Genomic DNA, 72,089 nt, shown 5'->3' with positions numbered 1-72,089 from the left:
TATATATATATATATATATATATATATATATGAAGGTAAAAAAACAGCACAAAGCTGTTTTTGTTTTTATTGGGACAGCAATGTTAATATCAGTCTAATTTTGCTCCTGGATGCTCCTCACTTGAAGGTCATACTTCATCATTCGTATTAATCAATATAGCAAGTGACATAACGTTATTGTCATTTAGCAGACACTCTTATCCAGAGCAAGTTACAGATTTTACAATTTTTACATGCTGTCCATTTACACAGCTGGATAATTACTGAGGCAATTGTGTGGGAAATACCTTGCCTAAGGGCACAATAGCAGTGCCCCAGCAGGGACTCAAACCAGCAACCTTTTGGCTTCAAGCCCTGCTTCTTACCGCTGTGTTACAAGTAATACCCAAACATTGCTTCAACAAAGTTTACAAGAGTCCTTTGAAAGAAAGCCCTTTTGTCAGTGAAGGTTTGAGAATACAAAGTTTGAAAAGAAATCCTGAACTTCATGACAAAATGTAATGTCAAAGCATCCTCTAGCAAAATAAGATAAAAATGAATAAAAATGCGTTGATGCATCTCCTACACCGCTAATGCCTTAATGCTGATGTAAGTTTGACAGTATTTTCAGAAGTGAAACTACATGGTGTTCTATTTTTAATAATGACATAGTAGTGTATGTGTCATGGTCCCTCCTAAGTCTTATTGTGTAACTGGTAGTGTCACAGGGTGTTTGTAATCCTTGTCCCTGTTTCCAGAGGCTGAAACTGTGCTGACATTTTAAAACAGAACCACATCTAAATATGACTATGCATTGGCAGTAATTGCAGGAGCAAATAGCAATTGGCAGCAAAAAAGCCCCCATGGAAATTCAAGCATTTTATTTCCCACTTGGTATCTAATCACATCTAATGCCCTGTTAATGCATTACTGGGTTTTTTGGTTTGTTTTGTGTAGCAGTGGATTGCTGTTAAACCAGGGTTATGTCTTAATTTATTTGGCCCAATGGAAAATCACATGTAAATACTGACTGCTGCTGATGTACAGAGGATGTTTCTCAAAAGTAAAATTAAGTCAATTTTTACCTGGCCTCCTTCTCTGGGTCTTAGTCATGTGTGATTTCAATTAATAATTACATAATTTAAAACACTGGGCCTGGGGTGTGTTGAGCTTGTATATGGAAGAATTAAAAAAAAAATTGTTTAGGCTGACGTGTGTACTAACCAAGAACAGCATAAAGGATTGATGTAGTGTAGTTTATGATACCTGAATATCAAGTCTGGATACTTATATTTCTGCCATTAACATCTGAATTATAAATCATGTTCTACCTTGAAGAAGTTGTGGCACTTTTTCATAACTAGTTCAAGTTTTATCCAGATTTTAAGTACCCATGGTTCCAGGTGCAGGAGAAAGTGTCAGGATCACATCAGCGTTTGCAGGATTAAAAGTCATTCTAAAATGTATGGTTTGCTAGAGTGAAATGTGCAAATGAGTGAGCTGGAATTTTCCAGTATGGGTATTTGGTTTTCAGAAAATGAAGTGAATATAATTGGTTGGATTGATTTTATAAAAATATGTCTTTATAAAAATTTTGCCAGCTTTGGGGGGGGGGACTGTCAAATTAAGTCCCATCTTACAAGTGTAAATAGAGGGTTTGGTCATGGTGAAAGGATGGCTCGGATGGATGCAAAACCATTAATGTCACACATTTTCCATTTCACATTGAATGAACATGATTTTTACATTTATATTATATTCTAAGTCCGCTATACCTCACAAAGGACAAAATGCATGTGTGAAGGAATGAAATAACTGCAAACTACGTGGAAACCAAAAAATCCCATCAATAGTGAATGGAGGTGGCCTCTGTGTTAGTTCATTCTGCTGTCAATAGGGGGCAGTGATCTGCAGGAAATCTAGTTGATAGCAGGAATGATAGGATGAATCAGACAAAAGGTATAAAAGATATTACTTCATTCATTCCTTTGGAGAAGGCAGTGTCCAACACGCGGATCCATTTAGTCTCACAATGCTGAAACTTGTTTCTATTTCCACCTCTTGAGTTTGGAGTCACTGCATCTATACCCAATAATCTAAGTGTGGATACATTGTGATTAAAAGCATCAAAATTTCTGGGCACTGAGGACTTGGGGTCCTTATTACAGATAGCACTCTTGTGTTTAGAAATACATGTTTTCAAGTGACAAAAGGTTTTTCCAACATCCAATAAACTGCATCGGATGTCGGATTGAATGACAGGTAATGCAACCACATCCTTTTATGTTTTCATTGTCATTCCATTACACTTGAAGCAATGATAACACTGGTTGGGATTTGAGACAAGAAATGGGTAAGTTAAGATACTGTAGGGGACGTATGGACCAGATTATCACTTAAATGTTTGCACTGTTTGTATGCAAATATACTGTAGGTGGACCTTTGAATGCATGTGTTACTTCTTTGGTCAGAAGTCAAAATACGTGTTTTTTGATGATGGTCAAAATCTTTTTTTTTAAACAGGGGAACAGGTAGACACACAAATGCTATAGTCATTTTGTTTTTTTTGTCTGAAATGTTTTCAGTCCAATTCACTTTGTAACCCCTGTCTAGATACTGTATTTTAATTACAGTTGCTTGAGCCCAGAATTCTTTGATGGTGTCGTACATGCCCCAGCTGGTGTGTAAAAAGTGGCTGTAAGGTAAGTTTTTAATTTTTCCAGATGGTGACTTATGGGCAAAGGCTATTGTTTTTGTCTGTTGTATTCTTGCATTACGTAGCACTAAATTTATCATTATCACTAATATCTCAAAAAAGTCTATACTTGTGTCATGCCATGAATTTGATAGTGGGATGTCAGGTATTCCAAAACTCAACAATGCTATTCAGTGCGGTCCTCTCAACTCTGCATATGAGGAAAACATAATCCATACACCGGTTAGCCAGGTCCATACACAGGTTTTGTAGAAATCCCTACTGAATGGATTTATGTTTGGAGAAAGCCAAAGGCAACCTTATCTGTTCCCAACTGTAAAACATGGTGATGGTGTCACGGGGGTGAATGGGACATAAACACGGACCATGAGATTTTCAGGTTCCAGGCATTTATTGTAATCGGCAGGCAGTTCATAAGACCAGAGACAGGCAGGGTTCGAAAAACAGAAAAACAGTCCGGGGGCGAATCCAAGGTCGGGAATTGGAGCAGACAGTATCAGGAACCAGGCTGGCGAGTAATCAGGTGATTGAGTCCAGGCGGCAGGCAGAATCAGCGAAACAGCAATCAACAGGACAAGCTACGGCAGGGACAAACCAGGTAGAAACACTGAAACAAACTTGCAGCAAGACAGAGACACGCAGGGAAGATATAGGGCTGGGGTGACGAGGAGATGGGATGCAGGTGGGCAGGCAGGCAGGTGAAGGTGACGAGGCAATCAGGTGGGCAGAGACTAGGCAGGGAGCGGGGCGGGGCTGGAACACAAGGAAAACAAAAAGCACATGGACAGGGAAAAACAAAACACCACAGCTAAGGGGGCGGAGCCCTGACAGATGGATGCTCTGGGCAGCCATCTCATGAAGCTTTTGTGTCCAACTATTACTTTACAGAGTAGAATACAAAGCCATTTTAGCCAAACATTGTCTCTTCAAGATGAAAATGCCCACATACACAAGCCATGAACAGATTCAGGAGTGACTCATGAACAGCAGGATGAAATCAAACACCCTCCATGGCCTCCCTAATCACCAGGTCCTAAATATCACTGAAACATTATGAGAAGTTTTGGAACATACAGTATGGAGTAGATTTCCACGTCCCTCATCTCTCACGGAACTGGAAGCGGGCCTTAAGAATACTGACCCAACATCCCACTGGAAACATTTTAAAGCGTATATAACAGCCTGCCAAGAAGGAGTGCAGTTGTTTTGAACACAGAAAGTGGTCCAACTCTTTATTAGTTAAAAAAAAGTATATATTTTTTGGTGTTTATAATATTTTTCTACCCATTGTAATGCAACAAAACTGCCCTGTGGAGCTGAATTTGATGTTAGTCTCTACACATTAGAAAACAGCTGTTTCGCTCTCACTTGAAATGTGAATTTCAAACGTAAGGAACGTCTGTATACACGGTACACCTATACATCTATGGGTTTAACCGTTTCAGAAAAATAAAAAGCACAGATTAACCCCTAATTGCAATCGAACTTTTATTGACTTTAAGCAAGGCGCCAGACTAATGGCCAGTTATGATTCCCGCCCTCAAAAAACCTCGCTTCCCACTCAAGTGCATGCAGCGAGGTGTGACTGAGATCTTAATTCTTCAGGCAGCAGTGCTGCCAATGTAGATTCCTTTGCATTTTGCGAAGAGTACATATAACAAAAACAAAAATAATGTATGTGTTTGATGACACAGCTACACACACATCAGGACTAACTTCAATACAGCATTGCATTCAGTGTACCCTGAAAATCAGCATTTTGCATTTCTTAGGTTTTACAAAGAGCAGCTGGATAAATAATTCACAGAGTGTGAAATAAAAATTGCTATTTTTAAATTGTGGAATCAGTTATAATGACAAAAACTGTGGTTATACAATATCGTAAGTACATACGTACATTAAAGAATAGGATCCGACTTTCCACAATATATGGGAGCAGGGGTTTCTCCTCCTTGATAAAAGTTGACATCCGTGCGGACTGACAAGGAGCCAGTTAACTTTCGCTGGTCATTTTTCCCGTTAGCTTGGACCCCCCCTCCGTAAAGCAGCTGCGTTGCTGCTTCCGCTCTGGAAATCTGGGTGGGTTGTTACAGGGCAGTGTCCGAAGAGACTTCTGCCGTAAGATCCTGCACTTTATCTTTAGAAGCCCCGGAAAATTCAGCGTCGAGGCACGCTATTTAAGCGATCCTTTCCCCTCCAAGGATAAACAAGCAGAGCCGTTAGAAAAATGTCGTCAAATTCAAACCTAACCAACATGCGTCGGCTTGTGGAGCAGCTGAAACTGGAGGCCAGTGTGGAGCGGATTAAGGTATGAACCTGCCGGAGTAGCGGTGCGCACGTACGTTTAAAGTTCGCTGAAGAAAAGTATTGGCCGTTCATGTTCATCAAAAATTTAAGTGAATATTTAACTTAAAAGTAAGGAAATAGATCCAAGAACTCTAGTTTCGTGTCTGTGTTTTTATTTTTTGTGTGCCTATTTGTATTTATGCTTAGCTGTTCGTTGCCACCTGGTACCAGCTGATGTGCTTGCAACAGCGCTAATGTTAACTTTTGTCTGTCTAAGTTGCCCGTGTAAACTTTAATTCCAAGCAACAGTAGCCTGCAGTTCATACAGGGTGTCAAAATTGGCAGCCATAAACCATATAGAGGTAGCATCAGACGAGCTGGAAAAATGAATATGAACAAGCGCTAGTTTAATTGTTTGTAATAGTTGGGTACCTATATCATACAGATCACAATGAAACGAACTATTATACCTCCAAGTTTAAACACGTAGGAATAGCACTACTATTTTTTCCGCAACATATCGACTCAGGTTGTGTAGTCGTGGCCATTCACTGGTCAATCCACACTTGAATGTTGCGCAATGTTGTCACATACTGTCGCAATGACAGTCGATTTAGACGTGGATGTTAAAAATCGGTCGTTGGGATTTGTCTCACAGGAAGGTGGACAGATATAAGAAACGCGTGAAAGTTTTCACTGATAACTGACACAGTCGCTTCCCTACCAGATTGGTCAGATTTTGACTTCCATGTAAATTTGACCAATAGGGTGTCAAACCTTGTTAAGGGTTGTACTTACAAACATGTATTTGGGAGCAGTCTGTGTGCAAGGTTATAAACTGTAGTCTTTGCCGTTCAATATTAAAATTTGTGAAACTAAAAAAGTGTGAATTCATAACGGAGGGTATTAGGCAAAGCATACTTATCTGCACAAATTTGTCATCTCTGGTGGAAGTCTGTCCTTATTTTATTTTCACGATAAAATAGCAGTGGGTGGGGTTTGATTACGAGGGGCTGTGTTGCTTTCATCTAACTCAAATGAAAATAAAATCCCTTTGAAGAATGGAAAAAAGTGCCACTAGCTGCTCAAAGCTGTTGTTTTTAGGGGCACCTGCCTGCTTTTTGCAGAGCATGCCCACTGTTTGCTCGGGTGTTTTCTGAAAACCTGTTGACTTTCAGTGAGGGAATCTTCCTTGAAATTAAGACACTTTTCAAGAATGAAACTGTATAATGGTTAAGTTTCATAGTAGGCTGTTGAAATCTATCAGTGGACTACCACTGCCTAAAAGTCAGGAATGTTTTTTTTTTTTTTTTTTTTAAATCTGAACCTTGTAATTCAGTCAGCCAATTTCAGAGTGCCTGTGAGAAGTAAGTTTTAGCAGTGGAAAACGCAACCTCTTCAGTCCCGTTAAAAACGGTCTCAGGAAACATGATCTTGGGACCGTGCATTAGACAGCAGTGGCTACTGCGATCCACACCCAAATCTCTGCCAGAACCCAGCTGTATGTGGATGCAAAAGTGGCACGCCCTGTTACAGGCCAGCAGAAATACATCAGATTAATAAAACAAATCTTTCAAAGTGGCTGCAAGCATTCCATGTAGCCCCCAAATAAATGATGGTTTAGCTCAAAAGTCTGAATGATGATGTCACAAGCAGGTTGCTTGTAGTTTACCTTTAGAGAATTCAGTGGCTGGTTTCACCTCTCTCCTTTGGTATCTGATAGTGCATTCTGATTAGCAGTGATAGCCTGGTCTTAGTGTTTTCTGACTCTGAAGAATAACAGTTCCGCTGATAATTGTACACTGATATCTCGGTTGACAGCTTGATGGTCAATATTAAACAGTGGAGCTAATGTGGGCCTTTATCTTTATTACTGCAGAAACCACTGATAGTGCTGATGGGAATAAGCCAACATAAAACGGAAATTACATTTGTTCCATCTGACATGATGTACTGTAGAAATGAGAGACCTGCAGAATGTTTCATATGAGACTAGAGCAAATGGCCTACTATTATTAGAAGAGCGTTTGTGGTTGTTGTATTGCAGAGAGCAAACCAAAGTAAATGGGAAGGAGCACTTTGCCCGAGATGTAGCATGGATATGTGGATCCATTTCCGCGGCTGAGTTTAGGTTGCAGTTAATCTTGGAGTGAGTACTGACACTGGGCTGGTGCTCTGGTCAATCTCAACAACCCGGACCCATTCTCTCTGGAGTTAATAAAAGCAGAGTGTTCTGCAGCTGTGCATCAGCTGTGTATCCGGACCTCTCCCTGCTCTCACTGCGTCTCTCTTTCCTCAGGTGTCCCAGGCTGCTGCGGAGCTCCAGCAGTACTGCATCCAGAACGCCTGTAAGGACGCCCTGTTGGTCGGGGTCCCCACAGGGAGCAACCCCTTCAGAGAGCCACGCTCTTGCTCCCTTCTCTAGCCTGCAGGTACTGGACCCCTTATCCCCTCTGCAGTAGTGTCCTTTTGGGATATGAGTGGCCATATGTCAAAACTCACCTAAAATGCAAATTCTTGGGCCTCTTAAACAGGTCTGTAGTTTGCCAAACAATTGAACTGAAATTACATTACATTATTGGGATTTAGCAGATGCTCTTATCCAGAGTGGCTTACATAGGTTACAGTTTTTTACAATGTTATCCATTTATACAGGTGGATATTTACTGAGGAAATCCCCAAGGGTACAGCAGCAGTGCCCTAGCAGGGAATCAAACCAGCAACCTCTTAGTTGCATGTTCTGCTCCTTAACCTCTATGCTACTCTGCTGATTAAATTAAGCTTTGCAGAAAAGCAACCCCAGGGGCAATGCTTTGCTGGATGCACCATACACTCATCAGTAGCCCTCAAATTATAAGGCTGATATATAAATGTTAAGTCATATCAAATACGTTTTTAATGGTTAGTGTTTCTGAACATTTTTGTGCTCTATTAATCAGTGATGCAGCTGTGCTAATACAGTATGGTAAAGTATGTGGCTTCCACATATGCAGTGTTAGGGACTCTCCTTAATGTTGTCAGGCCCATTGCTTATCTCTGGGAATTCACCACTGTGGGATGTTTAAGAGGAAGCTGCGGGCTGGGAGTATTTTTACCCCGGAGCTCTGCTGCCATATCCGGCACTCATGTGGAGCATGACTGGCCTGTTGTGCAGCTCACCACAGTGCTGAGTGCTTCTGAATCAACAGGAAGTCGGTGAATGAGAGAGGCAGGAAGTAGGAAAGAAGCACAGCACTGGCAGCAGGGAGCTATTGTTGAGACAAAACATAAGGACATACATGTAATTGTGTCAGTATTGTCCTCTTTTTACCATAGCTACATGTGTTTTGTCCAGGCCTCTCTGTGATACCTGTTTTTTTAAAGATGTCTCCCGCATTTTGCATGTTAAGCAAAATCTTGTTGCTAAATGCTACATCAGTAATCGAGTTTATTTCACATCCAACTTGTGTAAGTTATCTTGGCTAAATACGTTTTTAAATCATGTTGTGTACTTACAGTACTGTAAACACTGTTTATTTGACACTTTGAAGTGAAGGTGGTTTTAAAATATGATTTTTAGGAATCTGTTTATTTTTTGCAACTGTAAAAAAGTGGTTGTGCTTGCAGAGTTTTTCAGATAACAAGCATTTTGTGTGTTGCAGGGCATGAGGCCAGACCAGGGCCTGGACAGATGACCTTCTGAGCAGCCTGGCCTTAACAAACATACAAAAGCATTACACAGAAAAAAAATCCGCTTTTCCACACAATTTGTTTATTTATGAATTACTTGACAGACTCTTGTAATCTGACTTCTTGTTAAAGGTTAAATTGTATTTTAGATCAGGAAGTATGCTGTGTGTGGTTACATAATGATTTTGCATGCAATGGCTGAATGTTTACATTTGTAGTTTTGTCCCAGTATTTTTACTGTCTGCATGCTCTGGTGGCGAGTTGCAATTCTAGAGCACATGGTGAGCCCTATAACCCAGACATTCACCAGTCTGGCTTGCGTCATGTCATTAGCCGTCTATAACTGGGAGTCCACAGCGATGCGACATAATTGGCTTTATGCCATCGGGGTAGTGCGGGCTTACATTTGCCAGGATTCCTCACATCACTGAACGTTAGTGGCTCCTAGAGACTTGTAATGCGCCTTTAAATTAGTGAGTGACAAATAGGCCAATCCTTGAGTTGGTGCTGGCCCTTGTGTAGTGCAGCGTGGTAATTGTGGCGTGTGAAAATGCTGTTAGCTGCAGACAAGCGTAGGGCTTTGCTTCAGTGCTCAGTGTGGAAAGGTGTCGCAGCAAGGCCAGCTTAATGCTGAAATGGCTGTTCCAAACTTATGTGACAATGTTGTTGATCTTTATAAATGAATTGCAAAACGAGGTCAGTTAACTGAGTGGAGGGTTGAGTGTTTTCCCTCAGTGACTGGGTATGTCCCAACCTCCTGATCATCCGGACGATTAGATACTCAGTGTCTAATTTTATAATTTGTGTTATTTGTATTTACAACACTGTTAAGTAATCAGTTTCACAGCTGGTTCTCATACATAATGTTTTAAAAAATTTCAGGGTATTGTCTGGCAGGGAAATGAATGCCTGTATAAATGATAATAATGTATTCTACTGTATATAAAATCAGTTTCTTGAAGACTCCACATGAAAATAAAATTCAAATTTTACATTTCACAGAGACATTCTAAGCTTGAATTTCAGTGGGATTTCTCCTGAATGTTGAGATAAGAACTGTTTGGTTTGTGAAGAGCGAGAAAGCAGCTTTTTAGCCAAAGAATATTTTTAACAGATGCAATTAATTGTCGCATTCAATAACAGAAGTTTAATAATATGAACAGGCCATATAGCCCAGCTAGGCATGTCATTTTGCCTGTAGGCCAGAGTGTGTCTAGGGTTGTGTCAAGCCTTGTCTTGGAACACTGAAGTGTCTTCAAATCCTGGTAAAAAAAAAAAATCCTTCCTAGTATCAGTGTGAACTTTGACTTTAATTTGCACCCCCTTGTTTTGTTGAAATTTCCATATTCAAATAGCTTCTGTAATCCCCTCTGTAACATATTAATATAAACTTTTAATCAGATTGCTGATGCTCATAATAATGTATCTTATCAATTTGTTACACTACAGTGATTACCATATAATAATGCATGTAAAAGATATGGAAATGTATATTTGCCTGCTTGTTGGGTACAAGAACCAAAGAAACTGTTACTAAATCCCATTGCTTTCAGACTTTGGTTGCTAGTGCCCTTAACGTTTAGTTTTTCAGGATTTGTTATTCAGTATTTTTTATATAGAGTATAAATGTAAACTCTTGTTTTCTAAACTCATCAGTTTAGATTTGTTTATATTTTGAACATATAAAAACCAATTGTCATTTAATTGAAATGCTCAAGAAGCCCCTTAAACTATGATTTATTTGACAAAAATAAAAAATATATTGTATGAAAAGGAATGTGTCGTCTTGCCATGCTTTAGATGAGTATTTCTCAGTATGAATAAATATACATATATCAGACAGTGCAGAGTAACCAGCAGAAAACATAACAGATTCTCACTGGAGAAAGTCTGTTGGTTGCGTGCCAAATAAATAGCAAATGTCTTTCTGGGCTCTGAGAGAAGGACGAAATCCTACAACACTGAGAGTCGCTGTGGATGTCAAATAAAATGGTCAGAGTTACTAATAAGATTATCTCCAAGGAGATAAAGGGTGCGTACCTGAAGAGTTTGCTAGACTTCAACTAGAAAAGAGAAAGTTGTGTCATCTCAAAAGAAGTCTTTGTTACCGTGGAAACTATCTTGCACATGCACTGCGAGGCGGTGCGATGGTGTCCTCAATCACGCTGGAAATCACATTTGGGTTTCCTTTTAGTTATTACAACATACAGTACATCCCTTTTCAATGGTAAGAAGGGTTTTGAAAACTGTGTATCCGTTGCTGTTAAAAGTTCCTGAAATATGCATACTTATACCAGGTTTTAAATCAAATATTTCATAAAAAAATCTATATATAAATATAAAATATGTCTTTATAGAATATGGATACAGTAAAATAATCCTCTTTGTCCAATATTAGGCCATCTTGATGGTAAACAGACAGGTTGGTGTTTACAGTACATGCTCAAGACCACAGATGATTACATTATTCATCTTTTGTCTTTTGTCATAGTCATTGTCATTGAAGCCCTGAGCCAGCAGGCCAGCAGAATGAGTTTGTTTGTGAGCATAAGATTAAGTGCATGGAAGACTATTTGTATATATACAAAATGCTTTCAGCAATAAGCAAGCACTATCCCAAAGCAAACCTATCCAATGTTCCCTGTGTACAGCAGTACTATCCTTTAACATCTGATGGTCAGAACACATTGTGGTCCTTATGTGTGGCATTCAAGTCTCAAATTTAGAGAAGTAACATGTTGCAAGATATGCTGTTTGTGAATGTAATGTACAGCTGTTGTGAAAGTATTCCCCAAAAGTGACATGTTCATACTTCCCTAGATGTTGTTTATAGTTTCACCTTACATATTTGAAGCCCCAATTTTGACATATAGTAATAGTCTGAACTTACAATATACCAACACCCTCAAATACATTGCCCCTTTGAATATTTCTTTTAAATTCCTGTCATATACCATGGTTGAAAATATGACCGTGTAGACCAGCAGTGTGAATGATTGCATGAATATTGCACAACCTTTACAAGCAAGCAAGGCTACATACAGTAGAGACCAAGTAAGAGAGCAATACCACATGTCACAACAATACCACATGTCAACCACACTTTTATGCTGTATGTTTGCAGTATTCCAAAGCCATACAGAAAAAACGTCATGAGCATGCCCATGTGTTTTTGCAGTACAGCTGTTGAGAAATCATAAGAAGAATTCCAATACATGATATATGGTCCTACTTATCATCTTCTGCTTCCTACTGTACATATGATTCCTTGTATCGACAGCACTCCCTGCAGGACATAGTTGTTCCCTTTTCATTATTGTTGCTATTTTTCTGACTCTTTACCATATTTTTCTATTAGATATGACTTCAAAGTTGAAAGACTTTGCTCTCTTTAGGTAGTAAGGTGGAAAAACACAAGACCAATGTATGCAAAAGAATGATTGATTCAAGCTGGCACTTGAAGCAGTCCCAGGCTGCATGTAAACAGCCAAACTACTTAGAACTAGATGATGTATGGCAGACATTTCAAATGTGTGTTCTTAAATACAATTATCATGACAGTATATAAATTATCAGGCAACGCAATTGTCAAAGCCCCACAAACTTAATTATTGGTCACAATGAGTAGGACGTCTGTCCTAGAGCTGTGTAACAGAGTCACAGTTGCTAATGTGAATTACTAGAATAACCCACGGCTGCTGGGACACAGATCTACTCACGCTAGCAAACCCTGGCTACAGTAAACAGATGAGGCTATTGGCTAAGTATGGGGACAAACCAGTGGTGGGAACTGTTATTTGCCAATGACTTTCTTCTGTGTGTCACCTACTTTTACACTCCATGGAAATGGAAAACCTTTGGCAGGCCTCTATAAAGTTCCAGAAACGTCCACGGTTCCACTGAAATTCTACAATGCAGAATGTAGGTGTAGATTCATGTTTGTGTGACTTTCTTTAAAATACATCTTAAAGGAATGAATAAATGTGACCCTTGTGTTTACTTGAATAAAATACAGCATTTGTGAACATTAAAGCTTCTCTTTGTGTAGTGTTATTAAGACTAAAAAATGTCCTTAAATGAATACTGTGAGACAATATTATCACTGATTATTAATATATTATTACCTATACTTTTACATACCTATACTTTTCAGCTCCTGTTTAACGGCTTCAAATTTGTTTCAAAGTATTTGATGCAACAAAGAGCCCCAAAGTATCCACATCAGAATGACGAACAATGACAAGATAGAAGTCTCTCATCTGATAATAGGAGAGACGGGAGTGACTTTGCAGTACTAAATACCAGGCATGAGAAATAAACAGTCTTGTGGGAGGACCCTTAAAATATAGGAAATGGACCGTTGTGTTTATAAACAACTTACCAACAACATTTCATTGCTGCGTAATCAGTAGATAGCTTGGCCTGAGGATTGCCATTTGTCTGACAGGAAACATCGGGATGGCTTGATCAAACCCATAACAAGTCTGATTGCAGCTGAGAGCCATGCATTTGCAATGGTGTGCACTTGAATGGCTTTCTAACTCCAGCTCCTGAGGGCAACACAATGTCCTCAGGATCAGAAAAGACGTCACAGGATGTTTGTTCCCTACGCCACTCACTTCCTTTTCCTTTCATTCTAATGAGTTTGTCCACCATCTCCACAGCTGTCCTCAAGCTGCATGTGTGGGGCAGCTTCCTGGCATGAGTACACTGAGCTTGTTAAAGTGTCATCACTTCCTGTTTTAGGGTGGAACATTCCATAAGTCTTTGCCAGGAGAACTTGCATTACATACCTGCTTAGAACAGAGGTTCTCAAACTTTTTTGGGTCGCAGAGTATTTAACTGATTGAAACTTTTATGTGAAGTACCCAGTAATCCCCCTGTCCCTCCACACCCCCCACACACACACACACACACACACACACACACACACACACACACACACACACACAGCTTCCTCTAAGGAAAGAAAGAAATACACTTGTTTATTTGGCAGTGCTACTTTAAGTGATTAATGGTAACAAATTATTTACTTTGAAAAATGGCTGTACAATTGTCATGCACTCTGTCCTCTCCCAGCTGCTGTGCTAATGGGGTGAATGGTGCTGTTGTTTGTAAGATGTGAGTGAGAGGATGTCTGGCTCTAAAGTGGATAGCTTGAGACTCATATCAAGTTCCACACTGAGCCAATGTCACTGCTTGGTCTACTTGATGTCTCCGATTTGCGTGACTTGCCTGCATAGTGCTAAACTTGGCACAGAGTTCGCATTTTCCAAGTCAGTCCTTAGCTAACCAGTGATTTCATATGTTCTGTTGTAAATTTTGGACATTTCTGATGTCTAACTTCTGCATTATATCTGGACACTAGCATTAATATATATCTAATGTAACAGTGCTCTCCACAAGCATTGAATCTGTCAAGTCAAAAGTATTTTTTTCTTGCTAAAAAGTGAAATGTAGGCTGTTCTGAACCCATTTCAATTTGAATGACTGACAAGACAAATATGAGGGACAGACTATTAAAATACACCTTCAAACCTTAGCAAATCACCTCCAATTAATATTGTTGTCCATGACCACATTTGAGAACCACTGGCCTAGAACACTGGGGGTGGGTATGTATATTGCAGAGACATACTGCTATGTAGATGGTGTGCGAACCTTTGCATGAACTCAAGCAGCAAAGAAAAGTAGAACCTGTCAATGTTTGAATGTACGCCACTTCTTAGACCGTCTTTTGAACTACCTCTAATGCTGCCTACACCACACTACATAATCTCTCTCTTCAGTTCCATTTTACAAATATTTGTAACTCTCCATGTGAAATGAAGAGAAAGTCTGTCCCTTTTCAAACAAAAAAATATGATACATGATTCTAAATGAATTGTCAAAATAGTGCCATCAATATTTATGGGAGACAAGAGGGTGTCCCATTCTAAAACTAATATAATGGATAATATTAATGTAATGAATTTCCAACATGTGGTAATTAGCACAGTATTTCAACAAGTAAAACATGAAAAAAAAATTCTCGTAGCCCAAGATATGGAATAAAAAAATGCCTTTTCAATCCTACAGTTCTTGTGGTTCTACACAATGTTTTCTCATGACCTTTTAATAATTTTTTTTCCTGACATAGAGACATATTGGACAGATTCCCAAGTGGCTCACCCATTTCAGACAATTGTACTGGATGAGTCCTACAGCTCAGACTCGAATCTAGGCTGCGTCACTTGCCCGCAATGACCCTTGGCCTAGTTATGGGATTCTGTGGTAACCTTCTATCATGTTTGGATTTTAGCGGAACAGTGAACCGTTCTATTCAAGGATAAAATATCGGTGCCCCACATTGGATTCAAGAACACAACCTTCAAGCCCACAATCTAGTTTTTGAAACAAAGTGTTAGCATTTGGTATGGCACTGATTCAAGACTTATTTTTTGAATTATTTTAGAACACTACAGACTACATCCTCATCATGTTCTTGGCTCTCTAGTCTTGAGCAGGCACTGCTATGTGAAGTAGGACATCTATTTTACTAAGATTGTAAACCTTGAAATAGGTATAAAAAGGATGAAATCATCATTCTCATCATTCTCAATATATATAAAGAAATAATGTAGTTCCTGAATGCTGTGTGATTGCCCTCTACTGGTTAGATATTTCAAATAATGACCAGCTTTTAAAGTGTAAACGGTTTGTGCTGAATTTTAAATTTTGAATATGCTTGCCGCTTTATTAAATGTGATTAAGACTCACTGCTCCCTGCTATAGTTCCACACATGAAAAAATGAATTAGGATCTCTAATACTTTTCCCCCTTTTCCCTGTTTCTTTTTGTTTGTTTTTTTTGCCCGGACTTTTGAACAGCAAATTGAGCATTAAGTTAGCTGCAGGCTGTGTCGTCATTCTAAGTGCCCTGCCCATCTACCTTCATTTTTTCCTCCTTCAATGTTGATGATGGTTTCCTTGTGTAAAGATTCAAGAGGGCAGTATTTTTCTGCTATGTTGACTGGCATTCAGGGCTTTCCTAAACTGCACAATTGTTTTATCTCTCAAGATATTTTGCTATTATGTTAATTTGGGGCAACATGAGAGATTCAGTTTCAAATTCAAATTTCAAATTATTAATAGCTATTTTAACTTATTCCATTGCTTTCAATTAAGTATCTTCATACACATTGCAAGTGAAATTGATCACCGTATGTGATTGACTCTTAGGTAAGTTAATTCTATTAAATCAGGCACACGTATTAGTATTAGTTATGTTCATTTCAAGAAATGTAAATGTTGTACACTGTACATGCACTGGGATCTGCATTGTAAGTGGTTTCTTGCTGTAAGAATATTATTAGGCTTTTATGATGTGAAATAATTGTTTTAATTCAATCACTTTGGAAGAAGGTGATGCCTGGGCCATTGAAATGAAATGGTGAGAGTTATGTATGACCTGTTCTTGTCATTTTTGTCAAATGTTTTTTCTTATGAAAGTCAATCTAAAATGTGATTGGGGTGTGGATTGTCTGAACTTGTGCATGGCCCTGAAGTTCTAATGCAGCATTCAATTGCTAAAATTAAAGTACATCATTAGCTGTCAATTCATCCTGCCAGTGGATAATGACAATGGAGATGTATTTGATTTCTGTTCGGAATGATGTTAACGTTGGTGAAGTTTGACAATGGAGGCCGCAACGAGAGTGTTAACATGATCACCCTCTCCAAACATCTGACTTTTTAGACAGTCGCATAACCGTTTTCATTTTTTCCATAATTATCTCTGTTACCACATTTTAGGCCAAACAACAATCTTAACAAAGAAAGAAGAAGTTTGTCCTTGCTCACTTCCTCATACACAGCAACACAATGCTGGACATGTGACGTATTTCTCCTCACTGCGTGATCAAACTCCGTCATCCTTGTAGCGTGAGTGTGGCCAGATGTTATTTCACTCAGTCACATCTATTCACTAAAGCTGGCTCGGCATGAAGGTGCAAATGAAAAACTCCCTGTTTCTGTCAAGTGTTACCCCTCCTTTCCTCATGATGTTTGGCTCTGGGTAATGCACGTTTATATCTCTATGTTACAGCTGAATTAATGCTTTAGATATTGAACACTGTAAATCAAAACATAGCTTGGTTGTTTCTTAAAAGAAAACTAACTAAACAACTATTTTATATGTAGGCTGTTTATCCAAATGCAGGCTGAAATGAGCACTGAAAAAAATAAGGCCTTATTTTAGGAAGCCTTATCTGGCATCTGAGTTGTAATAGTGTAACTGTATTATCGGCTGACGGCAGCTGGTCCCTCTCTGGCCTGAATGAGTGCATCACAGTCCCCTGTTTGCACAGAGACCTCACCCTCTGTTTGAGCTGACTCACAACATGTTCTGACAGGTCATCTCAGGCAACCCACAGAAACAGACCTGGAGCCTTATATTTGGGCATCTGCAGGTCCGAGAAATACTGACATTCTAAACGTTACAGGTGAATGGCTCCCCAGTATGTCAGATCATCAGTGATATAATGTGAAAGATGAAGATTACAGTTGAGTCATATTGTTTTTTTACTGCTTTTTCCCCTTTGTGTGACCCCGTTTTTGAATTGCTAACTGTACATTATGCTCATGTCACCTCTACACTCATGCAGGAACGCTGAAACGAGAACGCAGTTCTCTAATAGAGTTGCATGCAGCCAATGCCTATTTTTCACACTGCAAGTCACACAGTTTGACCACAGTGAAGTGAGCTCTCATTAGAGAGCAGGTGCTACTCTACTGACATCATCCGAGCAACTCGCAGGTGCCTGATGAATCACTGAGAGCAGTGAGACGAGGTAACCCTGGCTGACCTACCTACCCCATCCCAGGCAAAGCAAAACTAACTTGTTGTATGACTGGCGAATCCTGTTCATTGTCAGGAAATGACACAGCCGGTTTCCAACCCACGCAGAAACAGCCTAGCCAGCTCTAAAAGAGAATGCCTTTCTAACTGAGCTGCTCAGGTCCCTCATTTTTATGCTGTGAAATGTATTTTCATCCTTGTTATCTTTTTGATAAAAGAAAGGACCTTCCCCCAGTTTCTGCACCTTCAATGAGACTCTCACTGTCTGGGGAGGCTACTGAACAGGCTAAGAGTCATTTGAACAAGTCTGGTCATTTATTGTGTGCCTGTATGAAACTTGTGTTTGAATTCTATTGCTCAGATGAGATGAGGCACAGAGGTGTAAATGATTTTAGGGAGTCACCTCAGAGTCATTGAGACTGTCTCTGTGGGACACAGCAAAAAGGGTCTGACTCTCATGTAATGAAGGTATGGAGTATAGTCAGCCTGTAATTTGGCAGATGGAATACCACATGTTTAGGGTCATGGACAGGTCCTGCTAGCTGTACAGATGTGATTTTGCAGTCTCACCACTAGGTGGACACCTGCAATAACATGTGAAGTAAGCTTTCAAAAGCACTAGGCAAGGCTGAGAATTGGCATTCTGCCGCAGTGCACTCCAGCCGTTTCCATATGTTTTCTCCCATTTATGTGTCCATATATTCACTGTCTATCAAGATGCTGCTTATATTTTCTATAATGTGATCATTCTCTCTTTTGAGGTTTTTAGAAAACCTCATTCTGTCTACTGTTACTGTCCTAGATTGCGCAGTAAAGACCCCATACTTTCCATAAATATATGTATGGAAAAACATACATGTAAGGGAAAAAAACAAAGTTATTCTCAAGAAAGCAAGTTTCACACAGAAGAAGGGACAGAAATCTGTGGCTGCTAAGTGCCTGCATTAATTGACCAGTTGATAGTACACAAATATTTGCCCCCTCTGAAATCAGGCAAATCAGGCAAATCAGGCAAGTCCGGACTACCAGACTTTTTTGTCCTGCTCTGTTTCCCATGCCTTGAGTCACTGTCCAGTCCCTGTCATGTTACACCTGACTGTGTGTGACTGATTATGTTCTAGTTACTTAGTTATTCAATATTTCAGTGCAGAGTTCCTCTTGCTTACTCTGCTGCTTTCTCGTCATTTTGTTGGATCAGCATATTTGTTGGCTGTGATTCTGAAGTTTTTCATTGGTCTTCCAGGATTTTGTGCTACAGTGAAACATTTCTCTTGTAATATGCACATCTTGGTAGGGGTGACAGGACTGCCATACATGATACATCTTGCCACCCTGAATGTCTACTAAGTGCCAGCGTGGCAAGAGGATCAAACTGATTTGCTACCAGTTGAAAGCAAAGGTGAATAAAGAAATTAAATTAACAAATTCAATTACTTGTAAAACATGTTTTGTGGTGAAACTAGTTGTCACCTAAAATGTCAGTTGGAATTTACCTACAGTAAGCAACACAATTTCATACCTGTTTTTTTTCTCTTTCTTTAAGATACAGGGATCACATTTTGGAATCATTGTTCCCTACATATTAAATGTATTCAAAAAATCAAAGAAAGAAATTAGCGGAAATTAGTAAACAAAGAAATTTTTTGACACAACTTATATTCAACTGTCAAACTGTTTTTTTTTCACTATCAATATTACTAATAATTAAATTCTATTAAATATTACTATCATAGTTTTAATGCTCTATTTGATTTTGTTGGGGGGTTATGCCATTTGATTTTAAAGTATTAGCCATTTCTGTTGCTTTTTCTGTTTGTAACTTAGTGCCCTCACTGTGAAACACTGTGAAAATCTAATACAATTCCATTTTAGCATCTTAACACAAATGATAAAGAAGGGGGACACCCTATGTTGCAAGGCTTAGACAAACATAGAAATAATAATGACTGTCCAAGGGCCTGCTTGGTGGAATACCTAATGCACAAGTACTTGGAAGGGATTCAGTATGATTCAACTGTGGTTACTCTCAAGAAACAAAAATAGGGAAAGTGATTGTTTAAATGTGCATATCTAAATCAACCATGCAATGTACCTAACGCAGAATGAAAAGATCCAGCCACTCATTTTCCTTGGATTTCATTTTGTAACATTCTTTAAATGAAATGAAACGAAGATTAATTTACATGTATAATTATAATGGGAGCACAAACTAGTGACCACTTTATTGAGAAATAACCTTGATGCATTTCAAAAGGCCAAGTGAAGGCTGTTCTTTCATTTAGCTGTTTTTGTGATTAAACACATTTCTTTGTCCCTGTTTACACTTGGTTTTAAAATGCGTCTTGGGCGATCGGATCACAAGTGGACAGCCGGGACACATCGCCGTTTACACCTGGTGTCTAGCATGTGTCTCCAAGGGATCTAGCTGACCACTTGTGTTCAGATTTCGTTACTGCCTACATCACCCTGCCTATGCTAGTCTCTGTCGCCAGATTTGTTTAGCACAGGTTAGCTAAGAAAACAAAAATATTTCACGAACTAGTATACATGAATGGGCTATTCCAACTGTTGAGATTAGCAGGACAAAGTCATTTGCGACTTGCAAAAGAGCGTTTTTTGAGCGTTGGCGTGCTGTCACCAAAACATCCACCACTTCCCGCATTGATGACGTATTTTCCCGTTACGTCCTTGTCGGGGACGCATTCAGGACGCATTAGCGTTTACACTGCAAAAGATATGTGGTCAAATGCGTCCCAGACCACCTCGGCAAGTGGTTTGAGTGATCGGATCACAATGCATCTTGGTGGTGATTTGCACTTGTATTTAGCGCTGTCCACTGTGATCCCATCGCCCAAGACGCATTTTAAAACCAAGTGTAAACAGGGCCTTTGTATGTTATGCTATTGGTATGTTCATAAAGGCTAAATTATGGCAAAGATCAGTAGCTGTACTATGAGCAAAGGATAAGGGAAAAACTCGTCCTTTCTTGTGGTCTACTAGTGTTGGGTGAGGGCAAAAAACAGGTTCACTTTCATTGTACTATTAAGTGTTGCAACAACAATATAGAGGCATGAGCCTAAAAGGCAGACTTTTAACATAAAATTTAGAGGCATCTTCTGTTTAAATGTCAGAGTCTCTCAAATGCAAAGCTCTGAAAGTCAACTCAACAATATTCTGACTGAAGTTTATCTTAATAGTAAAAAGTATGTAGTATGTTAAATGCGAATGGCATTTCTCAAAAGATTGGCTTTCTGTATTTCCCCTACTAGAAAACCATTACTCACCAGTCTTGGCAAGCACACGTCTAACTGACTATCTTTGATATGATAGAAACGTAATATAGCTGAAACTAACTTGATCTTTATCACAGTTTAACAGACCCAACTGACACAATAGAAAACAGTCTGACGCAACAAAACTATTTCTTACACTTTATCGAGTGAGGTGCATCTGTGTATGCCCGTGGGCCTTTGCGGAATGACAAGATGCTGCAGGACCCTCGAGAGAGAAACCGGTAAAACCACTCCATAAGGTGAGAAAATATCTTAATGACGCTGTGAAGCTGCCAATCAGAGATTGCTCATTAAGGACTACCACACCACCTAGAAGCAGGGCATCCATCCCTCTGATTGGCTTGCTGTTGTTTACATCTGTTGCTATGAGGGCCTAGAGATTTTCTCAACTTGTATTTCAATCCTCCAGTGTCAGGGGATCGATATAGCCTCATATCAAGCCAGATGTTAAGTTTGTCAGCTTAAATTTATAATGGGCTTTGCAGGACATTGGACATTGCTGGACATTACTCTGGCAGCAAACCTCAAGGGATGTCATTGTAAGCCTTGCAGTTTGCATTGTCTGACACAAACACAGTCACCTCTTTGAAATCAGCCACAATCAAATGCATGTCACAATGCCATTTGTCACTGAGGACTAATTCACTGAGTGTAGAAGAAGTAGTAGTCAGAAGAAGTCTCATATCAGTTGTAACTTGTAACTCCCTTTGCAAATCACACCAAATATGTTAAATTTTTGCATCTATTGTTTTGGCAGTAACTACAGATGAGCTGTAAAGTCACCAGTGTGCAGCAGATACAATTTGTTAGGTTGACTGGCTAATGGAATTCCTCTGAATATTCCATACTTGTTTAAAATGCACATCATTTTTGGCTGATCAACTTTTTCAAGAAGAGTATTTGTGCAGATGAATGCATCTGTCAGATCTTAAATGATATTTGTCTTTCCTTGTATTTATTTTTTTTAACAGAGGATCCTTCCTTGTCCACATCAACCTTAGACTCCATTATTTCTGTTTTTTGTGATTTTAAAAGCTCATGTATTATGATCATTTTTGTGTGATTTAATGATGTATTTCAATATGTGAAAAAAATAGATCCACCTATATGCAGTGTAGCACATGGATATTGTTGTATTAGCTCACTTCAAAGAACACTTATTGATGTTGTTCATGCCTTCATGTTTCATTTCCTCCCCTTCACCCTTCACTAACTGTGCCAGCTTTTTGTTTGTGACAATGAACTCCTAATTGTTACAATTATAAAATTGATCCCTGTATAATTATTCATGCGCTTTTGACTGCTCCAAGATTATCGAGACTGAAGTGCCTACAGGAATGCCTGGGGGCTAGCGATTGAAATGCAAGTTGAAAGCCCCGCAGGTCACATGGTGAAGATAAACTCCATGGCCTACATATAACACAGCTGGCTCCCAGTGGCTGGAGAAAACATCAGGTTTTCATTCCACTTTAGATTTTCATGACTGAATCAAAGCTTATATTAGGACAGATTACCGATCACCAGATCACAAATTTAGCTCATATATATTACATACCGTATAATAAGGTCAGAACAGCATTATCGTCACCACTTTAGGTGCTTAATGCAGGCATTTTGTCCTAAATTCCTCAAAAGTGAAGGTGCTGTCTGGTTTAGTTGGATAGTGATATTCCAGTTCTGCAAGAAATATTAAGGATTTAAAACTTCTTTTCTTTTTTTAAAAATATGCTAAATTGAGTTCATTAAAAAAGTATAATTGAAGGCTTAACAGAAAATGTCAAAGAAAGGACTTACTTTGGATTGGAAATTCAAATCATGTGAAATATACCTTAAATTAAAAGCACACAAGACTATAATCTTCCACAATATGACAACAAGAGAGAAATGCCATGTTCTTGCCGGCCACATTTAAGTGTACTTCAGCCTGTGCAGTGTCACTACTGAGCCATTTAAAACAGTTGTTTCTGTGATTTCTGTAGGTATACCTGAACTCAGATGCTTTCCAGCAATGTCAGAAAACTCCTTTTACTCTGCCCATGTTTAAATCAGAGGTCTTTGTCGAGGGTGATCATAATAATTTGCACACTTCTTGTGGGTGTTTTTAAAGGCTTTATTTTTTTGTCACCACTGGTTGGCAGGAAATAATATATTTGTAGATGACATTTAGTTGTGGTTTCACAACAAGTTTGTCTGAAGTGAGTTTAAGTCTGGTCGTTTGATGAAATCCAAAGTTTCACCGTTGGGTAATTATCTTACTTGTGACATCTGTAAACGGCATTACACTGCAGCGTGTCCGTTGCAAAATTTTCCATTCTCACACCATTTTGTAACGTTTAACACAGTAACAGAATAAAGCAACAGAAAACCATTTCTTTGCTCACTGTTTATTTGTGAGAGTTGTGCGTTAATGAAAACATAGGCATTTCTCATTCCACAGGCAGGTGTTAAAATTGTAGATAACTCATGGCTAGTGTACACACGCATCAATGGTAGTCATGGATACATGCTAGCTATCACAGAAAATGTAAAAATGCTTGCAATTTTTTCCCTGCTCATAATAAAAGTGTTTCAGGCTGACAGTAAGATGGCAACTTTAGGAAATATCAATTTCCCTTAAACTACCTCTTTTCCACCTTTGATGTCAACATTGTTATTTCATGACTCATTATATAGGGCACCAAAAAAAAACTTGCAGTATTACCTCCTAGATTGCTTAACTCTAGGAATTCAGTTCACAAGTTCACAAATGCATGCAAAAGTGGATTAACCCTCCCCAGTGACCTCTGCACTTCCCCCAACACTGATCATCCAAAGACACAGGTTGCCGGGGCCAGTAAGGGCCATGTGCTTCGATGGGTCCCCATTTATGTACATGCTTGTTTCTAGTCGCATTGCCAAGGGTAGTGTCACTTCAAAGCTTTATATAAGAAAGACTGCAAAGACTAATAAAGGTGTTTTTCTTACAAGACTTTCCAAAATAGAATATTACTGAAGGAAATTTATTCGGCCGTTTGTACACACACACACAAAAAAAAAAAACATCTGATTTATATTGTACTTGGAGCACTTTCACATGTGTTCAGTCATCATTTTCTCAGTATATATGAATACTTTCTGTAATATGAAACTAAAGCTGACAGGACGTGGGTTTGAAAGTTACCTCTGCGATAAGCAAATTCCAGACAGGAAGTGGTCTGCGCATTCCAATAACAAAGGCGATGCAGTCGTCGGACAGCCATGATTTCACAGGTCCAGTACTCCTGATTCTTTCTATTAGACACATTTCTGAAGAAACACAGAAGATATGCATCAAGAAAAATATAATTTCTAGTCTTTTGCTAATATATTTTGGATGTATTATTTACAATAATACTCAATGATAAATAAAGAGGGTACAGTGACGCGAAGGTACCTAGTATTGAACTAAAGTACCAGATGTTTAGCATTAGCTAAATTGTTACAGACATACGGAAGAGAACATGTACAAAGTATGATCTTCCCTTTATTTTCTAGGCTTTAAGTAACCTTAGTATTGCATATTGTCATCAGAGCTAGCTGAGGGCCTTTAAATTGAAATAGACGACTATGAGTATTGATAAAATCCCACAAGCCAGGCATGATAGATTATTAAAACATGACAAAAGATGCAATTCAGTTCAATGCTTTGCCATTTGATCTTTGAATGGTACATTTAAGGAGGACTTAATTCCCCTATTGCGAACACAACATTTTACTTTTATGCATAATGAAATACCAAGCTAAATCACAGTTCTCTCAGTAAAAAAAAAAAAAAAAAATCATTCAGTCCACAAAGTTAGGCAATTCCAATTTTTGATTCACGATTAAAGTAAAGGATTCCGTCTGTTAAATTCACCCCTTCAGTTCTATCTTTAGAAGCACTCTGTGAGAAAACGGTGGGTGTTATGGCATTGCTGGGGTCAGTGCCTGAGGAAAACTTTGCTGGAGAAGATTGTTCCTTACATGGGTCAGAGGTCAGCGGAGTGGCTGCCATGGTCAGGTCCTCGGGCTGCTAAACATACGGCTGAGCCATGGCAACTGTCAATCAAACTATAGCTATGTGAGTCTCCGGTGACACTGTATCTACACACAGAAGCTCCTCCTTCACGCAGAGATGTCAGATGAGTGGTACAGTATAATCCCCTCTCACAAGCAGCATGAAAGGGCTTCTGTTGACCCTCTGTGCTGTGTCAATGGCTCATTGAAAATTACTGAATCTCTCATCATGTTTCCAAATCTTTCAAACAGATTGCCGTTTAATCACTCAAGAAGTCCTTTCTTTAACACATTGATAGCCAAGGCATCTCTGGATACAGTGGGGCTATTGTGCATCAGTGGAGATTGTTGGCAGGAAGACTGGACATGGGATTCTTGCCTCGAGATGAAATGTGATAAGCAGGCTGCTGAGCATATTCACATTTTAAGGATGGCAGCCATAATGATCACTGGAGCTAAATGTACATTACCAGTCAAAAGTTTGGACACACCTGATTAAGATAATAGGAAACATGCATTTAAAGGCATTTTGATCTTAAAAAGACATGCTTAAATGCTTGAAGTTTGTTTCTTAGACAAATATAAATAGTGAAGTTGATGCCTGTGTACAAACTTCCTTCCAAAATCATTTAATATTTAAAAATATTTCTGGCTCTTTTGAGATTCTAAAATATAATAATTTTGATTTGTTTAACACTTTTTTGGTCACTGCATAATTCTATTTGTGCTATTTCATAGTTTTTATGTATTTACTACTATTCTAAAATGTGGAAAATAGTACAAATAAAGAAAAGTGTGTCCAAACTTTTGATTGTTACTCTGTATAAATATATAAATATAAATATAAATACACACACACACACACACGTATATGATTTTTAAAGCTTTTCTCCCTATATGCAACCACATTTTGGAACCACCAATTGTACATTGGACTTATATCATCATGACCTCTGCACTTGTGCAGGGACCCTGAAGTGGGACAGTGAAACAAATGAAATCCTCCGATTTACTCACCCATGGCCAATACAGTATCGCACAGTGTGCCACAGTGGGCACTCATTGGATGAAAGCAGGTACACCACTGACATCATCCAAACAACTTGCAAATGCCTGACAAATCACAGGGTGCCTGAGAATGGTGAAATAAGGAAAGCAGCACACAAATTAAGTTTACTGTCCTTGTCCATGGGCAAAGTATAAATGTTAATATAAATCATATAAATGTCATATAAGTGGTCTCATGCTCTTGTGTAGGTTCTTATTCTCTTACACAGTAAGAGGAGTTGCTGTGCTGTGCCTCTGACAGTATCTTTCCAATGACAGATGTGAGGTTCCCTCTGGGGCAAAACATTGTGGGAAACTCTTGGCAGAAGCGCTTCGGATATTACTGTAGATTGCTGGTTCCCAAGGGTGAGGCCTCCGAGGTATTTGCCATATGTACCTGGTTTACTTTAGCTCTATCCTCATTTGCTGCAGAGAGAGGAGGAGCACTATTACAATGTGAAAGATGTGGAAAAGTTTAGTGAGATGAATAATGAAACAAATAATAACTGTGAGTCTCCAAAAGTAGCAAATCTCCTGACTTCACACATTGCCATTTTGTTTTCATTTCATAATCTTCTTTTAACCAATTGATATATATTTATATATCTATTTGGCTGTTGCTTCAGCTGAGAAGAGATTAAACAAATTCCTAACAACACTATCTGTCTGATACATTCTTTCTTTTTTGGATGTTATTACCTGCAATACCCATTCTGAGATCTACAGTATGTGCTAATTCAGGCATAAAAATTTCTTTCTGATGGTGTTAAATCACCCACTGTGAGAAATTCTGTCAAGTTGCATCATGCTGTAAATATTGTTTTGAAGGAAATGTTTTCCTTGGTTTTATTACAGGTAACTTTAAGGCCTTGCCACCCTCTGGCCTGTGTGGTCACATTGCGTAACATATTCTCAGTGGCAATTCTCCCATAATAGCAATGTGTATGTACATGGGTGTGGAATTGTTTGAAGAAATTCCAGAGGGAACTGCCTGGTCTTGATTGCAGAGTCTAGAGTGCTGTAACAGTGCAATGAAATAAGTATGTGTGTGTTCTCTTTCTTTTTTTGAGGGGGTGGGTAAGGGGCTAGGGAGGTTACAAGTAGATGAAGGTAAGTCAGGTTGTGAAATGCACTCAGACACAGGAACTAATAATATTTTCACACATAGAATGAAGTGAATTTGTCCCAAAATAAAGCCAAAAAAAAAATGTGCCAGACAAGGATTTACAACAGATTGCACAACAGTAAAACAACATTATAATCACATTCCAGGTTCTGCAACTCCAGCCCCTGGAAAAATAGCGTTATAATATTACTCACACAGTGTGATTTAGCTTTTATAGATCATTCTAGGTCATTCTAGGAAATATACAGTGTCCTCCAGAATTAATTAATATGAGTGAAAACGGCTGATGAAAATTCCCCTTACTGTTTATCAAATGTTGTCTTTACTCAGCAAATAAAGAAAATATATAAATTCCATATGAGCCCTTTACTACAAGAAAAAAGTCACAGGTGATCACAAAATAAATTTTATTCCAAAAAACATGTGTGTCGTAATTACTGGCACCCCTTCATTTAGTATTTTGTGCAACCCCCTTTTGCCAACAGAACAGCACTGAGTCTTCTCTTGTAATGTTTTATAAGATTTGAGAACACAGAAGAAGGGATTTTTGACCATTCCTCAATAGAGAATCTCTCCAGATCTTGCTCTTGCTCAGATCTCCAGATCTGAGTCCTGGGTCTTCTCTTGTGCACTCTCTTCGTGAGCTCAGCCCACAGGTTTTCAATTGGATTTAGGTCAGGGGACTGGGATGGCCATGGCAAAAGCTTGATTTTGTGTCATTTTAACGATTTTTGTGTGGATTTTGATGTGTGCTTTGGATCATTGTCCTGCTGGAAGATCCAACCACGACCAAGTTTTAGCTTCTTGGCAGAGGCAGCCAGATTTTGATTTAAAATCACCTGGTATTTCCTGGAATCCATAATGCCATGTATGCAAACAATACTGCCAGGGCCTTTGGAGGAGAAACACAGCATCACAGATCCTCCACCATATTTAATGCTTGGTATTAGGTGCTTTTCTCTGTAGCCATCTTTATTTCTACGACAAACCCACCTTGAGTGTTTGGAATCAAAGAGCTCAGTTTTTGTTTTGTCTGACCACAGAACCCTGTCCCAGTTAAAGTTCCAGTGGCATCTGGCAAACTCCAAATGCTTTTGCTTGTGGTGAAAAGATAGTAAAGGCTTCTTTCTGGGATTCCTTCCAAACAGTTTGTTGACATGGAGGTGACATCTTATGGTGGATTTGGAGACATGGTGACCCCAAGATGCTATTCTGTATTTCTGAAACTGTGGTCTTGCATGAATGTGCAGCTGACAAATCTGCAGAAATTGCATGATGCAATCATGTCAACATGGACCAGAATCTCAAAGGAATGTTTCCAACATCTTGTGGAATCCATGCCACGAAGAATTGAGGCTGTTTTGAGAGGAGGCTCTACCCAGTATTAGTATAGTGTTCCTAATAAAGTGCTCATTGAGTGTATTTTACATGGGGCTAAAGAGAGATTTTTCTGGTCAGGTTTTACTCCAAGATTTTTAACTTCTCCTTTTGGGGTAAGTGAGAGTTTGTTATATTAAAAGCAAATATATCAGATTCTGAAGCCAGGATGAACCAAAGATATGATCTTAGTTTTGTCAGTTCAATAACAAAAGGTTTGTGTTCATCCAAATTCTTAAATCATAAAAACATAAGGGTGATCTTTTATTTGGGAGCCCCCCAGATTTCGAACAAGAGCTGTATTGAAAATTGACATATCACAGATAGTCATCCCAAATATTTGCCTCTGTCAAAGAGAATAAATGTAACCACTTCCTTTCATCTCAGAGACACATTTCATAAATTTTCCTTTTTAATGCTTTTTATGCAATCCTGTTTAGGAACCAGAATTGTATATTAGGCTTGTTTCACTGTGGCAACCTCTGTACTTGTATAAGAGCATAGAAGAGAGTTGAATGTAGTCTACTGATACACTTGCTCTACTCCATTGAAGCCATCGAACCACTCGCTGGTGCCTGACGAACCGCAGCCAATTTACTGTGCTGCTGTGAAATTCAGTCATTGTCAGCACGTTAAGTGGATGGTTTCAAACGCAGGCAGTAGGGCTCAGGCTGCACTCAGAGTGAGCACCTTGCCAACTGAGCCACTCAACACCCTCAACAGTTACTTTTAAATGTAATTAAAATGTAATTATGGCACAACATTGATTGTCACAAGATAACTAGCTAGCTAACTAATCAAGTAGTGTTATATTCACAGTTTGTATAGTGAAGTAACAGCTCTTGCTCACAAATGATGTTATGTCGTAGTTAGAACAAGTAGATGTGAAAAACCCTGGAGCAGAAACATTCTTAAGATAACAGTGCTTTAAATCTCTGCTTAATCAATCCACTTATAAGTAAGACTTTGGGGTTGTTCACAACATACATTACAATAGTCTAAGGAGACAAGTGGTACATAATTAATGAAAAAATGCTGTTTGAATTTGAATACAGCATCTTTATGTCAGGCTAATTATCAAGTGTGTAAAATATTTTGAGGAAAAAAGTTGTGTAGTTTGGCTGAGTCCCTGGTGCGTGTGAACATGGCAGGAATGTCAATGATTTTTTCTACAGATGAAAAATGCTGCTTTCTTCAGTGTTACAAGGAGCAGGGTGAATCCAAGTGCAGAAATGACTCAGGACACCGATAGGCTTGGTTCAAAGAAAATTACATTTCCTTTACTGAGGACTCAAGAGAAGGCTAAACAGGCTTGGTACAAGAGTTCACACACAACAAGCATGGCAACCAAATACTGAGCAAATATGTGGACAAAGGGCAGGGTTTAAATAAAAGAAAACACAGGTGAAACCAAAGACTAATTAACATAGGTGGAGGACTTTAACTAAATGAGACATGGAACACAGGGAGTGATGAGGCTGTGTGGAAGTCATCTCGGGAAGCAGCAGAGGAATCCCTGACATTCAGTCTCACAATAGTCGTGTAAGACCAATGAAATTAATTCAACTAAGAAAATGGGAGTTACAAAACGGAGACAAATAATTAACATGAGCCAAATTATTATATTTATTCTGCTATAGTAATTATTTTATAATTTCAGTTTTAATTTAATTGAGGACATTGACTGTGCTATGGCATTGTAGCTTGTACAGTACCAACAATAACATAAATCATGCAATTTTTAAAATCAAATTTGATAATGGACCTTTGTATTTTATAGCATGTCTGAAGAACTTGGTTTGACTTAAGTCAAAACAGAGAGCATGAAGCAACATAAATTCCAGGCAGCAGAATAACATAAACATAAATTATATGGAAATGTCATTTGGTGGTAATTGACATCTAACCCACAGTACTCACCACAGGCTATTGTAGCAGTCAATTAAAAAGTAGGCCTATTTTTACCAGTAGGTTATTCACAGGCAACTTTTAATGACATTTGGAATGAAAATGGATCAAAAGAAGTATAAGGGACAGAGTAAACTGTTTCCTGTCATTAAAACTTGGCAAAGCATCTTCAAGCTACAGAGCTGGAGAGTTGAAGCAGATGTTACAGGTCCCAGGGGGTTGGGATCCCATGAACAGGTAATAATTGTAGATAGCCTGTTAGGAAAAGGGGAAAGAAAGAAATAACGAGCATAACATCAGCAATACTTGTGGTGGGGCACAGACAGTTCAAGCAAATCGTTCAAGCCAGATCAGGAAGTGACACCAGTTCTGCTTTTTTTTAGTGATGAACAAATGTAGAAACTCCAGCTTCAAAGTTGCATGTTATTGAAAATAGCATTGGGCACCTCATAGCAGTATCTGAGAACCCAGGATACTCTGGAAGTAGTTGAATCCAAAAATCAGTTAAACATTTCTCACCATAAGTCAGAAGTGTATCCATTCAAGTTGCATGAGCAGGAGCGCCAGACCAGGCTCACACACTCCTAGACCAACGAGTGTTAGCAAAAACACTATTCAAGCCCAACCACAAGTTAACTTATGCAACCTGACTAGACAAGGGAAGCCAAGCACACTATCATACAGTTACTAGATCGTAGAATCCAAAACACATCGCGACACAACACCTAAAATTAACAGCAAGTAATACAAGCAGCAGATGTTGGGGGTTCTGTGGTGTGGTTTAAAATAAATTTACCAGCTGGTCGCCGACTTGGAAGACCTTTGCGGCCCACCAGCACTCCGCGGTCTACACTTTGAGAAATTTTGTTATAAACGGCAGCACTATAATGTGCATTTTATTCACATTCAACAACACTCCAGTCTCTAGTCCAAAAAAGGCCTACGCACTACAACACCAATTTCAAAAGTTTTTCCGTCCGCTGTCCAATCAGAGCGCTCCGTAGATGCTGTCACACTCCGTTTTAACTAAGGGGCGTGTCGGTGCGTGACGTCGGCAGGGAAAATAACGCCCCCTTCTCCCGCAGTGCTCAATTTTCTGCTCAGTGTCTCTGCGCTCTCGGAGAAGCACCCACATCTGGGGTCTGACACGCCAAGGGCGAGACATGGCTCTGCTAGAACTCGCCATGCAAGGACTGTCCCTCTTCGGATTCATTCTGTTCATCGTGCTGTGGCTCATGCATTTCATGTCCATCATCTACGTGTAAGTCGGGCCCTTTATTTTTATACGAGTGCCGTAACTAGCCAGCCAGCTACTACGCGCTCTCGCCGTACCTTAGCAAAGCTAGCCAGCCATTCGCCAGACAAACGGTAATTGTAGTGCTACCTTGCGCATAGCCGGGCTAGGTAGCCACATAACGTTGTCATGTGTGAGTACTGTTTGTCAGCCTGTGCGCTGTTGGTTTGTCAGTCTGTTACGATTTTAAGTTAGCTAATGAAAATCCGAGTTTATTTGCACCTGACTAGCTAACGTTAGCTGATGTAGCTACCTGGACTAGCCAGCCACATATCAAGAAACATCAATAAATGGAGAGCTAGTTAGCTGCCAAATGTTATTCCCGATAACATCATTCATTTTGACTCTGCCTAGTTAAAAGTTGTTCAGTCAGTTAACTAGTTGGGTAACCAATTATTTAGCTAGATAACGTTGTAGTTTTGACGTAATTTGGTATTTTTTTAAGGGAAGTGGAACGCTAGTGCATGATCATCTGATTAGCAGCTAGCATGCCAAGTTGTCTCTAAATAAGTAGTTAAATAATTGAACCGTAGGAAATGATCTAGAAAATTGACTATACTGCACAGGAAAGCGGTAAGATTTGTAGTTTTATAGCTTGAACTGCTGTGTCGAGAATACGATCAGACACGTAATATTAGGTAGCTAGCTAACGTTAGCTGTCTAGCCAGACCTCAAAGAAATTGGATAATAAACGTCAGTCATCGGTTAGCTGGACAGCTAGGTATACTGGTGTTACTATCTAGCTAATTACTAACTAACCATTAATATCTTAGGTAACGTTACGACGTCTTAAGAATACAGCCGGGAAATGTACAGCGCTAGCTACCAAGTTAAGAGTTTGGCTTGGCAGCACAGTGTACTGTTAGCACACAGTAGCTAATATACCTAGCCCACTTAGCTAAACTGGGTTCACTTGAGTACACACCTCGGGCCGGCTTGCTAGCAGAATTTGTACTTAATCTAATTGTGTCTGGTTGGGTAACCTGGCTAGCTGGTCCAAACGTGTCAATGGTGCTAGCGAACTATTTGAAAACCGTTTAATGTGAGGGACTATAATCGACGTAGAGAAATTGTTACGTTATTAGCGGCTAAGATCACTACATAGATAGCTAGTTAGCTAGTCGGTATGCTTTAGTATTCACCCATTCTACGCGAAATTCTTTCGGTATGATCAAAATAAGGCTGGATTTCAACTAAAAATGTTAATTCGGTTGTAATTTCTGCACTTTACTGGTGATAGTGACTAATTGTATTAACGTTAGGCTACTTCCTCTCTTCGCCGCAGTGCTTCTTTGACAAGCGGTCGATCAGGTATTTCATGCTTTCCTTTTGGTTTTGTGTGGAAACTGTCAACGAGCTAGATACCGACACAACTGCTGTGTATAGCTGATGTTAAAAAAGTAATATGATGCAGCTTTTTATGGCAGGAGACATAAAAACTAAAACAGCCTTGCATTAACCCAGTACACAGTTCACTCATTCTTTACGCCGCCTGTTGAGGTGACTCACATTTTGTGAGCAAAACATACAGATTTCTACGAAATAAGTCGATTTTGTAAGTGTCCCTAACAATAATGAAATATAAAATGCAGTGAGTGTGTAAAATCGTGGCAGGACCCTATTTCAAAGTTGTCCTCGAGTAGTAAGATAAATGTGAAGTTGATACAGCTACAGCTCGCCAGTACTTCTCTAGGATGGGTGTCACCTTCTCTAACAGGTCTTCATGTGCAAACTCACACCACTTGACTCTGTGGCACTAGGTGGCACAGATTAGGAGCAAGTCTTGTACTTGTGTTTTTATTGGCATTTAGCAGACACTCTTATCCAGAGCGATTTATATAGGTTACAGTTTTTACATTGTTGTTTTATGTGGTTGTCGTTAATCTGTGTCCTCATGTGTGGTTATACATTATAGCAATATGGGATATATGCATACTTTTTGTTTTGACATTTCATAGATGCAAGTACTTCAGCTTTTGCATTTTTGCTTCCTCGTGCAGTGAATTCGCTTTGTCATTGCTCCACGGGCTAGTATGTTCTCAGCATAGAATATGATGAAGTTCATTGCATTTTGCCTAGTGAAAAACTGGCTGATTATGTTTGCTAATACTCTGGATAAAATGCTGTACTGCCAGCACTGAGATGGTAAACATTTCGGTGTAACTGTCACTGTAATTGTCATTCTGGTGAGGTAGAGTCCAGTGGTGCAAATGCGCACATGAAGATCTGTTAGAGAAGCTGACACCCACGATAGAACCAGCACAAGACAGTGACTGACAGGGTAATCATATCATTTTTTTAGGCTATGCAGAAAGCAAGAAACTTGGTTTGAAACGCTGCAGCAGACAGTGTTACACTGATACACTGCAGATGTAAATTATGCCGTCTCTGAACCGTCTCAACACAGACTTCATAGATGGCATTGTGCCTGTTTTAATACTGAGTTACTCTAGTGTAAGTCTGTCTTTCACAAGACTGTGATGTAGTTGCCTTCATCAGGTCTTGCTTTCTATGACCAGTTCAAGCTGGGTTGCAGATGACATTGCCATGATGTCATAATTAGCCCAAAGCTGAAACTGGGAGTGTTAACACGTGAAATGTGCGCTGCCTATATAGCGCAAGCTCTTATTTATAGATTAATCTCCATACAGCCTTGCTGTTCTCCTAAAAATCTCCTATTTTTTGAAAAAGGTCAAGGTCTATTAGCCATATTCATTGCCACCTCTAGATATTCTCAGGGAGTTGATTTAAAATATATGTGAATATATGTCTGTCTGTAACCTCTTTAGAGTCCCTCTTTAGGAATCATTGGAATGCTTTCTTCATCATGGGGCTAAGGCCCACCCTGAGGCTTAATTGTCTGGTTTTGAGCAGTGTGGGAAGTTCGGCCCAGGTTACAAGCTTTGTCTGACGTTAATATCGTCCATGTGACTTTGGTGCTGCCCCTGGCCAAAGGGGAATTTTTGTAAAGACCCTTTGTTTCTTAAAAAAAAGAAGTTTGCTCATAACCCCTTTAAAGCCAGTCTAAGCAACAAAACATAGCCGGATTGTTATTCTTGGAGTCCAGCAGACTCATCATGGCCATTGATCCCCTGGGGCATTAATGAGTGTGAGTTGATGGGATCATTGATACCTCTGCCAGTCAGTTGTCATGAACTGCAAAGGACCTTGTAATGCAGTAAATGCATATAATAAGCGCCTCAGAGTGGACTTTCCACCCAGTTCCCTTTCAGCAGCGAATTACTTCAAATGGACTGCAGCAAGCTTACATCACATGTCTGAGACAGAGAATGTCATATATGGGCTGGGTGGGGATCGGGGGAGTGCCAGAGAGAGAGAGCTGCAGTCACATTACACAATTCTCTCCTGTGTGTACCTGGTTGCTGTGCAGTGTCTGTGTGCTTTGCACGGTTTCACTGAAGCCCTCAGTGTGCCTTCCCCTGTGACGTTGAAAGGAAGTTTAATTGTTTAGTGGACTGATTGTTAGCCCACGATTTTGAATGATGAAAAATGCCTGAAGCCTTTGAGACATATCTACAGAGTCAGAAACACCTTGATGTTTAAGCAAAAAGATAATTCTGCTTACATGTGTAGATTTGGGCACTCGACTTGAGTGAAAAGGCACATTCAGCTGCTATTTGATCAGGATCAAGCCGTTCACTCACCATCCATATAGTAACATATCCATAACACACAAAAAGGGACACTGTTCATTACTCTTCAGTAATAGGACTTGCATTACACCCAGAATGGCAGGCTTCCATTCTGAAGTCTGACACAATCAATTTCTGTCTTTTTTAACTAAGACCAATGATCTAATTTCTCTCTTCAACAGAAAAAAGACCTCAATAATACTGTTCGTTGTTATACTAACTTAAGAGTCTGAGTCTAAAAGTATACCTCAGCCATTTGATCCTGATTCCCTGTATAGCATATCTCACGTAAACACGGTGCATTATCACTTTTTTTGTGAGCTGAAGTACTGCTGGATTTTTCAGCTTTAAATATTACAGCGTAGCATTAGCCAGCAGAAATAAGGAAGCACGTGAAAGGGGGCTGGGTGTTGCATGGTTCTTGGAAGAATGCTGCATCAGTGATAAATATGAAGCCGCCCTAGGAGTTTCACTGACTTGCTCACTGTGTGTGCGTGCGTGCGTGCGTGTGTGTGTGTGTGTGTGCGTGTGTATTATGTGCTCAGCAGTTGAGTCAGAAATGCATTAAGTATCTCATTATTGGTTAATAATATTGGTTTTGTTGTTTGTAAGTGAATCATTGTAGACCCATGGTGTGGATTTTTGTTGCAGTGTGAGTACAAGTGTTGCCTTAAGAAGGCTTAATTGATATAGGGTGACATGTATGGCCTAAATTTTTATTTTCTTTTTGTAGTGATAGATATCAAGTGGAGCAGTAGATAAGGTTAAGGTAAACTTGATGAATGATGGTACAGTTGTGGATCTGTGCGCTTCTGCAACCTTCCAGTTATAGGCTGTGTTCCGTAAACACTATGCCACAATATCAGATTGCACCCTAGTCCTGTTGGAAGCAGTTTTGCATCTTCTACCTGAGATTTTAGCACCTGAGATTTGGAAATGAATCTGCTGCACCACAGCACTGTTTAATGTGAAATAAATGTTTGCCTGTGTAATCTCCTTATTACTTAGTTGTATATTGTACTTGTAATATATGTTGTTCCACCTTTTCCTGAACAGTTTATGTGAAAAGTAAAACTTCAGCTTGGCTGTGTCTCTATGATGTTCTAATGAGGGTCAGGGTAGTTATCCCATCTTCATGGTGCAGTCTTTACTGAAAGTAAATACAAACATAATCTGTTACTGGTCCCATGATGCCCTGTATTTTGTTCTGTTCTGTCATAAATGCCCTGTTAATACAAACCTGATTAAGACATTTTGAGGGGAAAAAATGGCAACAGACTAGTTATCTAAACAGAGTAAATTTTCCACCGTCCTTAACTTTTGATCCTTCATGAAAGTGCTTTGATGTGTGTGTGTGTGTGTGTGTGTGTGTGTGTGTGTGTGTGTGTGTGTGTGTGTGTTTTAGGCTGTAAAAGCTTATACTTCCTACATTGTCAGGATAAATTCAGAGAAAGTAGCTGTAGGCATCATGATAATAAATTAGTCCAATCACAGGAAAGAGAAAAATTAGCCCCCATCCCAATTTATTCTTCTGCATGAGTGAAGAAATAGGGGTTCTTATTTGCTTGCCATCAGTTCCCTTAGCTTAAGGGAACTGGGGGGTTAAATGAGGTCACATGCGTGGCACCCCCAGAGTGTTCAATTATTCATGTGGGCAGGTGTAAAACACAAAAACTGCTACAAAAATCAGTGAACCGGGTCCTTCATTAAATATTAATGAGGTATATTAATGAATCAGTGAGTGATGTAGGCCTATTCAGCTTTGCAAATGGATTTCGTTTGGCAAGGTTTCAACCTGCGTCTTTTCTGATTAATGGAATGCTGAGCGTAGGACTGGCTTGGTACAGACGGGGTTAACCATTTCTGATACACGGACTAAGAGCTACTATTTGTCAGGTATGTTTATGCTCCATCAAATAGGAATTTATCTATCATTCACATCTTAAGAAAAACATTGAGACTGTCATTTTTTTTTAGAAACATAGGCTAAAATTAAATTGTTTTATTTATACTTCCCCCATACAGGATAAACTCCCTCTACCATGATAATCTCTAGTACAGTATAGTTCAAGTCATCCGGAGTTGCATTTCTGTTTTATGTTTTCTTAGCATTATAATAAATATTGGTGGCTATTACATTATGTGTTGTGTCTCAGTGATGTTATTAATGCTGACATAAAATTAGCTGCTGTTCTTCCATTGAGGGTAAAACCTACACAGGCCTGAGCAGTGGATGCGTTTAGGTTATAATGTCAGTGACATCTTGGCAGCCAAGATCGCCTGTAAAGGCACAGCTTTCACAACAACTCACAAAGGAAGTCAGCAACTTCAGGCTAAACGTCTGCGCGTTGGAATTGTTCCAGTCAGACTGGTGAGTGTGTTTATATGTGCATGTGTATGTGCGCACACAGGAAAGCTCACAAAATAGGTTTGAATGGTTTGTTCACAACCCCCCCCCCCCCCACGATATTTTTTTGACCATCACATGTTTGAAAAAGATTTGAGGATCATGGCTATTTAGATTGCAGTTTTCTCTATGATGGAATTAGGAAGTATGTAGGTCAACTGCAGGGAATGTTTGCAACCATTTTGTAGCTCTGTTAAGACCAAATCTGTTGTGCTCTTTTTAAAGTAATGGAAAGAAATGCAGCGGCTATGTACAAAATTCCAATGTAGGGTACGTTTCTGTTTTTAGAGGGGAGGCTTTGATCGGATCATACGTTTTGGGTGTAAACATGTAAAGAAAATTTACCTTTATTACATCTAATGCAATTTGTGTAAACCTAGGACATACAGGCTGTATGTGAGCACACTGGGGAATTCACCAGCGCTGTTTTCTGAAGGAGATGGCCAAAAACAGCAGGGTCTACTGTGTGTTGGCTTGTGTGTGGAAGGAGGAATGGATGTTTGTCTTGACTCAGGCCAGCAGCTGATGCCAAGCTATAGCTTGTGCCACTTGGTGAGGTTGTTTCCACTTATACTTTGACTGCAGATATCAGTATCATTTATCAATATCTATTTTGGTACTCTGAATCGTTTAACATCTCAGCCTTTAAGGACTCAACACTTAACACAGGCATGGAAAAGGCTTTTTTGGTTTGACGATAGGCGCCCAGCGACTCATCAGATGCCCGTGAGCCACTAAGATGACGTCGAGGAGAATTTGGGGGGGGGTCACTGTATGTGACTTTATTGCAGTAATGGATCCATATGGCCCCTTTTTTGGTAAAGGGTCCCTTGAAAGTCTCTACCCCTTGAGGGGTAACGTTCTTGGTGGCCCAGAAGTGTGACTTGTTCTGTATAAAACACAGAAAGGGTAGTTGAGGTCTTGCCGCATAACGGAGCTCCCAGTGTTCAATGGTCCGTGTGCCTGAAAAGACGTCTGCGTCTTTGTGTTAGTTGGTATATTTATAGTACCTCTTATCCACAGCTCTGCATTGTGTACTTTTATTATGATTTCTGGTTCGGTCATGGGGAGCAATTTCAGTTGTATGTTTTCCCACACAAGACTCTGCTAAATAACAGAGAATTCCAAGGATATTTCCTTAGGACAACACATTCGTCTTATTATCTTGAAGGCCTGCTGGTAGCAGGCCAGGGTGCAGCACCAAACGGGGGTTGAATGGGGTTTGAGAGACTTAAGGTGTAAATATGTGGATATAAACTGGTCTTTGAGCCTTGCTTTGCCTTTTAATAATTATCAAAAAGAAAAACACTGTCCAGATGTTATCCAGAAGGAATGTGATTAATATTTTTTGCTGCTGTTCTCCAACATGTGTGCCTTGCACAATTAAAATTTAATCATTACTGTGGCAGTCTAAAGAGCAAAATGTTACTGGGAATATGACCTCAGATGAGAATACTGGCTGAAGTTCAGCTGACTTGCAGGTTATATTGAGTCATATTACTACCTCCCCTGTCTTTATCTCTGGCATTGGCTGTAGCCAGTGCAACAGTAAACCTACAATAAACATGAAAGCAAAGTACTGTTCCCTCCTGCACAGCTTTAAGCTGGCAATTTGGCAGGAACCTTTCAACCTTTCAGCTATCCTTCTCTAAATACAGTTGGCTATATGTTTTTACCCCACCACTGGTGACTACCTTGCTGAATTGAACTTGGCCGGCCAGCCAATAGCAAAGTGACAACCTGTTATGTGTTTGGAAAGGCTGGGAAAAAGTAGTATGTAAATGTTATAGGTGTGACAGCATTTTAGGCTTTATTCCAGGAAAGTAAATGTCATTTACAGGGCTTTGTTCTCGTCAAAAACCTTAATATGGGTGTGGATTATAAGAATTCAGTGGATTCAGTTCATTTTTATTTCCCCTTACATGTTTTGGCAATTCAAGAAGAAAATGTATCCTGATTTTTAAGTTGGGAATGATGGCCCAATATTTTGTATAATGCAAAAATATTAAATGGGAGAAGAAGGGGAAAGGGAAGCAAAAAAAAACAAAAAATTCCATGACTCTCTCTGACAGAGGAGAGCTGGTACCACAGGAGAGCATGAGGAAGTGAGACTAAACAGCACTGTTCCTCATGGTAAATGGAGCATGTGAAAGCAAAGCCCAGACTCTCTCTGATCAACTCACATGAGGTGCTTATCTACTGTAACTGGAGCAGTGTAGCTTTTAGTGAGTTGAAACTGGCCATAAGAGGGAAAAACAGATCATACAGGTTTAATTTACACCCTTCTTTGTCTTTCCTGAGACTGTTGACAGTTCTGAGTCGCTGCCAAATTCCTACAGATCTCTGAAACCCTACGTCTGTGCACACATTTGAGCAGTAGATGCCCTGCCAAAAGGGTGAGTCGACAGTAGCCTTGTGACAATTGATAACAAGTCTTTGGTTATCCTTTCAGATGTTAACTATCACTCAGAGAGACTGAATTTATTTATTATAGGCTATATGTCTGCTTCAGTTTTTGCCCTATTGCTTCACAAGTGTGGCAGGTGGTTACGGAAAATGCAGGCACCACAACCAAAGAATTAAAAAAAATTCCTAAAAAGGAAAGGATTGAAAAATGGCAACAGGAAATAAATATAAGACTTCAGTGTCCCTGCTGGTTCTTAGCAACATGTACAGTGAAATACCTGTGGTAAGGTGTGGTGTTAAACAATGGTTGTCATCGTTCTGAAATGCTGTAGCCCGGGAAGCCCAGAAGAGGTAGAGCATAACACATCAGTACAATAACTCATCTAAAAGATGAGTTTTTTTTTTTTTTTTTTAATTATATGTTTATCACCTTTGAGTATGTTTTTAAAAAGATGAAAAGAAAAAAGAATAAACTTGCACATATAGCTTGGGCTCAGATTTACTCAGGATAAATGGATAAATGATATAATGATGCCAGGGAGGCGGTTGTGAACAAAAGTAAACTTTGACTTCAGGGTATTCTGCAGACAAAACTAATTACACCCCCCCCTCCCCCCACACACACACACACACACACATATTTCTCCTGCTGGAAACATTGTCCAATTTGTCAGTAGACCTGGTGATTTCTTGTGTGCGTGTCTAATTTTCGATTATCAGCACAGTAGGCCAGTGTTTGTGCCAGAGAATTCGTGATCAAATTCTCTTCCCTCAAAACCACATGTCCAGAAGCACAGATTTTTGAGTGTTGGCAACATGTGGGCTGTGGTAGACGTGTGCCTTCCGGGGAAGGAGAGAGGTGCTACAGAGATACGGCTTCCGGTGTAGTCCGGCGCTAAGAGTCCATTAGTGTGTGCTTACTTCCTTCTGTTTCAGCTTCTGATTTGAATAGGGCCGACTAAATAGAGTGCAGTTGTTACCAGACAGGCATAGATGAAAAAGCCCTGTTACTGCTTGCTGTTTGTAAAAAGAGTGCTCTCAGATTGGGCCTCAAGTTACCTAGTTGGAAGAGAAATTACTTTTCAGTTTGCCTGGTGTGGCCAAGTGTGGTGTGGCATGGGTGGAGAGTGACAACTGTTTTGCAGGCCAGCCAATCTAAACAATAAATGCTGGCATTTAAAGGTGCTTATAGGCTAATATCACACAGGTTGCTGTTCATACATAAAACCATTATCAATGTTCTGAACTGCCACCCTGTCACCATAGTAGCATATACCACAGAAACACGGTAACTCTTTATTGTTCTTTATTTTTTTATTTTTATTCCACTTTCTCCCCAGTTTGGAATGGCCAATTCCCTGAATTCTGGAATGTCCAATTTGTCATCATCGATGTTCGGTCCCATTGCACAACCCCCACTGTCAAACCGGGAGAGCGTGGACAAGCACGTGCCCTCCTCCGAGACACGTGATGTCAGCCGCTGCTTCTTTTTGCACTGCGGTCCACAAGCTAAGCTAGCACTGAGATGAGTCTGAGGGAGACATTTCGAATGCAGCTTTGGCACATGGACCACAGGCGCCCGATCGACCAGCAGGGCTGGCTGTTGCTAATGGGACCGAAGCCCTTGCCAACGTACCCACCCCTATCCCTGGCAGAACAAAGCCAATGTGTTCCGCCTGTGAGCTCCCGGTCACTGTCGGCTAGTGACACGGTCGGGTTCTAACCTGGGCCGTAGCGCTCAGTCTGCACTCAGAATGAGTGCTTTCACCGACTGAGCCACTCGGGAGCCCCCTTTATTGTTCTTTCTATTAGGGTTGGGTAAATGAATGGAACTTCACTTCATCACAACATCCTCCCAAAAAAGTGCCAAAGGGGGAGGAGGTGTGCAGGGTTATTAATTTCCAATTCTTCCTGTGTGTGTGTATATATATATATATAATATATATATATATATATACACACACACACACACATTATATGAACAAAAGTATTCGGAGGCCTGACCATTACATTGTAATGACATTGTATTCAAATACATATACTTTAATATGGAGTTGGTCCTCCTTTTGTAGCTATAACGGGCTTTCCACAAGATTTTGGGGTGTTTCTGTGGCAATTTGTGCCCATTCATTCTGTAGAGCATTTATGAGGTCAGGCACAGGCCTGGCTCGCAATCTCCATTCCAGTTCATCCCAAAGGTGCTGGATGGGGTTGAGGTCAGGGCTCTGTGTGGGCCAGTCAAGTTCTTCCACACCGAACTCATCAAACCATGTCTTTATAGTCCTTGCTTTGTGCACTGGGGCACAGTCATGTTGGAATAGAGAAGGGCCTTCCCCAAACTGTTGCCACAAAGTTGGAAGCATAGCATTGTCTTGGTATAGCTATGTCAAAAATGTCTTGGTATGCTGAAGCATTAAGATTGCCCTTCACTGGAGATAAGGGGCCTAGCCCCTTGATTGACAATGCAAGATCTCTGGTCGGAAATACTCCCAGACTGCCATTCCAGAACTGTATAATAAAGTGTGAAGTTCAGACTGCACTCAAGGGAACAGAATTTATTGCTTACTAAGTACTTGGCAGGTATTACTGTGGTGCCTTATGTGTCATTAGCACCATGCTTCATTGACTCCTATGGAGTCAAAGTGTAAGAAGCACTGCCCGAGCATACAGTGTGTGGTGGTTTATTGTTTTTATTTAATGTTAACAATAAAGATAATATATATGAGGAGTTGGTAACAAATCCTTTATCCGAGATTTGCTGAAAAATACCCAGTCCCGTCTGTTCCCACATGCTGAAAATCCAGTTTGTCTTATTTGGAGTACAGTCTCAATCCCCTGCTATAAGCAATACATGGGTTAAAGATCTCTGGCGTGCAGAGATTTTAGATCAGGCAATGAATTACTAGCGTATACCAGACCGGAACGCAATTCTGTTAAAAAGTATCACTGACGTGGTGTTTTTTCAGATGAGTTTTAACCAATGGTAGCCTGTTTAGGCGACGTACTGGCACAATCGGCAACTAGTTTCAACTTTCTGTGAGGCGGTGCCAGGAAGTATTTCAGTATTACAGCGGGGACTGTATCAGTTGACTACTGCTCCGTAGGCTAGGATGCGTTGAAATAGATGGAGCATGGAAGCGAAGCTTGTGAAGGTTGGCGCAGACACAAGCACAGTAGAACGGGGGGTGAAAAATAAACGGCGATAGACGTTATAACGGACAAGCGTTCGGCTTATGTTGTCACAAATTAAACGAGACTGGGACCTGTGTGGGCCAAGCGGAAAAAGGCATTGTCTCGGCATGATACAGATCCCCTCACACAAAGCAGCTGTTCGGGCTCTTCGTCAACGTTGCCAGGAGCTGTGGCCACTGTAGCTGCTGCCACTTCATCCATCCAAGACCGCGTGTGCAATCAAGTCTGCGTTTGTGCATTTATAGTCTTTCAGGATAGCGCCAGCGCTAGTTGACCTGTGCAAAACGTTCTCACAGGACAGAACTGCGCTCTCCAAAGTCAGCGTGTCAAACACACAGGCCAGCTACGTATCCACTCACGGCATTGCCTGTCACGTTAGGCAAAGTTTAGCGCACAAGCTGTCAAAACCGATGTTTCCACTGAACGTTTACGAGTCGACAAATCGCAGCATGGACAGAATTCTCAATGTCTAGGTCCGATTCTATGATGTCTTGGACAAAGTTGTAACACAGCATCTTGCTACTCGACCAACTTATTGAAGTTGCGATTTTCATTTTTAATAGCGTTTGAGAAAAAGGGAAGCACTTTAAATTTGTGCACTGTGATACAAAATTGTATTAATTGTATATTTTTTTAACAATTTTAAATTAAAGCTGTTGTGGTAACGCTAAATTTACGTGTGTCCTATTTCAGGCTCAGAAAATAAATTGTTGCTTTAAGCCCTGGTAATACCAGAATTCATGTCTAGTTTTTGAGTGTGTCATGTCACATTTTCTGCCTCTTTGCACCAAAAGCCAAAGTTGTTAGTGCACATGCTTCCATTTCCCACTCGGTAGATCTCCATTTAGTAGAATCGTCTTTCAGCCAGGTTATAACAAATTGTTTTTGTGCTGCAAAATAATGATTTTGGAGGTTATTGATATTTCTTAGCAATAGTTCAGCTCTTTTGGTGTAACCTCCCATAAGTAGTTATTTTTCATTGCATCCCATTTTAAAAGAGGCTGGTAGCATTTGAAACAAAAATTGTCATTGTTTGAAGCCTGGGTTAGTCCTAATTACAACACTGCAGACATTTTTTGTTTTCCTTGTTGTCTACAGTAGCAACGTTGGCAGCCATTGCTATGAAATTAAATTCCGTAGTCAGAGAAACAGCACATGTAATACACTTCTGTTGCTACACTTGCATGAACTTGTTGCTATGTGGGCTGAATGTTTTCAGGGTGTCATTTCTCCCAGGGAACTTTTGGAACCTGTTATTTTGCCTTTGACAACCCACTTATCCAAAGAGGTAGGTGGCTGGTAAAAGTTCAAAGGTAGTTTTTACGAAATAAATGTTTTGCCCCAGTCAAATGTCACACACTATGCTGACTGAGAGATGTGGGCTCACTAACTCAGCCTTTCTCATTCTGAACCCAGTTGATCACTTAACCACATTCAGACATTGAGCTGGTGCATTTCTGGAGATAGAATCTTTGACTGTAGCTAAGTGTTTCAATTAATCAGGAAGTGCATGTGATAAAACATTCATTCATGTTGCTAGTTTAAAGTTCTCAAGTTGGTAGAGTGTGTCATGCCTGGTATTGATACAGAACATTGGCCGATGTGCTTTTTAAAAAGTAACATATTTTTAATATTTATACTCAGCATTTATTCTAATACGTGTTCAACATCGATTCTCAAGGTGAATGCTGTCTATTTGTAAAACAGTGTAATGTGTCTTAATGCCTAGTATATTTTACATTTTTCTTTTGTAAATTACAGGCAAGTGCAACTGACAATGTTTGACACTGCAGAATCACTGAGTCGAGACTGATGCAGTGTGCAAGTTATGAAAACAGGGAATCATAGTTCAGATTACAGATGGATTATTAGCCTGATATGACCAACCTAGCTGCAAAAGCTTTGAGTTGCTCCCACATCACCCAGCTATTCTTTACACTTACATTGTTGATTGCTTCAGCTTGGCCTCCAAGAATGACGCAGATAAACATTTGTGTTCTCACCCAAACTCAATAGGTTCCTTACCCTGCATTTCTACCTGCAGTTTGCTGTTGCCTTGGTGCACATGTTTTGTCATTGTCTGCCATAGCTACTTGCATGCTTCTTATAAGATGTAGCTCCTGATTTTTTTCATTTTTTGTTTTAGTATCCAATTCACTATCTATATATACTGTACGAATTATTGAATCTGTGCAACATATGGAGTATTGGTTTGACAAAAAATGATATATTAGTTGGTGGCAGTCCTCAGCTTGGCTCTTGCTTTTTGCTAAACTTAGTCTGAAATGCCAAAACGGATCATGATTCGTGATTCCAGCACGCACACACTGACTTAAAACAAGAATTGCAGCAAAGTCATAATGGTACCGATTAGGTAAATCTTGGTGCTAAAATTATACTCTGCATTCTAACCTTGACACCTGCCTGTACTTTCAGGAATGATATAGCTCACAGTAGGGGATTTTTTTTAGTGGCGTTCCAGTGGTCATGCGTTTGACTTGTTCATATGGGTAGTTGTTAAGAAGTTGTAATTGTACACCACATCCGCCATGATTGTGATCAGTATGCTGCTCCTGCCCAAGCTACCTCAGTTATTAGAGGAAGTGTATTAGTCAAACTGCCTGGTCAGCAAGAAGCATTGTCCTCCAGTGGTGACCTCCATGCTCACCTCACTACCTTTGCTCAAGTGGATTCTTGGGGAAATGGGAAATGGACCACAAAGATGGCCAAGCTAGAAGTCACGCTCCTGAATTTTAAATGTTGTGATTGTTAGCTGCTAAGGACACAAATTAAAACTCATTCTACTCTATTCGTACTGGAGGACTAATCATACAATACAAATTAGATGACCGCTCAAGCCCAGTTCCATTCGGTCCCTAATTTGCATTACGTTGTTTTTTCAGAGTTTACTCTGGAAAAACTCTTGCTAAAATTCTGCTTGCTACTAATATCAGAGTAGCTATGGAAAAATGTATCCTGAAGTGTAGTACCACTACCCAAAAGCATTTTTCAATGGATCCCATAGACTGGGAAGCAAATGTGACTGCATTTTAATAGGAGTGGGAAAAGAAGGTGAAGTCTGCTGTTTGGGGAAACTGCAGTCATCTGTCATGTTGACTGCAGGTTATTTTGTCAAGGGCATTTCATAATTCTGCTACAAAATACTGCCTTCGCAGCTGAAGTCATTCCCTTGAGTTAACCAAAACATGTGTGTAATTATAGTGTTATTTGACTCTCTGCAGTTCTGTGGAAACCACTCAACTTAAGCATTGACTGGAATAAAGAGGAGAGTACAAAGGGTGGGGCTGTGGAAATGACTTGTGCCAGGATGTTTTAATTGCATTCTTCAAAGTACTCCCCTACTTGTTTTCCTTTCTCTGGCACAGCCAAACTGGTAAACTGATGTTGCTGCAGAGGCACAAATGAAAATTACTCCGTTTGTATCCAACAGCTACCTTCATTAAGTAATATCACAAAAGTCTATAATCCAAATATTTTCCCCGTTCAGCCCGTTGCTAATATTTTCCCTCATTCTTCCATTACAGCCGTCTTCACCTCAACAAGAAGACCACAGACAAGCAGCCGTACAGTAAACTTGCTGGGGTGTCACTGCTAAAGCCTCTAAAAGGAGTGGACCCCAACCTTATCAACAACCTGGAGACCTTCTTTGAACTTGACTACCCAAAGGTACCTCATCTATACTCCATTTTACTATGAGATCACTGCTCTATCTAGGTTTGTTTGCTTAAGGCATTAAGTAGTGTCTAAACAAAGGTGAGTTTGCTGTTATCTGGCAGGTCTATTCTCTGCTGTTGGGTTTAATGTATTTGCAGTCCTGTGAAAAATGTCCTCATTCCCACAGAACAGCAAAAGTAGAACAGTGCTATCAAAATGTGCTTTGGAAAGGTTGTGTAAAGGAGCTAAAAATGCCGAGTTCACAAATGTTTTCATGGATAAACAACATGTTTTGTTAAAGAATTGATTGCTGTTGGGGCGGGATACCTGATAATTTTGAGTTCATTTTGAGTTTATTTGCAAACTGTTACAAAGCAGTGTAATCTTGATGGGGCACTCCGCTTATAAGAAATACTGATGCTAAGATCAACTGCACATAGTGAACTAGAAAAGCATTCCTGTTCTAATGATGTTTAAAAAATCTACTTATGAATCAGTTTGGACTCACAACATATAATATCTCTTATCTCACACTAATTATCAAAGCATGTAGCATATAAACTATTTTTAGAAAAAGGTTGTGCAGTTTAGCTAAGTGCCAGCTGCCATTACAGGAATGAGAGAGACTTTAATGGTGTCTTCTTTAGTCTCATGATGGTCTTAAGACCAATAAAATAAATGCAGCTGGGAGATTGGGCATTCCACTGGCTAGACTGTGTGAGATTCTGTGAAGGACTAAGGAGACATCACATCTGTATGTGATCAAATAGATACATTTAAGGCACCACAGCTACAATTATATATATATATACATTTATTTATGTAGCTCAAATTTGAACTTGATGGGCATTTCTTAATGAAGAACAAAGCATTTAAAATAAGAACTTTTAATGATGTTTATGAACATTGTTGCTTGATTTTTGTATAGGAAAGCATACACCATCAAGTGGATGTAAATGGCCTTACTGTGTCCCTCGGAAAATGAAGCCCCTCATCTCACGACACACACTTTACACCTTGTTGCTGTATATGGCTTCTCCACCTTTTCAGTGCACATGGCTCCCCTACACCTCTGGTCATCCTAGAACATAGTATGCCTTTCTTTCCTTGGAGTTTATTGGGAAAATGCAGTAGTTTAGTGTTTAAATCTGGAGGGGAGTGGCCAATGGAAATGGTACTGCATCAGTGTCTATGTCCCCCATTTTTGCAGTCTGATTACAAAGGTTCCTTTTGTGATAAACTGTAGTGCTTATTCTATTAGCTGTATTTGATTTTGATAATACAATTGAGATAAACCTCAAACAAAAATGCTTAACATGGCACAACCAGCAAAATGGCAGAGCTTAAAGGAGGCACATACACAATTGCTTATTTTTCATTCTCCAAGGCACTGTTATGTGGTGATATGACCTATTATTCTACACGGCCAACAGGAGGCTGGTATTTTTCCAGTGAACTAAGTGATACTTTGGAGTGCCTGGGAACTACCTACTGTACACAACGCTTTTGTGTGGCTCTCACAACTTGCATAGCCTAAACTTGTTTAAAACATTTCATATAGTCCAGCCAAATTTTTTGCAGGACAGGCACGTTTACAGTTGAGCAGTGATGGATGTTCTCTACACATTACCTCAGTATGACTCACCTTCCATGGCTGACTTTCAAACATAATCAGTGGCACTCCTCAAATGGGCGTTTTCTTTGTACAGGTATTTTGAAGTTATCACTGCTGTGAAAGAGAAGGGATCAGGTGATCGGCTTGCTTGGGTTCACAGTTTTGTGTGCACGGGTGACCGTTTAATATCTGCCTTAAAAATGCAAGCAGTGTAAACCTAGTACATTGTAGATAAGCTCATATGTGCCTTCGACACATGTGTCAATATGTTTGTATGAAAATATCTGACCTCACTAGAAAAATGAGAGCCACACCACAAAAATCTCTTATGAAACAAGTGTTATTTTGATATGTGGATTATTAGGATGCATTTTTTTTGTTTTTGTCAAACTTTTACAAAGTATGTGAAATGGCGGAAAACTGTAGAGGGCATACAGGGAGGTTTGTTTCTTGGCCAGCTCCAACTTGTTAGAATATTAAACTGGGTTTCCCCACCCTCAACAGGACTCCCAGTGTGACAAATGGTAGCAGGCCAGCACTGTGTGGTGCTATTATAGAGTTCCTGAGTCAAGCTCAGCAGGTCTTCACATTTTATTAGAGTTGAACATAAGATGTCTACGGCAGAATAAGATCAGATAATTATCTCCTGTTGCCATCCAGCACGTAGCGGCACACCCAGGCGCTACCCTATTACAAAACCACGTGGTGCTGCTTGGTTTCGCAGCGTTTGGCAGGAACCCTGACAAGGTCCCATGGTGCAGCGTTAATGACACTGCAAGCCGACAACAACGCAGTTAACACCACTCCCAGAGGGCTGGTCCATTCACGCCGGTCCATTCACGCCAGGCCCTGAAGACCCAGCCCTTGGTGAAGTCATCGGAGTCGGAGCCCTCTGCATGTCCAACACCCACAATCCTTTGTGCTCAGCTGAGTGACACATACTGAGTAAAATTTCACCCAGCCCCACAGTGTCCTCGTAGGCTGGACAGATTTCAAGTAGAACTTCCATTGTAGCAGAGCTGTGTTGTGTGACCAAAATGCAGCGTCAGTTTGGGCTCACTGAAATGCATTTGAATAGTTGCAGTGCCAGGTTTTGACAGGCAAATGAGACTTCTTTGAATAAGTTGCACTTAAGGACAGGGTTGCCATTTGAATAAAACAAACCCAGGGAAAGTGTTCGGTTGGAAGTACCAATCTTTTCTCAATCGGACCTTTTGGGGTCCATGGTCAAACATTTGCCATTCATTTCAAGATCTAAATAGATGCACGGGTACAAATCCACGACTGATATTTTTTGGAAACTCACTTTAGGTGCCCTTAAATTAGTGTTAAAAATAAAATTTTAGCTGTGGACTTGAGACCGCTTGAAGACTGTTTGATTGCTCCCCTTAGATTGCATAATGGCTCAGGTATGTACTCAGCTTCCAGTCGCCTCAGTCATCCCTATGTGGGCAGTTGGAATTGGCTGCTGGTAAAATATTAGCTAGTGAGAAGCAGCAGATTGGCTTGTGCTCACTATTGGTTTGTGACTTAACGTAGCAATAGATCAGTGAGACTCTCATACACTACCAGTCACGGACACATTTTAAAAATTCTTAATGCTTCAGTCTCTACAGCAAAACGATTTTATTTTTTCTATTTGGTGTCTTGTCGGAAGCACACAATGGCTCCACCCATTCATTGGCCTAGATGGCAGTGTGCAGAAGGGATTCTGGAAGTCCACTTGTAACCTCAAGCCTGCAAGATCAATTCTTCGGCGAGGAACGTAACCTGAATTGCTCCAGGTTTCAGATTTCACATGGATGTTTATTGGAAATGGTAAATGGATGAGACGTAAACAGCCCTGTATAACGGCATATGCTGAGAAAATAAATAATGCAGTGTAATTCCTGAAGGGCTCGGGGCTCTGGGGTATTACCAGGCCATCTTGTAATCTGCTGCTTTTGTGTTGCCTCAATCAAATGTACCCTGTTGCATTATTTATCGGGCCTCCAGTTTGTTAGAGAAAATGCATATCATACATAGTCATCTTGCGTCTTGTGTCACTGTTAAGGTCCGGATTAATTGGTAGCTCCTACTTATAACATAGCTGAATTCTTGAGCAAACTGTTTTTTTGCTTTTGACAGCATTCTCAGAAATCTATTAGATATATCCGTCCATACCATGTGTTACAAGAATGGTGTCCTGGATATAGCTAATGTTACAGCTGCTGTTATCTGGGTTTTCACTAGGGAATGATATGGTTGGAATGCAATCACCCAGGAGAGAATTATCCAGGAATTCAGGGGAGAATAGGGAGGGATAAGTCTCTTGGTACCACTATTATTCATGAAGGCAAAGACAGGGTAGTCTCCACCTGCCTTTTTCTGGATGCAGAGAACATTACATTATATTACTGGCATTTAGCAGACGCTCTGATCCAGAGCAACTTACACAGGTTACAATTTTTTACATGTTGCCCATTTATACAGGTGGATATTTACTGAGGCAATTGTGGGTTAAGTACCTTGCCCAGGGGTAGCGCAGCAGTGGCCCAGCAGAGAATCGAACCGGCAACCTTTTGGTTACAAGTCCTGCTCCTTAGCACTATCTTACAATGCCGCCCACAGAATATAGAACAATGTAGAGGGAAAACGTGTAATTTGTCATTAAAATGATAAATTATGTCCTAGAGAAATGTCCTTCAGCATAGGTTGGGTGTGCTTTTATGAACGCACACAACATATATGATGAAGAATGTCCTTTGCAGTTTTCTTGTGAGTTTCAGATATTTTCAAATCTGTGTTCCTCCATTTCTTAGTATTATGTTTGCCCTGTACTTCTGATGAGCACTGGCTTCTCTTTTACCAGCATGCCTTGCTGTTGGGATGCTCTTCATTTTGAGAATTAATGGGAGGGGGCGAGAGCTCGGTAACCCCCGCTCAGTCACGGAGTGTAACACGAGCTGTCAGATTATTACCATTCCACAGATAAAGCTGTATTATTCATCTGCTCTAGGCTCTTAGGAGATGATGTGCTCTGACCGCCGAGTTGAGTCATACTGAGTTTTAATAATACACAGCTGATCATTGACCTTTTATTTTTTTCAGAAAGCACAGTAAAAGAATATATACAGTGTTGGTATCTCCAAAATTAGTTGCTGCATTTTGAGACCAGCTAGAGTGAAAGGCGTAAACCTCTCATAGTCCTCCTCAAAGAGCACATGAAGCAGGCAAGTGAATATTGACTGACTGACACATATGTACGTGTGTGTGTGTGTGTGTCCATCACACATTTGACCTTCCGCATGGCCCTCCCTCAGGGACGGGGTCAGACTCACCCTATAACAGGCCTCCCTCGTCAGAGGCGGCCCGGCGGAATCGTCTGGGGAGACGCACAGGCAGCGGGCGGCCGCAGATGGAGCTTTCTGCTCCATTTTCCTGATTAAGCAGCTGGCAGAGGAGGCTGACACTGATTCGCGCCGAGAGAAGCCTCCTTCTGCCGGCAGCAGGACTGCGACCGGGGGGTGGGGGGGCAGCTCTGCCTCGTACCCCCCGCTGCTGTTGCCCAGAGCGTCTGCGTCATGCGGGTCAGCGGCGCGGGGAACCGCTGACATGCGAAAGCGCGTGACGCCGGCCAGCTAGCCGCTGTAGCGAAGCAGAGCCTCATAGCCAACCGGTCTCACTGCGGAGAGCTGGAGTCAGGGCTGTTCAGATAATCTGCAGCTTGTAATGCCACACCAACCAGTTAGTTATCCATTTGAAAGGTAAAGCATGCCCAAGAAGAGAAACTTCATTCACCCTCAGCAACAGTAATAGTGTTTTAAAATGCCTTACTAATTCTCAGTTTTCCTTGAGGCAAGTGTTGGTGTCAGTCAGTACACGATATCTGAGGACTCTTTGGATTGAAAAGCAGGTTTTACCAAGAGACAGGAAATTTAGTTCTGTATTTCGACACAAATGTCATCTCGGAGTCACCCAAGAGTGAAGATTCCAGGGCAATTAGGACATCTGTGTCTTTTTATTTTTTGATGCATGCATACATTTTTTGGTAAATGCTGTTTATTATATTATGTAGTCGCATAAGTGAAATGGCAGGTAACAACTGTTAGACTTTTATCCAACTAGAAACATCTGCTCCTGGGTTTGGGTAGTGGTGCTAGTGAAAGTGAAGAGAAGAGAAGAAAGCTATGTTTTGTGAATGGAAGGAAAGAATGTGATGTCATTCACACAAAGGGAGTTACTAAATCTATGCTGCACAAAACTGAACACTCCCAACATATTAATTTGTGATGAATCATTGATTCTTTATTTGATTTGCCATTAACGTGTTCTTCAGGAACGCAACAACACTGTTATAGAAAAACAGACTGTTTTCTTTTTAATGACAATGACCGTTAGTATCAGCCGCATGTCTTATTTCATCTGAATTTGGTCTGTGAATTTCCTGAAAATCCCCACTGACCTCCAGTGATTCCGGACACACCCATTTCCCTTCTCAATTTCGCCATCGTGGCTATCTGCAGCTTATCTCACTGTTTAAAAAAGAAACAGTGATGACCCATAGGGTACAGCTAGAAAAATTAATCACATTTCCCACTGAACTCCCAGCCTCAAACGGGTCAAGCGTGTCATAGCTGACTGACAGTGACATCATCCTCACCTTTGACCTCTCCCAGTACGTTTGCAAAATTAACTGCAGAGTCAGAAGCATTCCTCAGGCACATACTCCTCTTGGCAGCTCTTTGAAACATTTCCATCAGCGCTGGTCATTTGACTCTGTTGTTTGAAGGTCAAATTACTAAGACCGGAAGAGGTTTAGTATAAGTGGTTAAACGTGGAGTAATTTCATTTGACATACATTTCTGTATACGAAAATCTTGTACACTTGTACACCATCTTGTACACTATGACAGTCTCAGGATATGACTCTTTGTGCAATTTACTGAACTTTATTTGAAGGCTATCAGGAGACAGCTGTATGACAAATATAGCCGTCTTAACACTGTTTCTCGATGGTAATTTCCTAGCTGCCGACCTGTACTATTTTAAGTCATCCATGATACTAGTAAAGACCATGTTTTTTATGGTTTTGATAGCTTTTAAGCTACTTTGCGCCAGCTGTCTATGAGTAAAACAACTTTTTTGGAGTGTTTTTTTTTTATTTATTTTTTTTTTTTTGTGAGACGAATTAAGTGCAAAAATTCATACAATACAGAAGATACAGGCATTTCATCCCTTATTTTTAGAATCTTTGAGTAGTGTAGTTATACGCAGTATTATGACCCTGGCATTATGATGTGTAGTATTGTGTGGGAAATGCCCACACTCTGCCTTGGTAATGGTGCAGGAGTGTGACTCCTGCCCATCCCTCCCCAGGCATCTGCCTGCCGCTCTGTCCACCGGACCGGGTGCAACGCCTCGAAGTATCTGTGGGCTTCGGCTGTGATGTCTACAGTGAGGCCAGAGGTTTGCGTTTGTGTCGGGTTCTTAGCTATTTTTGGTCTAGAGCAGGGGTGGCAGATGTTGGCCTAGAGAATTGTGTTTAAGCATTTTTTTTTTTTTTTTTGCCCCAAGCTTTCTAAGATACTGACTTCCTGACTCCGAATCAGTTTCCCTACTCCTGCCTGTTCTGCCATTCAGCCTGGTGATTGGTGAAAGCAGATGGCTTAATCCGTAGGCCAACAGGAAACCTATTGCAGAACAAGGGCTGACTCACCCTGATCCAATGCTGGGAACCACTTTCTTACTAAGCCTGTTTATAGGAAGGAATAGAATTGGTCTTACACATACATTTCAATTTGGTCGCTGTTATTCAGAGCAGAATACAAGGTAAGTGCATGCAACATTCCATTTACATCAGTGACCTCCAGTAGCTGCCCTTATCCAGAGCGACCCCAGAAGTAAAGCACAAAGGGCAACCAGAGAAGTGACACAAAATCCAAAGCAAACCAAAACCAGCCCACCAAAGGAAACACGAAACATCATCTACACATGACCAAGATGAATATTAAATAAACTATGTAATCACATAAAACAACGCTATTGACTTGTAAATACACTATATAGCCAAAGGTATGTGGACACCCCTCCTAAATATTGAGTTCGGGTGTTTCAGCCACACGGCGTTAACAGGTGCATAAAATCAAGCGCATAGCCGTGCAATCTCCATAGACAAACCTTGGAAGTAGAATGGGTCGTACTGGAGAGCTCAGTGACTTTAAACGTGGCGCTGTCATAGGATGCCATCTTTGCCACAAGTCAGTTTGTGAAATTTCTGCCCTGCCAGATCTGCCCCGGGCAACTGTAACTCCATATTTATGCCCATGGTTTTGGAATGGGATGTCCAATAAGCTCATATAGGTGTGATGGTCAGGTGTCCACATACTTTTGGGCATATAGTGTAAATTCATATTACAGTCAGGTAGGTAGAGCAAGGAGAGATAGAAGATATGCAGGACAGTGTACCTCCAGGAGTAGGATTGGGAAACACTGGTGTAAAGATATCACAGGTGTAATACAGTTGCACAGACTGATATTTAAATCTGTGGTGCCAGAGAACAATTCTGTACATTCCACTCTGCTGATAAAGGTCTAAGCAAACCACATTATAATGTGATGAGTGTTCAGTGAGTAAAGATAGTACACTGCACTGCAAGATCATTCAGTGGATAAAGGTGTATATGCCCACACTGCTAGGACATATGCAGATTATTGCTCGTGCACTACCTGAGGGTTAGCACTCACTGTTACAGTTGATTTATTTACATTTACATTACATTACATTTACATTTATTTACGTTTACATTTATTTATTTTTGAAGATACTCTTTTTCAGGGCAACCCTGTGACTGTATGGCAAAATAAATTGAAGGTGTATCACTGGTGCAGTAAGGATAGCCAGGAACACAGGAACTGTGTATAAACCTGAAAAACAGTGCTAAAATGTACAATGTTTTAGTGTGCATATAGTGGCAATTGATTATCATTGAGGGAAAAATATGTGCGTAATGCTTACTTTTACGTAGATCTTAATAATCTGTTGGAACAACATCATAAGTTTCACTAATCGGTGACTTGTGAGAGCAACGTTACCTTGCGTCACATTAAATGTACTGATGATGTCTAACTGTTAACTAAAAAAACAGCAAGCTATGCTGAATTTTGCTTGGGATTTCATGATCAGAGAGTGTGTGCTCAGTATGGTTAATGTCTGGAATGCGTGATGATTCAATTCAGGAAGTTCCTTATGTTGTAGGTCTTCAAAACAGGGAGGGAGACTGCAAAATTATGCTTTGGACTCATGCGATATTCTATAAGCATGGAAGACAATGGCAATCAGTTTAACTGACACATTTTTCCCTTTTTTAGTGTTTAATCTTCAATACAGTAAAATCTGAGTTTTGCTACATGTGGCACTACAGCCTTAGTGCAAGAGAGAGCCTTCTGAAAATTGGAAACAGACTTCGCAGTTACTCAGTTAAGCACTCATTTATTGCACATCCTTAGTCATGGAATATAATGCTGTCACATGGTGAATTTTGGTTTAAAATCACTGTGTGCTTAAGGCTTAAGACTAAAGTAGTGCTCTTTAGTGTGAAACTGTGGAATATAACCCCAGTAGTGAGTTATCCTAGCACCGCCTCAGGGTCTCCTGCATCCCTGTCAGTTCTGCTTATATTTCATTGAGCGGGTCACACCCTTAGCAGTGCATGCTGTATGGGTGCCCATGTGCCTGGATGGGGAAGGAACGGTTCTCGTGCACAGAGGTCTAAGGCTCAGTCTTGCCCTGCAGCTTGAGGTCAATACCTATTGTTTAAGGCAAACGGAAACGAAACAACCTGGAGTCCGAAAAGTGGTACAAACCTAAGACTGTGTCTGAGTTTCCTTCCTACCCTAGACCTACCCATCACTTGTTTTTATGCTGGTTGAAGAACAGAAGCCATGAACAATATTTTGGAACCGTTTTGTAGCGGTTAACTGATGTCTCTTGAGATTCCTGTTCTCGGTGTTCAAACAATACAGAGAAAAGAGTGCATGTGAACAGTCAGAATTTTCTGTCAAAATGTTAGCATTTCCTTTCATAATTGTTAAAAATAAACCTCTTGCACCAAATCCCATCATATCGTTTTTACAAAGGTCCTTTGTGTTGCAGAGAGAAACGTATTTCCTGCGTCTGCGTTGATGTACAATGACCTAATCAAACTCAAACACCATGAAGCACGTTACATGAGAATTATGACACTGAACTGAACCACATGACTTGACCACAAAGATTACCTTCATATGTTGCCACCTGAGCCTCTTTCTGCCAAACCAGCTAAGCAGCTCAAACATTTTCCCTATCTGAATGGTTTGTTGATGTACAAATGTCTTACTCATTTAACACCAAGATTTGATCTGCCTTCATTTGACTGCTTATAGCTTGGTTGCTTATTATAAAAATGCTTCAGTTCATTGGTTGCTTGGGCTCTGTTATTCCTTTGGTAACCTTGGCTCATGAGTTCACTACCCTGTCAACTCTCAACTTTGCTTTGTTTGCGCCAGGCAACCAGGTGATTAGCCTGGCTTGTTAGGGGCTCCTGGGTTTGACTATGGCTGGCGTAGAAGGAATGTGCTTATTTGGCGTTTGTGTTTCCTGGAATAGATAGGCCCAGTCCAGCCGTCAAATCTCAGAGAAGGGGGCTTTTATTTCCTGTCCTCATGGACAGAATTTTTGACAGCTCCTGATCCCCGGTTAATGAGTCCATGTGAGTGTCTGACTGTTTTGCATGTGAGGCTGTACAGTATGATCTCCCTCTTTGGTCTCCCCTCACATACTTTATACACAAACAGGAAGTGATTTCTGGGGTCAAAAAATAGTGTCATTCTATTATAGTCCATGGATGGAAATGCTTTTTTTTCCTCATTTTGCACAGCAGTTTTGTGAGACAGGTTTTCATTTGAAAAGCAGGTTTTGGGAGATTTGGGAGATGCATAGTGATTTTCTAATTTTTTTTGTGTATTGCTTGAGCTGTCAGGCTTGAGAGCTGTCAAATTTGTTTAAATAATAACTGGCAATCTTGCTTACATTTATGAATTACCATCAGCAGCCTTCCCACTGCCTTATAAGCCCAGATGCAGTTACTGTACAGTAGCTGGCAATTTGTTTTGAAACAGCTGTTTTTCATTTTCCTCTTCTGCATATATCATATTAACAATGAAATATGAGAGAATTTAAGTACAGGTGTCTTACAGTAGTCCAATAAATTCAAAATTCTATCGTGTTCATATTTCTCTGGGTATTTACAAGTTCTGTTCATTACAGTTAAGAGTATGGGATGTCTGATTATTTGGGGACAGTGCATCTTATCTTTTTCCCCTCACTCAGCAGTCTTGAATCCAGCTAATTTTCAACTGTTTTTTTTTCACCATTGTATGGCTGCAAAACAGACGTTAAAATTCCTGAAGTCACACAGTTTATCCTTATGTTTAGAGGTCACATTGCTGATAAGCAGTTGCCAACATGTCTTCCATCTGAACTTTTCTATACAAGCCATTTTGAAACATTTACAAGCAGGATCTTAACAACAGAATGCTGGGTAATGTTTTATGGAACAAAGTGTCATTTCCCACCCTCCAAATGCCATTTTTAGATGCAAAGAAAAAAAAAACTTCAAAGTTGTCCAGCTAAATTAAATTATGGCTAGGCTTATCTAGATAACGGATTTGACTCGTAGGTCAAGATTTAGTGCGGTCTGATTCTTTCCTTGTGGTCAGCAATATCTTCCACATGGCCCCTGATGTCACCTCTCAACTTTCTCCCCGATGGCCCACGTTGTTTTAATGTCTACCCTATGACTAGTAGCCTCTCAGACCAAGCTGTGGACCCTCCCCAAAATCATCTGTTACACAATTCTGTTATGAAAACACAAGGTGTCACAGTCACAGCTATTATAAATTAATTATTACAAGTGAACTTTGGTTTGGGAACCCTGTTAGTCTGAGCAGGCTGTGGGTATTGTATTCCAGTTACACAGCCATTCATAAAGTTCATGTATAGATGCTGTCATCTTGCTATAGTGACAGCAGCAACACCTGAAAGATTTCCTGTACTTTTCTTGCTAACTGCTTACAGGGAGATGTAAATTTTTGTCTCAGCTGCTTATTTGGTTAAATAGTCATGTGATCCTTTTTCAAATTCCAGTGCCAAACCTGATTTTGTGCAATTTTGGGTATAGTCTACAGCAGCATACTTTTTTCATTAACCTTTTTATGTTATTAACATAAAACAAAATATTTTATGTTATTAACAATTTTGCTGCCACTGTATATATACTGGCTGGCAGCGGGATTAGTGTGAATGACCTAACCGGCCTTGCCTGAGCCACTTTTGAGACGGAAGCCTTTTCCAAAGCACTGAGAGGATGCAACACTGAAGTATTCCTGTGGTTTTCATGCTTCCATTACAGACATTCGTGCATCACAGAAAAATCATCCGTTATGCAGTGGTTCAGGTCAGATCCTAAAGCTTTTTCTGTGTGCCACGTGGTCAGTGCTTAAATTGGATTTACATTGTCGGTAATAGCCGAGGGAATGTGTGGGAATCCCCAGTGTTGCTGCAGCATCCGTACTGTGAATCATTCATTTTCCCAATCGTTTCTGAGCAGAGGGAAAGTAGTGGGAATGGGCCAGGCCACTCCATCAATGATTCATTGTTCCCGCTGTGTTGCCTGCCCCCAAATCCCCACCCCACCCCCAACAACCCTCTCTCCATTACCCAGCACAACAGAGGAGCCACGACCTCCTTGTTCTCTGAGCTGCGCATCCCTGACCATGCAGAAAAGGAGATTTTTGTGCAGCTCCTAGGTCTCCCATAATAGTCATGGTAACACTGCCTCTAATTAGTGCCGCCGAGAGCCTGAGAGTGTCATTAATTCACAATGGATCCCTGTCGCATTGTGAGCTGTGGAATGCAGATGTCTGCAGTCAACCTGAATGCTCTGCAAAGTGTCCACAGAGAACAGGCCAGCTCTCTCTGTAAGAGCCCTGCATAAGCTTCACTGCAGTAACTCACTGCCTCATTGCCCTGTGGTGATTGTTTTGAATGATAAGTTTGAACGCTACAAGTTTAAATGACCGATAATGTTGACGAATGACAATATTGTTTTCAGGTTTGAATGGAGGTTCAAAACAGACCGTGCTGTTTGAAGGATTATACTCTTAACAGCTGTGTGAATAGATTGTAACAGTCCCCTGTCTAGCGCTCCATAAAAGTTCACGAAAATGGAGTCATTGGTATTTACAGAAGTCACCCTCACTTATTCCAGTTGGCAGCAACACACAGGTCCACATCCATGCACAGTAATAGCAAGCACTCCTTCATTGCTGACTAACGCATACACATCAGAAAACAAGAAAACACAAGAAAGTTGTTAACTGAGGTGGAATTTTTGTATTCAAGACTTCAAACTAAATTGTAATCAGTATCAAACCCTGTTTCATGTTTTTTTAAAATGTTTTTCTCTCTCTAAATCCAAAGCTACATAAAAATCTGTCCACCTGGTTTGCATGTGTAATTTCTGTTGAGCCCCCCCCCCAATACTCTCTGACTGAAATATGATTGCCATGTGAATTAACAAGGTACCTTTCCTTTCTTTCTCTGTAGTATGAAATTCTCCTCTGTGTCCAAGACCATGATGATCCTGCCATTGATGTTTGTAAAAAGCTTCTGGGCAAATATCCCAACGTTGATGCAAGATTATTTATAGGTAAGTACTAAACAATGCTTTTACATGTGAATGTACAGCCATTTCCCATATTTAATGTATAGACATGCATGCATGTGCATACATGTAAACTCTCTGGTGCATTCTGGTCATTAATTATTAAATGTGTTTAAATGTAATGTATGAAATGTATGAAATTGTGTTTGGGTGTCTGCAAAAGCGCCAGACTTGTCAGCCCTGTGACAATATACAATATGTGTCATAACTTGTCAGAGAGATGTTTTCCTTGGCTCTCAATCTTAAAATAATAACCTTAGTATTAAGATTTAGTATGCCTAGTCCATCAAGAAACCATTCATGTGGTAAAGTACCTAGATGACTTAAGATGGCCTGCACTGTGCACCATGGTTGGCAGATTTAGAAATGAAATGGTACAAAGATGTTATTAACGTTCCGTTTTTAACCGCGCAAGACCTGATATTGTATATTTAAACTTCATAATTTTGCTTTTCAATGTATATGTGGTGCCTTATCAACAAATTGGGCATGGGTGCAGGTGAAATTTCCATTTTCATTAGAAAAACCAACCTGCCCCCACAGGTCTTAACCACTCCCTGTGTGTCTAGCGCAGCTCTCTACCTCGCCTGTGGTAGCTGCAGCGGGCAGTGTGTATGCACAGTAGGAGAAGCCTAGTTAACTGTGAAGTAGTAGTAATAATAATAGCTGCTGTTGAGTGCATTTGGTGCTTCACTTCATTTGATGAACATTTCAGTACTGGATATTCATTTTCTTTTTTTTTTTCCTCCTGTTGAAGAATAAAATTGCATAAAATCGTTATGTAAAATTTTTAAGATGCCTGCCATTTTTTCTTGTTTGGTTTTTCTCCATTTCATTTAATAATATTTTTGGAAATTTTCCAGTTGGCCAAACTACTGTTACACTGTGGAAACAATGCCCCCAAGTAAACAGTGAAGGGAAAACATGTTTTTCCTGCAAATGTGTTTGGGAATTTTACCAGCTTGCCAAAGTTGGGTGTAATCAAATTAAGTTATGTTTTTGTTCATTCCGACCTGCAAGCAAGCTAATGTTAGCTAATGCTAGCTTCCTTGAATTATTTGTCCACCAAATAATTAAAATGAAGTCTGTTCACAAATTACAGCCATTGAAATTTAAGTCCATTTTGAAGATGAGGTTTGCATCTTCTCACAATGCATAGTGAAATCTTTTTTACTGTTTTTGCTTATAAAATTACATTAATGTTTTATATTTTAAAATGCAGGGTGATTTACATAATCCTTCCTGTAAACCACACAGCTGGAATCAAGCAAATCTGCTACCTACTATTAATATTTCTGCTCCATCAAAAGGGAGACATTTGTATACATACAGTATTTTGTATTTCTGTTTTCAGAGGATGTGTGTTGGTTTGAATAGAAAAAAATGATATAGTTTGGCACACTACAACCCTACTGTCAGTTTCTAAATTTCAGAAGGATTGTTGGTCCAAGTCAAAGCCTCAACAAAAGGTTAGCCATTGGAGTATGATGTAAAATTTTGTTTTCTGTTATTGTAAAGCGCCAAATTACATGAAAAATCACACCATCTCAGAATTTAAGCCTACCAGTAAAATATCACCATATTTTCCATAATTGTTATTTTTCAGTAGCAGAAAAGGGCAGTGGATCCTGTCTTTATCAAATTAAATGTGATAATACCAGTGTCACTGTTTTGTTTTTGTAGTAATGCTGAATTGAAGGATCTCAGTCCTTGCCTCCAGAACGAAGTGATGCTCTTGACAATACATATTTGCACAAATACGAATTCCTTTATGATTATTATATGAAACCTTTTATGAATGATCACAATTTATTTAAAAAGTGGTTTTTGTGTTAAGTTTTTACCAGATGTAAGGAATGCACCATTTAATCCAGCCCAATTCCATTAGGGTTTTGTCTGGCTTCCATTAAAAAAAAAAAAAAAAAAAACTTACTTCCTGCACTGCACACCCTCTGTTGACAGTGTTTTGTCTTCAGAGTTCACAAAAGACGAGCCTTTATAGCATTACCATACAGGGTCTTACATCAGGTGTTACAATCCAAATATGTGTGCATTCCAATAGCTGTAGACTAGTCCTCGGAATGTTGTCTGCTTTTTCATTTTGCTGTGGTATCATGGGAAACGGCTGCTTCCCCTGGTCCCTGAAGTGTGGCATTTCTCACAAGGTGACCCCGAGTGTATATATGCCTTGGCACCGCTGCCTAGATGCAAATGCCACAGAGAGCTGCAATTGATTCTAGCACATTAGTACCATCTGGCTATCCAATTCAGTGCTCTCAGGGGCCTCAGCATCCTTGCATCACTACTGCATGGTGCTTTATATCCATCTGTTACCTGAAGAAACTGTCAGTAAAACTGCTGTCAGTAAATCTGCAGCCACTGGTATTCAGTATGTCAGTATGCATAATATGTGTGCAATAGTATGTATAATATGTGTGCAGATATATTAACCCAGGCTGTGTGGTGTACTTATTATTTGAGCACATTATCTGTAATGTTTGAAATAGGGTGTAAATCAAATCATGTAAATGCTACTTCTGCAAGAAGGGTGTTTCTTGTTGCCGCCTTTACCCTGACGCTCATTGCGCCGTTTGAAGTTGTTGAAGTCCGCCGTTTGAAAGTGTATCGTATTAGTTGCCCTATAGGCTGTAATTGTACAAATCTAATAGTACTGTGTCCTCAAACAGACCTTGCTCTCAGCTGAGAACTGTCTCATTGTGGAACTGTACACATCCTGTCCCCGTACTGTCGCTATACTTGCTGTATGCACTTTTGTAAGTCGCTTTGGATAAAAGCGTCTGCTAAATAAATAAATGTAAATGTAATCTATACAGTACTAGTCAAAAGTTTGGCTGCAACTTATATTCTTTATTATTTTTTTTTTTTACCATTTTCCACATTTTATAATAATGGTAAAGACAACAAAAGTATCAAATAACAAATGGAATTACACAATGGCCAAAAAAGTGTTACACAAATCAAAATGATATTATATTTTAGATTCTTCCACGTAGACAAAAAAATTTTTTTTTTTTGGAAAGAAATTAATACATCGGCATCAACTTCACCGTATTTGTCTAAAAAACACAAATAGCATTTAAGCATAAGTCTTTAAATCAAAATGTTTTTGAATGCATGTTTCCCATTATTTTAATCAGGTGTCTCGGACTGGTACTGTAGATCGGCTGATGTTTATAACACCTTTTGTGATCACTGAAGTAGAATCATTTTCATTAACATGAGAACAAAGGAAATTAAATTAAACCCTATGATATATTTCTGGCCCAGATAGTCTGCACTATCCCACTTTTCACTAAAGCATGGTCACTATCAGTCACAGAGTGTACCTCTTTCTCTCTTTCAGGAGGAAAGAAGGTTGGGATTAACCCAAAGATAAACAACCTTATGCCTGGATACGAGGTGGCGAAGTATGACCTGGTGTGGATCTGCGACAGCGGGATACGAGGTGAGGGGGCTGAGGCACATCTGAGGGGTTCGTTTCATTTCCTGACCACGGGGAAGAGAGAGGTTATCAGTGGTCATGTTGCTCAGTGGTGGCTGAGATCCAACATCCCTTCTGAAGGCACGAACAAGAAAAACACTTTTCTTACAAGCGCTCTTTTTGCTGAAGATCCATAATCTGTGCAGTTGTTTCTTTTCAGAAGAATTGGAGATAAATGGCTTTATCAGTGTCTTCTTTTTTTTTTCTTCATCTCAGTGAAATCAGATACCCTCACCGATATGGCCAATCAGATGACAGAGAAGGTGGGATTGGTGCATGGCCTCCCGTACGTGGCGGATAGACAAGGCTTCGCTGCCACATTAGAGCAGGTGAGAGTTGCTACAGGCCCTGCGGTCTCTGAAGGTCATCATAATTTTTTTTTTCATTTTGTTTTGGATCAGTCTGCAAGAGCTGTTTTTGTGAAATCTTCACCCTTTCTGTGGTATCCAATATCGCAGGGTGTTTTAGCAACCCACAATAGTCTCTTACACCCTATTGCACCAGGATATTGTGCTCTACCTCTGTTAAAAATAGATATACACATAGCTATGGACTTCTAATGGGTTGTGTGCTGGAGTAGAACTTTTGATGAGTTAATTGTGATTTCAGTGGGTGTTAACATTAAAGGATTGGCAAAAGGTGGTTTATTTTAAAACAGCAGGGTTGGTAGAGCATTACAAGAAAATGTTTGGAGATGTTCTCAGTTCAAAATCAATAATTAATTTAAATGCTATACTAAAATATCCAGACTGTAAGGTTTTGACTGAAAGCGTCTTGTGTGTGAGGGCAAAGAGAGGATGGTTTTTCTTAAACAGTAGGAGGCTTCATGACCATTGGCTATATTATTAGTGGAAACAGTCCTACCCAAAGATAAGCAGTAGAGTAATTTAAGAACTCTTATCATGCCCTCATGCGTGATAGCGCTTCTCTGTGTGTCTGTTTTCTCTGTGCTAAGTTTGTTTCGCCTCAGTTAATTGAGGTTGTTCTCACTTTGTGCTGTGATTTCCATAAAGGCAACACATTTACTCATTTAAAGTCTCACAGTGCGAATTTATTTGTCATTAAGCACACTAAAATGTAAACAATAAATGCTTTGTTTCTAGTTTAGTAAGCTACTAGTTTTTGTCTTCTCAAAAGGATACCACATTCCAGGTTTTCAGCGTGGTATATTGGATAACACTGCCCTATTCAGAGGGATAAAGAAAGAATCATGTGACGCTTGTCGGTATACCCGAGTTAATTGACTCCTGTTCGTTCACTTGGTTTTGAAGAGTGTGTAACGTCTTTTCAACTCTGTGATGACTCCAAGTTTGAAGCTGAAATTGGTCTTCATTTGAGACTCAAGTGGACTTTTATTTTATGAGACCTTTTATAACGGTTTCATCAGTAGGAATAAAGTAACTTCCTTCTCCGTTCTGCATGGTCAGCAAGCCTGTGTTTTCAGACCTGGCTAAGGGCAGGTTTCTCTCGCACACTCACGCCTGAAACGTGCATGAAGCGTGCATGTTCTCAGCCACTGTGTCTGAGAGGAGGGGAAAGAAAGCTCTGTCAGCCGTTTTGAGGTGCTGCCCTTGTTTACAGTCTCCATTGCTGGTTTCATGCTTCCAGCAGATAGATGAAATGGTTTAGTCTTGGACACATTCATAGTAATTTATCGTCATATGGTCATTATTAGTCTTATAGTACACTAAGACATGAAAGGTTTGTTATGCTTAAACACATGCCCTGGAATTAACAAGGCCAGGGCCCTAGAAGTTGTTTATAGGCTGACACAATCATGTGCAATTTTCATTTAAAATGTCAAGTCAAAAATACTTCTACCACTGCGAAAGTAGCAATAATGCATAATGTTTATCAGTAGATTTTTAAAAAGAAAAATATACTGAATAAACATATTTAGTAAATTGTAGGCAATTGTGAGCATATCGTAAAGTAAATAATTTTGGAAATCCGAAAGATAACCATTCAAATCATTTGAGTGAATATATTTAATCTTTTTTAATATTCTCAACTTTGGTGAATGGTGAGTAGTTGCATCCTGAACAGAATATTTTTGTATAGCCATTGGTGCAGAAGTAGCTGCTTAAGGAAGTGTTTTTTTTCCCTTATCACAATTTACCTCTGCATTTGTATTATATTAGTCATTTGGGATTGATTTTGTTAGCTACTCTGTGTAACCACAGTCACTTCTGGTTTGTCCCTGCCACGAACCACTGGGTTGCTACGTGGGCTCCTGGGGCACATCTATGCTTTGTATATATTTGTAGGCATGGCACTTGGATAACTTGTAATTGCTCTTTTAAATGTGCTCTGTGATGTGTTCTGTCACAACTCTTTATTAAGAGCACTGTGTGAAACAAAATTTGATTGAAGCACATTTATACAAAAGCTCACTGCATCTGTCTGTGAGACTCCTTCATAAGAAGGACTGAATGGATTCTTAAGACTACCTTTTAATGGCTGTAAAATGGTATATTTTGTTATCTGATAGCTTACTTTGTTTATACCATGTATTTTTTCCATAGACTTTTGTCTTTGAATTAATCTGTCCATGTTTTAATGTTTTGGGTGAAGGTGTTTGAGCGACATGGTAGTATTTTTTGGGATGATGTACTAGCAGTAATAATAATAACGCATTTCTCATTATTATTACTGGGTCTTTGTGTGTTCTGTCATTGTGGTAGCTCTCCTGCTTACTGTCAAACACTTGTTCTTGATCTCTGCAGGTGTACTTTGGGACATCCCACCCACGCTCCTACATCTCAGCCAATGTGATGGGCATTAAATGTGTGACAGGCATGTCGTGCCTCATGAGGAAGGATATCCTGGACCAGGCCGGGGGGCTCATCGCTTTTGCCCAGTACATTGCGGAGGACTACTTCATGGCCAAGGCCATTGCGGACAGGTAGGAGGGGTTAGCTGCGGAGCTCAGAATGTGGGAACCAGATCCCGCAGTCCACTTTTTTTTCCCAGCCTTTAGGCCACAAAAACATTGCATCATTCTGGACCTCCCTTAATAGTGCAGTGATTGTACACACAATAGTGGTAACGGCTGGTTAGGGTTGAAAATAAGGGGAAGTTTTTTGTTTCAAAATTGCACTCTTTTTTGCCTGTTTCAGTTAGTAATTTTGTGAAATGCAAATATGAAGCTTTAACTGTTGCTGCCATGAATCATCCCAGAAATTAAAATTTGACGTGTTTATGTTTGCTGTCAAGTACTTACATTAATGACAGATTATTCCAGACACTATACTGTGGGTTTAGAGCTCAGCTGGCTGTCACCTAGAGGCTGTCATGGGTACCATGGAAATGTACCATATGGAATGTGAGAAATAGATGTCAGCAAATCTTTTTCATTTGATGTATGTCGTCATTGTATAAATTATCATTCCTTACTACTTCAGTTTGTATGGTGTTGAAAAATGTTTAAATCAATGTCCCTGTGGCAAATGTACCACTACAGTTTCAGGTATGTAATGTACCAATACCATTAGGCATTGTTATTAAATCTTCCATGAACAATATTTCAATATTTCAAACTCTTCTCTCAAATTAGTATTCGACAAATGAATGTAAGAAAGCAGGACAATTGGTTAGCATTTCGTATTGAAATTATGTGGAATCGTCATTAACTGTTTATTGATGACTACCCTCTGTCCAGCAGAGTCTTTGGAATGCCCAGTTCGTCCTCCGTTATTATAAACCTGTGTGTGTTTTGGATTTCTGCAAAACACTGGCTAGCTAATTGTAAAAATGGTAAAATGAAAGCCCTTTACCCTTTCTCATGTGTTCTGCAGGGGGTGGAAATTCGCTATGGCAACGCAGGTAGCCATGCAGAACTCGGGCTCTTATTCAATTGCACAATTCCAGTCTCGCATGATCAGGTACGTCTATTGTTACCACATCAGCTCATGTCCCAAATATGAGATCATTATAATTGAATGAATAGCGGCAGAACCAATCAGTGATAGAATACTGGACTGAAGCCTACAGAATTTTGGATTTGAATCTTGTGTCAGGAAGTGCTCGTAAAGTTTGCATCTACACCCACAATACTGGACTTTCTCTAACATCCAGCTGTATAAATTGGGTAATTGTAAACATTAAAAAATGTTAGCCTGACTAATGTACAAGACTTGTGCCAAAATGAACTCGCTGTGATGTTCATTGATTGTCAGTTCTCAGATTTGAAAAATATGAGAGCTGGGTAAGATAAGATTGAGAAATGAAGTCCTGAGTGCGTCTGCTTTCGGATGCACAGCTTGCGCAGCTCTAAGCCTCCTTGTGTTGCTCTCAGGTGGGCCAAGCTGCGCATCAACATGCTCCCAGCCACCGTCTGCGAGCCCATCTCCGAGTGCTTCGTGGCCAGCCTCATCATCGGCTGGGCGGCGCACCACGTGTTCCGCTGGGACATCATGGTCTTCTTCATGTGCCACTGCCTGGCCTGGTTCATCGCAGACTACATCCAACTCCGAGGCATCCAGGTGAAGCAGAGCTTGTGCCGTCACACTCACACGTCTCACTGGCTGGGGGGGGGGCGTTCGGTGGTATTTTTATGCGGCCTAAAGAGGTGTCTGCTCTAAACTTGAGGTTTAAAGCATGCAACAAACAAGGCAGACCGCATGAGACCAAAAAAGTAGACTGTTTTCAGTCAGAAATGTAATGTCATGTAATTTCAGACATTTACATTTTCATGTAACTGCAGGCATGAAATGGCATCCCTTACTCGGTCACAACTTATGAGGAAGTGCATTTCTTGACTGGACAGCCTTCAACCCTGACCTCACTCTCTCTCTGTTCGCCCTTCTCCTCTGCAGGGAGGCCCCCCGGCCTTCTCCAAGCTGGACTATGCCGTGGCCTGGTTCATCAGGGAGTCCATGACGATACAGATCTTCCTCTCAGCGCTGTGGGACCCCACGATAAGCTGGAGGACTGGCCGCTACCGCTTGCGCTGTGGGGGAACAGCAGAGGAGATCCTGGAGGTATAACCCAGACGGGTCCAGAGACTGTACAGAAGCAAGCGAAAAAATGGTAACAAAAAGCAATGGAAAAGTGGAGCATGGAAAGGAAAAAAAAAAAACTTCATAGGACAATTAAGGTTTTAAGAGAATTCAACTTTTGATAGTTTTTATGTGGAAAAAAAATATGAAATCCCTGTTTTTAATGAGAAGATGTGTACCTTCCTTCCAAAAACCAGTCTGTGTTGAAAGGAAGGAGAGGACAAAGAAGGGAGGGTGTAAATATTTATTGCTGTAAAGAAGGCAAAAACCTAAGGCTAAGAATCCTTCTGAGGGCTAGAGACAGGAGTGGGAGGCAAACAGTAGGAATTACAACTGCAGGCCTTTGTTTTTAGTTTCTTTTTTATCTTGGTGACACATTCCATGAGTGGTTAACAGCACCGTATTTATCTTGTAGCCATAATATAGCCAATTGATTACCAAATACGATAATGTAATCTTATTGAAATGTGAACTCCTATCATTTCGGCATATAAATTACTAGTAGCACTAATGCAGTTAGTTGACTATTGCTGCCTTAGTGCTGTGTAGTTATTGTCAATTGAATGCAGTGTTGCCTTTTTGAAGTGCTGCCTACTGAAAGTTTCAACAAAAGGATCCACTCAGGACCACTTTGTGTTTACTAGTCAGATATTTCAAGCAATATTTAAAGTAAAAGTAGGGAGTGATTTGTACATAGCTGGCTCTGGCTTTGTGTGTTGTTTCTGAGATCAGTAATGTTTCCAAGTATCACAAGATGATGCTGACAGGATCGTCCCCAGCACGCCATCATCAGCCAGCCAATGTGAATGGCCATCAGGGTGAATCTAGCAGTTATTTACCAGCAAATAACATTTTTTTTTTCCCATAATTTGAAACATGGATACTAGAACAGCTTACCAGGCTTTACGTTTTGAATGCTCTCGTAGACATTGTCAGAAAGCTCACGAGTGTTTCTGGGTAAATTATCTCGAAGCACTTGAAACTTCTTTAATGGTGTGCATTTATACCGAAGTCATAGGAATCTGCTGTCTAAAAGGACAGGTCTCGTACCTTACCGGTGTGCATATGTGCAAGGTCAGAAGATTCACGCAAATTTCGACCATGCTGTCGAGTATCGATGTGGCCATTTGTTTCTGTGCTTAATGTCACTTCATGATGGTGTTCCATGAAGCACAGTCAGTATTTCCCTGAGGCATATTTCAGTGTTTATCCGCAAGGGCACTGACATCTGAACAGTCCACTTTATTTCAAACTTGCATCCCATTTCATATGTTTTTGACACTTTAGGCAGGCAATTTGCCTGTACAGTTAAAACAAGTAAGCACTGTGTAACAATTGTGCAAATCTACATTGTTGTATGACAGAAAGGGTCAGTGTGATTTTATGCCAAGGGCAGTTTGGTTGAATTGGCTTTAGCTTTTCTAAAAGATGTAGTCTCTTAAAACTATAGCAGTGTTTTGAAATTAGTCTAAGGAATTACCAAACATCAAGAAAATTCCAGATTGACACGTTTCAAAAGATTAGACTGCTAACACCAGACAGTGTGTTTGAGCTGTCTGCATTCCATAGATAGGCCTTGAAATATTGTTTCAGAACAAAGTGAACAAAAGAGACACATTCAGGTTCAGCAGTGGCAAGAACTGGGCAGCAGTGTGGAGAGGCATTTTTGGCAAAGGCACCCCTGTACTGATGGCCCCTCTGGGTCTGCTATTTCTGATACCTCTGCTGCCCCTTAAAGAGAAAACACTTTTGAACAAAATGATTGAAAAAAAAAATGCTTGCCATTCAATGCCAGACTGTATCTGAGCCATGTTAGGAAGTTAAATCACCTTACATTTATATAGTAGTCTTTCCAACAAGAGAGATGTCAAAATGTTGTTTACAAGAACTGCAGCACCATCACTGATGAAATCGAGTGTGTGTGGGAGGAATCCTCTTCGATCCGTCTGTCTGTGTTTGTGTAGTCATTCTGGGGAAACGTGGCACAGTATTGACGATTGGCACACGCCTACGAGTGGTACACTTTTGGTAGATTTGACATGTATCACAATCACGAAAGCAAGTTTTAAGTCAAACAAAACCCAAATTTAGTACAGCGCGTTTGTCAAATGCCATCACTCTAAAAGCATTTCCGATGTTAAAACCACTTTATTTAAATCTTTTACAGTTTTTTGTATATCATGAAAAATGACAGATCATAAAGGCACTCACCTAAGGACAGAATGGAGACAATAATGCCAACCCAGGTTATAACAAAAAACTAATGTAACGGACAAAACCCACTGTTCAGACTTGGTTTTTCTTTCTTTTTTGTATACAGCTTACACACACATTTGTGATCAATTTAGTAGAGTGGCATCATGTGAAGTTACTTGTTTATGATTGATGGCTCATTTCTTTGCCATTTTTGACCCTCTGTCCTTGCCTTGTTGCATGCTGAAGATGGCAGAACAGAAATGCGTTTAATATGCAGTTATTCCAGCTGTACAAATGAAAAACGGTCAGTCTGAACAGTGAGTGTTGTCTTGTGCAAAGATAAGATGTGCCTACAAACACCAGCAAACAACCCGTAAATGAAACTGAAACTTGTCTTACTAACTGAGGTATTCCCCTTCTTACTACTAGATTTTCTAGTAGAAATTCCAGTTTGTTTTTTTTTTCTTTTTTTATACTTTCCTATTTGGTCACCAGACAAATTTCAAAGTGCTGATTCTGAATAAAGTGGTCTCCACATATGTTTGTGTTTGCAGAAATGGGATGAATCAACGCAATACATAGTCCCAACAACACTGAGCCATTTTACATCTTCAGCTAGCAGTGAAATAAAGGGAAAGTCCCTTACCACTGAGCGTTTTGTCAGGTCCAAGATGCTTTGCTGCCGCTCTTCATTTGTTAGCCATTGGCTTGGCATTCAGGCATTGGTGAATGCAGTAGTTCACCTGCCAGCAGCTTAGGTAAGGCCTCTGTCAGAATATCATTTTTACATCTGCAACTTGAACTTAAAATATGTTTGAACAAATACAGCAGCCTTTGTGATCATTAATTTTGTTGAATAAATTAACAAAACTATCTTTGTTAACTCTACTTAAATTTGGGGTGTTGCTTGACTTAGAATATTTACAGATAAAATGACAGATAAAATTTACAGATAAAATTTATTTACATCATCTGTTTAAAAAAAAAAAAAAAAACCCTTCAGTTGAGTGAATTGATTGTGATGGCATTGTTGGTTAGGGTAAAGTAGAAACTTAAACAGCAATAAAAAAACAATACAGGTACAAGCCCTAGAAGCTACATGCTGTATTGTACACATGGAACAAAAACACATCTCTCACACATAAACATAGA

General features: G+C 40.0%; 2 protein-coding genes across 2 annotated transcripts; both read left to right on the top strand.

The window, feature by feature from the left end:
- Positions 1-4,673: 4,673 nt before the first annotated feature.
- LOC118777589 (guanine nucleotide-binding protein G(I)/G(S)/G(O) subunit gamma-10) lies at positions 4,674-10,369 on the top strand. Its single transcript, XM_036528684.1, has 3 exons — positions 4,674-5,003; positions 7,281-7,413; positions 8,623-10,369. The coding sequence occupies exons 1-2, from the start codon at positions 4,923-4,925 to the stop codon at positions 7,404-7,406; spliced, it is 207 nt and encodes a 68-aa protein (XP_036384577.1). The 5' UTR covers positions 4,674-4,922; the 3' UTR covers positions 7,407-7,413; positions 8,623-10,369.
- Positions 10,370-31,362: 20,993 nt separating this feature from the next.
- Positions 31,363-71,764, top strand: ugcg (UDP-glucose ceramide glucosyltransferase). Its single transcript, XM_036530033.1, has 9 exons — positions 31,363-31,514; positions 46,751-46,892; positions 60,122-60,224; positions 63,604-63,705; positions 63,958-64,070; positions 66,468-66,646; positions 67,539-67,625; positions 68,039-68,225; positions 68,559-71,764. Exons 1-9 carry the CDS (start codon positions 31,417-31,419, stop codon positions 68,727-68,729), a joined length of 1,182 nt encoding a protein of 393 aa, XP_036385926.1. The 5' UTR covers positions 31,363-31,416; the 3' UTR covers positions 68,730-71,764.
- The last annotated feature ends 325 nt before the right edge of the window (positions 71,765-72,089 follow it).

This window comes from Megalops cyprinoides, chromosome 5 (genome assembly GCF_013368585.1).
Source record: "Megalops cyprinoides isolate fMegCyp1 chromosome 5, fMegCyp1.pri, whole genome shotgun sequence".
NCBI classification, from domain to species: domain Eukaryota; kingdom Metazoa; phylum Chordata; class Actinopteri; order Elopiformes; family Megalopidae; genus Megalops; species Megalops cyprinoides.
The sequence above is the reverse complement of the archived record's forward strand: the minus strand, read 5'-3'. Positions and strand labels throughout refer to the sequence as shown.

Bases quoted from the DNA above. Each gene is read 5' to 3' on its own strand.
- LOC118777589 (XM_036528684.1), top strand. From the start codon at position 4,923: ATGTCGTCAAATTCAAACCTAACCAACATGCGTCGGCTTGTGGAGCAG. The intron at 5,004-7,280 runs GTATGAACCTGC...CTCTTTCCTCAG, and splicing joins CCAGTGTGGAGCGGATTAAG to GTGTCCCAGGCTGCTGCGGA.
- ugcg (XM_036530033.1), top strand. From the start codon at position 31,417: ATGGCTCTGCTAGAACTCGCCATGCAAGGACTGTCCCTCTTCGGATTC. The intron at 60,225-63,603 runs GTAAGTACTAAA...TCTCTCTTTCAG, and splicing joins TGATGCAAGATTATTTATAG to GAGGAAAGAAGGTTGGGATT. The intron at 66,647-67,538 runs GTAGGAGGGGTT...TGTGTTCTGCAG, and splicing joins GCCAAGGCCATTGCGGACAG to GGGGTGGAAATTCGCTATGG.